Source organism: Pimephales promelas, chromosome 4 (genome assembly GCF_988280905.1).
Source record: "Pimephales promelas chromosome 4, fPimPro1.hap1.1, whole genome shotgun sequence".
Taxonomy (NCBI): domain Eukaryota; kingdom Metazoa; phylum Chordata; class Actinopteri; order Cypriniformes; family Leuciscidae; genus Pimephales; species Pimephales promelas.
This window is the reverse complement of record NC_142772.1, coordinates 19,427,818-19,499,906: the sequence shown is the minus strand read 5'-3', so window position 1 is coordinate 19,499,906 and position 72,089 is coordinate 19,427,818. Positions and strand designations below refer to the sequence as shown.

The following is a 72,089-nucleotide window of genomic DNA, read 5'->3' as shown; positions in this document are numbered from 1 at the left end:
CAAATGACAAAGCGCAACTAATACGTGACAGTTCACCCCAAGTAAACTTGGAGTTAGGACTAGGGTGTGTCCTGTAGGGTAGTGGTGGGTGGGACACAGGCCACACCCTAGATTGCCAAAAAAACAACAAACAATTTTTTTTTAAAAAAATGGTCAAATAAAATCTAAAATATAGTTTTGTTTGTAATTAAACAAAGTCAAACACATTTTCAAATGACAAAGCGCAACTAATACGTGACAGTTCACCCCAAGTAAACTTGGAGTTAGGACTAGGGTGTGTCCTGTAGGGTAGTGGTGGGTGGGACACAGGCCACACCCTAGATTGCCAAAAATTAACAAACAATTAAAAAAAATGGTCAAATAAAATCTGAAATATAGTTTTGTTTGTAATTAAACAAAGTCAAACACATTTTCAAATGACAAAGCGCAACTAATACGTGACAGTTCACCCCAAGTAAACTTGGAGTTAGGACTAGGGTGTGTCCTGTAGGGTAGTGGTGGGTGGGACACAGGCCACACCCTAGATTGCCAAAAAAACAACAAACAATTTTTAAAAAAAATCGTAAAATAAAATCCAAAATATAGTTTTGTTTGTAATTAAACAAAGTCAAACACATTTTCAAATGACAAAGCGCAACTAATACGTGACAGTTCACCCCAAGTAAACTTGGAGTTAGGACTAGGGTGTGTCCTGTAGGGTAGTGGTGGGTGGGACACAGGCCACACCCTAGATTGCCAAAAAAACAACAAACAATTAAAAAAAAATCTTAAAATAAAATCCAAAATATAGTTTTGTTTGGAATTAAACAAAGTCAAACACATTTTCAAATGACAAAGCGCAACTAATACGTGACAGTTCACCCCAAGTAAACTTGGAGTTAGGACTAGGGTGTGTCCTGTAGGGTAGTGGTGGGTGGGACACAGGCCACACCCTAGATTGCCAAAAATTGAAAAACAATTAAATAAAAAATGGTCAAATAAAATCTAAAATATAGTTTTGTTTGTAATTAAACAAAGTCAAACACATTTTCAAATGACAAAGCGCAACTAATACGTGACAGTTCACCCCAAGTAAACTTGGAGTTAGGACTAGGGTGTGTCCTGTAGGGTAGTGGTGGGTGGGACACAGGCCACACCCTAGATTGCCAAAAAAACGACAAACAATTAAAAAAAAAATCGTAAAATAAAATCGAAAATATAGTTTTGTTTGTAATGAAACAAAGTCAAATACATTTTCAAATGACAAAGCGCAACTAATACGTGACAGTTCACCCCAAGTAAACTTGGAGTTAGGACTAGGGTGTGTCCTGTAGGGTAGTGGTGGGTGGGACACAGGCCACACCCTAGATTGCCAAAAAAACAACAAACAATTTTTAAAAAAAAATGGTCAAATAAAATCTAAAATATAGTTTTGTTTGTAATTAAACAAAGTCAAACACATTTTCAAATGACAAAGCGCAACTAATACGTGACAGTTCACCCCAAGTAAACTTGGAGTTAGGACTAGGGTGTGTCCTGTAGGGTAGTGGTGGGTGGGACACAGGCCACACCCTAGATTGCCAAAAAAACGACAAACAATTAAAAAAAAAATCGTAAAATAAAATCGAAAATATAGTTTTGTTTGTAATGAAACAAAGTCAAATACATTTTCAAATGACAAAGCGCAACTAATACGTGACAGTTCACCCCAAGTAAACTTGGAGTTAGGACTAGGGTGTGTCCTGTAGGGTAGTGGTGGGTGGGACACAGGCCACACCCTAGATTGCCAAAAAAACAACAAACAATTTTTTTTAAAAATCGTAAAATAAAATCCAAAATATAGTTTTGTTTGTAATTAAACAAAGTCAAATACATTTTCAAATGACAAAGCGCAACTAATACGTGACAGTTCACCCCAAGTAAACTTGGAGTTAGGACTAGGGTGTGTCCTGTAGGGTAGTGGTGGGTGGGACACAGGTCACACCCTAGATTGCCAAAAAAACGACAAACAATTTAAAAAAAAAATCATAAAATAAAATCCAAAATATAGTTTTGTTTATAATAAAACAAAGTCAAATACATTTTCAAATGACAAAGCGCAACTAATACGTGACAGTTCACCCCAAGTAAACTTGGAGTTAGGACAAGGGTGTGTCCTGTAGGGTAGTGGTGGGTGGGACACAGGCCACACCCTAGATTGCCAAAAAAACAACAAACAATTTAAAAAAAAAACGTAAAATAAAATCCAAAATATAGTTTTGTTTGTAATTAAACAAAGTCAAACACATTTTCAAATGACAAAGCGCAACTAATACGTGACAGTTCACCCCAAGTAAACTTGGAGTTAGGACTAGGGTGTGTCCTGTAGGGTAGTGGTGGGTGGGACACAGGCCACACCCTAGATTGCCAAAAAAACAACAAACAATTTTTAAAAAAAATCTTAAAATAAAATCCAAAATATAGTTTTGTTTGTAATTAAACAAAGTCAAACACATTTTCAAATGACAAAGCGCAACTAATACGTGACAGTTCACCCCAAGTAAACTTGGAGTTAGGACTAGGGTGTGTCCTGTAGGGTAGTGGTGGGTGGGACACAGGCCACACCCTAGATTGCCAAAAAAACAACAAACAATTTTTTTTTTAAAAAATGGTCAAATAAAATCTAAAATATAGTTTTGTTTGTAATTAAACAAAGTCAAACACATTTTCAAATGACAAAGCGCAACTAATACGTGACAGTTCACCCCAAGTAAACTTGGAGTTAGGACTAGGGTGTGTCCTGTAGGGTAGTGGTGGGTGGGACACAGGCCACACCCTAGATTGCCAAAAATTAACAAACAATTAAAAAAAATGGTCAAATAAAATCTGAAATATAGTTTTGTTTGTAATTAAACAAAGTCAAACACATTTTCAAATGACAAAGCGCAACTAATACGTGACAGTTCACCCCAAGTAAACTTGGAGTTAGGACTAGGGTGTGTCCTGTAGGGTAGTGGTGGGTGGGACACAGGCCACACCCTAGATTGCCAAAAAAACAACAAACAATTTTTTAAAAAAATCGTAAAATAAAATCCAAAATATAGTTTTGTTTGTAATTAAACAAAGTCAAACACATTTTCAAATGACAAAGCGCAACTAATACGTGACAGTTCACCCCAAGTAAACTTGGAGTTAGGACTAGGGTGTGTCCTGTAGGGTAGTGGTGGGTGGGACACAGGCCACACCCTAGATTGCCAAAAAAACAACAAACAATTAAAAAAAAATCTTAAAATAAAATCCAAAATATAGTTTTGTTTGGAATTAAACAAAGTCAAACACATTTTCAAATGACAAAGCGCAACTAATACGTGACAGTTCACCCCAAGTAAACTTGGAGTTAGGACTAGGGTGTGTCCTGTAGGGTAGTGGTGGGTGGGACACAGGCCACACCCTAGATTGCCAAAAATTGAAAAACAATTAAATAAAAAATGGTCAAATAAAATCTAAAATATAGTTTTGTTTGTAATTAAACAAAGTCAAACACATTTTCAAATGACAAAGCGCAACTAATACGTGACAGTTCACCCCAAGTAAACTTGGAGTTAGGACTAGGGTGTGTCCTGTAGGGTAGTGGTGGGTGGGACACAGGCCACACCCTAGATTGCCAAAAAAACGACAAACAATTAAAAAAAAAATCGTAAAATAAAATCGAAAATATAGTTTTGTTTGTAATGAAACAAAGTCAAATACATTTTCAAATGACAAAGCGCAACTAATACGTGACAGTTCACCCCAAGTAAACTTGGAGTTAGGACTAGGGTGTGTCCTGTAGGGTAGTGGTGGGTGGGACACAGGCCACACCCTAGATTGCCAAAAAAACAACAAACAATTTTTTAAAAAAAATGGTCAAATAAAATCTAAAATATAGTTTTGTTTGTAATTAAACAAAGTCAAACACATTTTCAAATGACAAAGCGCAACTAATACGTGACAGTTCACCCCAAGTAAACTTGGAGTTAGGACTAGGGTGTGTCCTGTAGGGTAGTGGTGGGTGGGACACAGGCCACACCCTAGATTGCCAAAAAAACGACAAACAATTAAAAAAAAAATCGTAAAATAAAATCGAAAATATAGTTTTGTTTGTAATGAAACAAAGTCAAATACATTTTCAAATGACAAAGCGCAACTAATACGTGACAGTTCACCCCAAGTAAACTTGGAGTTAGGACTAGGGTGTGTCCTGTAGGGTAGTGGTGGGTGGGACACAGGTCACACCCTAGATTGCCAAAAAAACGACAAACAATTAAAAAAAAAAATCATAAAATAAAATCCAAAATATAGTTTTGTTTATAATAAAACAAAGTCAAATACATTTTCAAATGACAAAGCGCAACTAATACGTGACAGTTCACCCCAAGTAAACTTGGAGTTAGGACTAGGGTGTGTCCTGTAGGGTAGTGGTGGGTGGGACACAGGCCACACCCTAGATTGCCAAAAAAAACAACAAACAATATAAAAAAAAAAAACGTAAAATAAAATCCAAAATATAGTTTTGTTTATAATAAAACAAAGTCAATTACATTTTCAAATGACAAAGCGCAACTAATACGTGACAGTTCACCCCAAGTAAACTTGGAGTTAGGACTAGGGTGTGTCCTGTAGGGTAGTGGTGGGTGGGACACAGGCCACACTCTAGATTGCCAAAAAAACAACAAACAATTTTTTAAAAAAAATCTTAAAATAAAATCCAAAATATAGTTTTGTTTGTAATTAAACAAAGTCAAACACATTTTCAAATGACAAAGCGCAACTAATACGTGACAGTTCACCCCAAGTAAACTTGGAGTTAGGACTAGGGTGTGTCCTGTAGGGTAGTGGTGGGTGGGACACAGGCCACACCCTAGATTGCCAAAAATTGACAAACAATTAAAAAAAATGGTCAAATAAAATCTAAAATATAGTTTTGTTTGTAATTAAACAAAGTCAAACACATTTTCAAATGACAAAGCGCAACTAATACGTGACAGTTCACCCCAAGTAAACTTGGAGTTAGGACTAGGGTGTGTCCTGTAGGGTAGTGGTGGGTGGGACACAGGCCACACCCTAGATTGCCAAAAATTAACAAACAATTAAAAAAAATGGTCAAATAAAATCTGAAATATAGTTTTGTTTGTAATTAAACAAAGTCAAACACATTTTCAAATGACAAAGCGCAACTAATACGTGACAGTTCACCCCAAGTAAACTTGGAGTTAGGACTAGGGTGTGTCCTGTAGGGTAGTGGTGGGTGGGACACAGGCCACACCCTAGATTGCCAAAAATTGAAAAACAATTAAATAAAAAATGGTCAAATAAAATCTAAAATATAGTTTTGTTTGTAATTAAACAAAGTCAAACACATTTTCAAATGACAAAGCGCAACTAATACGTGACAGTTCACCCCAAGTAAACTTGGAGTTAGGACTAGGGTGTGTCCTGTAGGGTAGTGGTGGGTGGGACACAGGCCACACCCTAGATTGCCAAAAAAACAACAAACAATTTTTTTTAAAAAAATGGTCAAATAAAATCTAAAATATAGTTTTGTTTGTAATTAAACAAAGTCAAACACATTTTCAAATGACAAAGCGCAACTAATACGTGACAGTTCACCCCAAGTAAACTTGGAGTTAGGACTAGGGTGTGTCCTGTAGGGTAGTGGTGGGTGGGACACAGGCCACACCCTAGATTGCCAAAAATTAACAAACAATTAAAAAAAATGGTCAAATAAAATCTGAAATATAGTTTTGTTTGTAATTAAACAAAGTCAAACACATTTTCAAATGACAAAGCGCAACTAATACGTGACAGTTCACCCCAAGTAAACTTGGAGTTAGGACTAGGGTGTGTCCTGTAGGGTAGTGGTGGGTGGGACACAGGCCACACCCTAGATTGCCAAAAAAACAACAAACAATTTTTAAAAAAAATCGTAAAATAAAATCCAAAATATAGTTTTGTTTGTAATTAAACAAAGTCAAACACATTTTCAAATGACAAAGCGCAACTAATACGTGACAGTTCACCCCAAGTAAACTTGGAGTTAGGACTAGGGTGTGTCCTGTAGGGTAGTGGTGGGTGGGACACAGGCCACACCCTAGATTGCCAAAAAAACAACAAAAAATTAAAAAAAAATCTTAAAATAAAATCCAAAATATAGTTTTGTTTGGAATTAAACAAAGTCAAACACATTTTCGAATGACAAAGCGCAACTAATACGTGACAGTTCACCCCAAGTAAACTTGGAGTTAGGACTAGGGTGTGTCCTGTAGGGTAGTGGTGGGTGGGACACAGGCCACACCCTAGATTGCCAAAAAAACGACAAACAATTAAAAAAAAAATCGTAAAATAAAATCGAAAATATAGTTTTGTTTGTAATGAAACAAAGTCAAATACATTTTCAAATGACCAAGCGCAACTAATACGTGACAGTTCACCCCAAGTAAACTTGGAGTTAGGACTAGGGTGTGTCCTGTAGGGTAGTGGTGGGTGGGACACAGGCCACACCCTAGATTGCCAAAAAAACAACAAACAATTTTTTTTAAAAATCGTAAAATAAAATCCAAAATATAGTTTTGTTTGTAATTAAACAAAGTCAAATACATTTTCAAATGACAAAGCGCAACTAATACGTGACAGTTCACCCCAAGTAAACTTGGAGTTAGGACTAGGGTGTGTCCTGTAGGGTAGTGGTGGGTGGGACACAGGTCACACCCTAGATTGCCAAAAAAACGACAAACAATTTAAAAAAAAAATCATAAAATAAATTCCAAAATATAGTTTTGTTTATAATATAACAAAGTCAAATACATTTTCAAATGACAAAGCGCAACTAATACGTGACAGTTCACCCCAAGTAAACTTGGAGTTAGGACTAGGGTGTGTCCTGTAGGGTAGTGGTGGGTGGGACACAGGCCACACCCTAGATTGCCAAAAAAACAACAAACAATTTAAAAAAAAAACGTAAAATAAAATCCAAAATATAGTTTTGTTTGTAATTAAACAAAGTCAAACACATTTTCAAATGACAAAGCGCAACTAATACGTGACAGTTCACCCCAAGTAAACTTGGAGTTAGGACTAGGGTGTGTCCTGTAGGGTAGTGGTGGGTGGGACACAGGCCACACCCTAGATTGCCAAAAATTGAAAAACAATTTAAAAAAAATGGTCAAATAAAATCTAAAATATAGTTTTGTTTGTAATTAAACAAAGTCAAACACATTTTCAAATGACAAAGCGCAACTAATACGTGACAGTTCACCCCAAGTAAACTTGGAGTTAGGACTAGGGTGTGTCCTGTAGGGTAGTGGTGGGTGGGACACAGGCCACACCCTAGATTGCCAAAAAAACAACAAACAATTTTTTTAAAAAATCGTAAAATAAAATCCAAAATATAGTTTTGTTTGTAATTAAACAAAGTCAAACACATTTTCGAATGACAAAGCGCAACTAATACGTGACAGTTTACCCCAAGTAAACTTGGAGTTAGAACTAGGGTGTGTCCTGTAGGGTAGTGGTGGGTGGGACACAGGCCACACCCTAGATTGCCAAAAAAACAACAAACAATTTTTAAAAAAAAATGGTCAAATAAAATCTAAAATATAGTTTTGTTTGTAATTAAACAAAGTCAAACACATTTTCAAATGACAAAGCGCAACTAATACGTGACAGTTCACCCCAAGTAAACTTGGAGTTAGGACTAGGGTGTGTCCTGTAGGGTAGTGGTGGGTGGGACACAGGTCACACCCTAGATTGCCAAAAAAACGACAAACAATTTAAAAAAAACAATCGTAAAATAAAATCCAAAATATAGTTTTGTTTATAATAAAACAAAGTCAAATACATTTTCAAATGACAAAGCGCAACTAATACGTGACAGTTCACCCCAAGTAAACTTGGAGTTAGGACTAGGGTGTGTCCTGTAGGGTAGTGGTGGGTGGGACACAGGTCACACCCTAGATTGCCAAAAAAACAACAAACAATTTAAAAAAAAAACGTAAAATAAAATCCAAAATATAGTTTTGTTTGTAATTAAACAAAGTCAAACACATTTTCAAATGACAAAGCGCAACTAATACGTGACAGTTCACCCCAAGTAAACTTGGAGTTAGGACTAGGGTGTGTCCTGTAGGGTAGTGGTGGGTGGGACACAGGCCACACTCTAGATTGCCAAAAAAACAACAAACAATTTTTAAAAAAAAATCTTAAAATAAAATCCAAAATATAGTTTTGTTTGTAATTAAACAAAGTCAAACACATTTTCAAATTACAAAGCGCAACTAATACGTGACAGTTCACCCCAAGTAAACTTGGAGTTAGGACTAGGGTGTGTCCTGTAGGGTAGTGGTGGGTGGGACACAGGCCACACCCTAGATTGCCAAAAATTGACAAACAATTAAAAAAAATGGTCAAATAAAATCTAAAATATAGTTTTGTTTGTAATTAAACAAAGTCAAACACATTTTCAAATGACAAAGCGCAACTAATACGTGACAGTTCACCCCAAGTAAACTTGGAGTTAGGACTAGGGTGTGTCCTGTAGGGTAGTGGTGGGTGGGACACAGGCCACACCCTAGATTGCCAAAAATTGACAAACAATTAAAAAAAAAAATCGTAAATTAAAATCCAAAATATAGTTTTGTTTGTAATGAAACAAAGTCAAACACATTTTCAAATGACAAAGCGCAACTAATACGTGACAGTTCACCCCAAGTAAACTTGGAGTTAGGACTAGGGTGTGTCCTGTAGGGTAGTGGTGGGTGGGACACAGGCCACACCCTAGATTTCCAAAAATTAACAAACAATTAAAAAAAATGGTCAAATAAAATCTGAAATATAGTTTTGTTTGTAATTAAACAAAGTCAAACACATTTTCAAATGACAAAGCGCAACTAATACGTGACAGTTCACCCCAAGTAAACTTGGAGTTAGGACTAGGGTGTGTCCTGTAGGGTAGTGGTGGGTGGGACACAGGCCACACCCTAGATTGCCAAAAATTGAAAAACAATTAAATAAAAAATGGTCAAATAAAATATAAAATATAGTTTTGTTTGTAATTAAACAAAGTCAAACACATTTTCAAATGACAAAGCGCAACTAATACGTGACAGTTCACCCCAAGTAAACTTGGAGTTAGGACTAGGGTGTGTCCTGTAGGGTAGTGGTGGGTGGGACACAGGCCACACCCTAGATTGCCAAAAAAACAACAAACAATTTTTTTTTAAAAAAATGGTCAAATAAAATCTAAAATATAGTTTTGTTTGTAATTAAACAAAGTCAAACACATTTTCAAATGACAAAGCGCAACTAATACGTGACAGTTCACCCCAAGTAAACTTGGAGTTAGGACTAGGGTGTGTCCTGTAGGGTAGTGGTGGGTGGGACACAGGCCACACCCTAGATTGCCAAAAATTAACAAACAATTAAAAAAAATGGTCAAATAAAATCTGAAATATAGTTTTGTTTGTAATTAAACAAAGTCAAACACATTTTCAAATGACAAAGCGCAACTAATACGTGACAGTTCACCCCAAGTAAACTTGGAGTTAGGACTAGGGTGTGTCCTGTAGGGTAGTGGTGGGTGGGACACAGGCCACACCCTAGATTGCCAAAAAAACAACAAACAATTTTTAAAAAAAATCGTAAAATAAAATCTAAAATATAGTTTTGTTTGTAATTAAACAAAGTCAAACACATTTTCAAATGACAAAGCGCAACTAATACGTGACAGTTCACCCCAAGTAAACTTGGAGTTAGGACTAGGGTGTGTCCTGTAGGGTAGTGGTGGGTGGGACACAGGCCACACCCTAGATTGCCAAAAAAACAACAAACAATTAAAAAAAAATCTTAAAATAAAATCCAAAATATAGTTTTGTTTGGAATTAAACAAAGTCAAACACATTTTCAAATGACAAAGCGCAACTAATACGTGACAGTTCACCCCAAGTAAACTTGGAGTTAGGACTAGGGTGTGTCCTGTAGGGTAGTGGTGGGTGGGACACAGGCCACACCCTAGATTGCCAAAAATTGAAAAACAATTAAATAAAAAATGGTCAAATAAAATCTAAAATATAGTTTTGTTTGTAATTAAACAAAGTCAAACACATTTTCAAATGACAAAGCGCAACTAATACGTGACAGTTCACCCCAAGTAAACTTGGAGTTAGGACTAGGGTGTGTCCTGTAGGGTAGTGGTGGGTGGGACACAGGCCACACCCTAGATTGCCAAAAAAACGACAAACAATTAAAAAAAAAATCGTAAAATAAAATCGAAAATATAGTTTTGTTTGTAATGAAACAAAGTCAAATACATTTTCAAATGACAAAGCGCAACTAATACGTGACAGTTCACCCCAAGTAAACTTGGAGTTAGGACTAGGGTGTGTCCTGTAGGGTAGTGGTGGGTGGGACACAGGCCACACCCTAGATTGCCAAAAAAACAACAAACAATTTTTTAAAAAAAATGGTCAAATAAAATCTAAAATATAGTTTTGTTTGTAATTAAACAAAGTCAAACACATTTTCAAATGACAACGCGCAACTAATATGTGACAGTTCACCCCAAGTAAACTTGGAGTTAGGACTAGGGTGTGTCCTGTAGGGTAGTGGTGGGTGGGACACAGGCCACACCCTAGATTGCCAAAAAAACGACAAACAATTAAAAAAAAAATCGTAAAATAAAATCGAAAATATAGTTTTGTTTGTAATGAAACAAAGTCAAATACATTTTCAAATGACAAAGCGCAACTAATACGTGACAGTTCACCCCAAGTAAACTTGGAGTTAGGACTAGGGTGTGTCCTGTAGGGTAGTGGTGGGTGGGACACAGGCCACACCCTAGATTGCCAAAAAAACAACAAACAATTTTTTTAAAAAATCGTAAAATAAAATCCAAAATATAGTTTTGTTTGTAATTAAACAAAGTCAAACACATTTTCGAATGACAAAGCGCAACTAATACGTGACAGTTCACCCCAAGTAAACTTGGAGTTAGGACTAGGGTGTGTCCTGTAGGGTAGTGGTGGGTGGGACACAGGCCACACCCTAGATTGCCAAAAAAACAACAAACAATTTTTTTTAAAAAAATGGTCAAATAAAATCTAAAATATAGTTTTGTTTGTAATTAAACAAAGTCAAACACATTTTCAAATGACAAAGCGCAACTAATACGTGACAGTTCACCCCAAGTAAACTTGGAGTTAGGACTAGGGTGTGTCCTGTAGGGTAGTGGTGGGTGGGACACAGGCCACACCCTAGATTGCCAAAAAAACGACAAACAATTAAAAAAAAAATCGTAAAATAAAATCGAAAATATAGTTTTGTTTGTAATGAAACAAAGTCAAATACATTTTCAAATGACAAAGCGCAACTAATACGTGACAGTTCACCCCAAGTAAACTTGGAGTTAGGACTAGGGTGTGTCCTGTAGGGTAGTGGTGGGTGGGACACAGGCCACACCCTAGATTGCCAAAAAAACAACAAACAATTTTTTTTAAAAAATGGTCAAATAAAATCTAAAATATAGTTTTGTTTGTAATTAAACAAAGTCAAACACATTTTCAAATGACAAAGCGCAACTAATACGTGACAGTTCACCCCAAGTAAACTTGGAGTTAGGACTAGGGTGTGTCCTGTAGGGTAGTGGTGGGTGGGACACAGGCCACACCCTAGATTGCCAAAAATTAACAAACAATTAAAAAAAATGGTCAAATAAAATCTGAAATATAGTTTTGTTTGTAATTAAACAAAGTCAAACACATTTTCAAATGACAAAGCGCAACTAATACGTGACAGTTCACCCCAAGTAAACTTGGAGTTAGGACTAGGGTGTGTCCTGTAGGGTAGTGGTGGGTGGGACACAGGCCACACCCTAGATTGCCAAAAAAACAACAAACAATTTTTAAAAAAAATCGTAAAATAAAATCCAAAATATAGTTTTGTTTGTAATTAAACAAAGTCAAACACATTTTCAAATGACAAAGCGCAACTAATACGTGACAGTTCACCCCAAGTAAACTTGGAGTTAGGACTAGGGTGTGTCCTGTAGGGTAGTGGTGGGTGGGACACAGGCCACACCCTAGATTGCCAAAAAAACAACAAACAATTAAAAAAAAATCTTAAAATAAAATCCAAAATATAGTTTTGTTTGGAATTAAACAAAGTCAAACACATTTTCAAATGACAAAGCGCAACTAATACGTGAAAGTTCACCCCAAGTAAACTTGGAGTTAGGACTAGGGTGTGTCCTGTAGGGTAGTGGTGGGTGGGACACAGGCCACACCCTAGATTGCCAAAAATTGAAAAACAATTAAATAAAAAATGGTCAAATAAAATCTAAAATATAGTTTTGTTTGTAATTAAACAAAGTCAAACACATTTTCAAATGACAACGCGCAACTAATACGTGACAGTTCACCCCAAGTAAACTTGGAGTTAGGACTAGGGTGTGTCCTGTAGGGTAGTGGTGGGTGGGACACAGGCCACACCCTAGATTGCCAAAAAAACAACAAACAATTTTTTTAAAAAATCGTAAAATAAAATCCAAAATATAGTTTTGTTTGTAATTAAACAAAGTCAAACACATTTTCGAATGACAAAGCGCAACTAATACGTGACAGTTCACCCCAAGTAAACTTGGAGTTAGGACTAGGGTGTGTCCTGTAGGGTAGTGGTGGGTGGGACACAGGCCACACCCTAGATTGCCAAAAAAACAACAAACAATTTTTTTAAAAAAATGGTCAAATAAAATCTAAAATATAGTTTTGTTTGTAATTAAACAAAGTCAAACACATTTTCAAATGACAAAGCGCAACTAATACGTGACAGTTCACCCCAAGTAAACTTGGAGTTAGGACTAGGGTGTGTCCTGTAGGGTAGTGGTGGGTGGGACACAGGCCACACCCTAGATTGCCAAAAAAACGACAAACAATTAAAAAAAAAATCGTAAAATAAAATCGAAAATATAGTTTTGTTTGTAATGAAACAAAGTCAAATACATTTTCAAATGACAAAGCGCAACTAATACGTGACAGTTCACCCCAAGTAAACTTGGAGTTAGGACTAGGGTGTGTCCTGTAGGGTAGTGGTGGGTGGGACACAGGCCACACCCTAGATTGCCAAAAAAACAACAAACAATTTTTTTTAAAAAATGGTCAAATAAAATCTAAAATATAGTTTTGTTTGTAATTAAACAAAGTCAAACACATTTTCAAATGACAAAGCGCAACTAATACGTGACAGTTCACCCCAAGTAAACTTGGAGTTAGGACTAGGGTGTGTCCTGTAGGGTAGTGGTGGGTGGGACACAGGCCACACCCTAGATTGCCAAAAAAACAACAAACAATTTTTTTTAAAAATCGTAAAATAAAATCCAAAATATAGTTTTGTTTGTAATTAAACAAAGTCAAATACATTTTCAAATGACAAAGCGCAACTAATACGTGACAGTTCACCCCAAGTAAACTTGGAGTTAGGACTAGGGTGTGTCCTGTAGGGTAGTGGTGGGTGGGACACAGGTCACACCCTAGATTGCCAAAAAAACGACAAACAATTTAAAAAAAAAATCATAAAATAAAATCCAAAATATAGTTTTGTTTATAATAAAACAAAGTCAAATACATTTTCAAATGACAAAGCGCAACTAATACGTGACAGTTCACCCCAAGTAAACTTGGAGTTAGGACTAGGGTGTGTCCTGTAGGGTAGTGGTGGGTGGGACACAGGCCACACCCTAGATTGCCAAAAAAAACAACAAACAATTTAAAAAAAAAACGTAAAATAAAATCCAAAATATAGTTTTGTTTGTAATTAAACAAAGTCAAACACATTTTCAAATGACAAAGCGCAACTAATACGTGACAGTTCACCCCAAGTAAACTTGGAGTTAGGACTAGGGTGTGTCCTGTAGGGTAGTGGTGGGTGGGACACAGGCCACACCCTAGATTGCCAAAAAAACAACAAACAATTTTTAAAAAAAATCTTAAAATAAAATCCAAAATATAGTTTTGTTTGTAATTAAACAAAGTCAAACACATTTTCAAATGACAAAGCGCAACTAATACGTGACAGTTCACCCCAAGTAAACTTGGAGTTAGGACTAGGGTGTGTCCTGTAGGGTAGTGGTGGGTGGGACACAGGCCACACCCTAGATTGCCAAAAATTGACAAACAATTAAAAAAAAATGGTCAAATAAAATTTAAAATATAGTTTTGTTTGTAATTAAACAAAGTCAAACACATTTTCAAATGACAAAGCGCAACTAATACGTGACAGTTCACCCCAAGTAAACTTGGAGTTAGGACTAGGGTGTGTCCTGTAGGGTAGTGGTGGGTGGGACACAGGCCACACCCTAGATTGCCAAAAATTGACAAACAATTAAAAAAAAAATCGTAAATTAAAATCCAAAATATAGTTTTGTTTGTAATGAAACAAAGTCAAACACATTTTCAAATGACAAAGCGCAACTAATACGTGACAGTTCACCCCAAGTAAACTTGGAGTTAGGACTAGGGTGTGTCCTGTAGGGTAGTGGTGGGTGGGACACAGGCCACACCCTAGATTGCCAAAAATTAACAAACAATTAAAAAAAATGGTCAAATAAAATCTAAAATATAGTTTTGTTTGTAATTAAACAAAGCAAACACATTTTCAAATGACAAAGCGCAACTAATACGTGACAGTTCACCCCAAGTAAACTTGGAGTTAGGACTAGGGTGTGTCCTGTAGGGTAGTGGTGGGTGGGACACAGGCCACACCCTAGATTGCCAAAAAAACAACAAACAATTTTTAAAAAAAATCGTAAAATAAAATCCAAAATATAGTTTTGTTTGTAATTAAACAAAGTCAAACACATTTTCAAATGACAAAGCGCAACTAATACGTGACAGTTCACCCCAAGTAAACTTGGAGTTAGGACTAGGGTGTGTCCTGTAGGGTATTGGTGGGTGGGACACAGGCCACACCCTAGATTGCCAAAAAAAACGACAAACAATTAAAAAAAAAATCTTAAAATAAAATCCAAAATATAGTTTTGTTTGTAATGAAACAAAGTCAAATACATTTTCAAATGACAAAGCGCAACTAATACGTGACAGTTCACCCCAAGTAAACTTGGAGTTAGGACTAGGGTGTGTCCTGTAGGGTAGTGGTGGGTGGGACACAGGCCACACCCTAGATTGCCAAAAAAACGACAAACAATTAAAAAAAAAATCGTAAAATAAAATCGAAAATATAGTTTTGTTTGTAATGAAACAAAGTCAAATACATTTTCAAATGACAAAGCGCAACTAATACGTGACAGTTCACCCCAAGTAAACTTGGAGTTAGGACTAGGGTGTGTCCTGTAGGGTAGTGGTGGGTGGGACACAGGCCACACCCTAGATTGCCAAAAAAACAACAAACAATTTTTTTTTTAAATCGTAAAATAAAATCCAAAATATAGTTTTGTTTGTAATTAAACAAAGTCAAATACATTTTCAAATGACAAAGCGCAACTAATACGTGACAGTTCACCCCAAGTAAACTTGGAGTTAGGACTAGGGTGTGTCCTGTAGGGTAGTGGTGGGTGGGACACAGGTCACACCCTAGATTGCCAAAAAAACGACAAACAATTTAAAAAAAAAATCATAAAATAAAATCCAAAATATAGTTTTGTTTATAATAAAACAAAGTCAAATACATTTTCAAATGACAAAGCGCAACTAATACGTGACAGTTCACCCCAAGTAAACTTGGAGTTAGGACTAGGGTGTGTCCTGTAGGGTAGTGGTGGGTGGGACACAGGCCACACCCTAGATTGCCAAAAAAACAACAAACAATTTTTAAAAAAAATCTTAAAATAAAATCCAAAATATAGTTTTGTTTGTAATTAAACAAAGTCAAACACATTTTCAAATGACAAAGCGCAACTAATACGTGACAGTTCACCCCAAGTAAACTTGGAGTTAGGACTAGGGTGTGTCCTGTAGGGTAGTGGTGGGTGGGACACAGGCCACACCCTAGATTGCCAAAAATTGACAAACAATTAAAAAAAAATGGTCAAATAAAATTTAAAATATAGTTTTGTTTGTAATTAAACAAAGTCAAACACATTTTCAAATGACAAAGCGCAACTAATACGTGACAGTTCACCCCAAGTAAACTTGGAGTTAGGACTAGGGTGTGTCCTGTAGGGTAGTGGTGGGTGGGACACAGGCCACACCCTAGATTGCCAAAAAAACAACAAACAATTAAAAAAAATCTTAAAATAAAATCCAAAATATAGTTTTGTTTGGAATTAAACAAAGTCAAACACATTTTCAAATGACAAAGCGCAACTAATACGTGACAGTTCACCCCAAGTAAACTTGGAGTTAGGACTAGGGTGTGTCCTGTAGGGTATTGGTGGGTGGGACACAGGCCACACCCTAGATTGCCAAAAAAACAACAAACAATTAAAAAAAAAATCTTAAAATAAAATCGAAAATATAGTTTTGTTTGTAATGAAACAAAGTCAAATACATTTTCAAATGACAAAGCGCAACTAATACGTGACAGTTCACCCCAAGTAAACTTGGAGTTAGGACTAGGGTGTGTCCTGTAGGGTAGTGGTGGGTGGGACACAGGCCACACCCTAGATTGCCCAAAATTGACAAACAATTAAAAAAAAAAAATCGTAAATTAAAATCCAAAATATAGTTTTGTTTGTAATGAAACAAAGTCAAACACATTTTCAAATGACAAAGCGCAACTAATACGTGACAGTTCACCCCAAGTAAACTTGGAGTTAGGACTAGGGTGTGTCCTGTAGGGTAGTGGTGGGTGGGACACAGGCCACACCCTAGATTGCCAAAAAAACAACAAACAATTTTTAAAAAAAATCGTAAAATAAAATCCAAAATATAGTTTTGTTTGTAATTAAACAAAGTCAAACACATTTTCAAATGACAAAGCGCAACTAATACGTGACAGTTCACCCCAAGTAAACTTGGAGTTAGGACTAGGGTGTGTCCTGTAGGGTATTGGTGGGTGGGACACAGGCCACACCCTAGATTGCCAAAAAAAACGACAAACAATTAAAAAAAAAATCTTAAAATAAAATCCAAAATATAGTTTTGTTTGTAATGAAACAAAGTCAAATACATTTTCAAATGACAAAGCGCAACTAATACGTGACAGTTCACCCCAAGTAAACTTGGAGTTAGGACTAGGGTGTGTCCTGTAGGGTAGTGGTGGGTGGGACACAGGCCACACCCTAGATTGCCAAAAAAACGACAAACAATTAAAAAAAAAATCGTAAAATAAAATCGAAAATATAGTTTTGTTTGTAATGAAACAAAGTCAAATACATTTTCAAATGACAAAGCGCAACTAATACGTGACAGTTCACCCCAAGTAAACTTGGAGTTAGGACTAGGGTGTGTCCTGTAGGGTAGTGGTGGGTGGGACACAGGCCACACCCTAGATTGCCAAAAAAACAACAAACAATTTTTTTTTAAAATCGTAAAATAAAATCCAAAATATAGTTTTGTTTGTAATTAAACAAAGTCAAATACATTTTCAAATGACAAAGCGCAACTAATACGTGACAGTTCACCCCAAGTAAACTTGGAGTTAGGACTAGGGTGTGTCCTGTAGGGTAGTGGTGGGTGGGACACAGGTCACACCCTAGATTGCCAAAAAAACGACAAACAATTTAAAAAAAAAATCATAAAATAAAATCCAAAATATAGTTTTGTTTATAATAAAACAAAGTCAAATACATTTTCAAATGACAAAGCGCAACTAATACGTGACAGTTCACCCCAAGTAAACTTGGAGTTAGGACTAGGGTGTGTCCTGTAGGGTAGTGGTGGGTGGGACACAGGCCACACCCTAGATTGCCAAAAAAACAACAAACAATTTTTAAAAAAAATCTTAAAATAAAATCCAAAATATAGTTTTGTTTGTAATTAAACAAAGTCAAACACATTTTCAAATGACAAAGCGCAACTAATACGTGACAGTTCACCCCAAGTAAACTTGGAGTTAGGACTAGGGTGTGTCCTGTAGGGTAGTGGTGGGTGGGACACAGGCCACACCCTAGATTGCCAAAAATTGACAAACAATTAAAAAAAAAATCGTAAATTAAAATCCAAAATATAGTTTTGTTTGTAATTAAACAAAGTCAAACACATTTTCAAATGACAAAGCGCAACTAATACGTGACAGTTCACCCCAAGTAAACTTGGAGTTAGGACTAGGGTGTGTCCTGTAGGGTAGTGGTGGGTGGGACACAGGCCACACCCTAGATTGCCAAAAAAACAACAAACCATTAAAAAAAAATCTTAAAATAAAATCCAAAATATAGTTTTGTTTGGAATTAAACAAAGTCAAACACATTTTCAAATGACAAAGCGCAACTAATACGTGACAGTTCACCCCAAGTAAACTTGGAGTTAGGACTAGGGTGTGTCCTGTAGGGTATTGGTGGGTGGGACACAGGCCACACCCTAGATTGCCAAAAAAACAACAAAAAATTGAAAAAAAAATCTTAAAATAAAATCGAAAATATAGTTTTGTTTGTAATGAAACAAAGTCAAATACATTTTCAAATGACAAAGCGCAACTAATACGTGACAGTTCACCCCAAGTAAACTTGGAGTTAGGACTAGGGTGTGTCCTGTAGGGTAGTGGTGGGTGGGACACAGGCCACACCCTAGATTGCCAAAAATTGACAAACAATTAAAAAAAAAAAATCGTAAATTAAAATCCAAAATATAGTTTTGTTTGTAATGAAACAAAGTCAAACACATTTTCAAATGACAAAGCGCAACTAATACGTGACAGTTCACCCCAAGTAAACTTGGAGTTAGGACTAGGGTGTGTCCTGTAGGGTAGTGGTGGGTGGGACACAGGCCACACCCTAGATTGCCAAAAATTAACAAACAATTAAAAAAAATGGTCAAATAAAATCTGAAATATAGTTTTGTTTGTAATTAAACAAAGTCAAACACATTTTCAAATGACAAAGCGCAACTAATACGTGACAGTTCACCCCAAGTAAACTTGGAGTTAGGACTAGGGTGTGTCCTGTAGGGTAGTGGTGGGTGGGACACAGGCCACACCCTAGATTGCCAAAAATTGAAAAACAATTAAATAAAAAATGGTCAAATAAAATCTAAAATATAGTTTTGTTTGTAATTAAACAAAGTCAAACACATTTTCAAATGACAAAGCGCAACTAATACGTGACAGTTCACCCCAAGTAAACTTGGAGTTAGGACTAGGGTGTGTCCTGTAGGGTAGTGGTGGGTGGGACACAGGCCACACCCTAGATTGCCAAAAAAACAACAAACAATTTTTTTTTTTAAAAATGGTCAAATAAAATCTAAAATATAGTTTTGTTTGTAATTAAACAAAGTCAAACACATTTTCAAATGACAAAGCGCAACTAATACGTGACAGTTCACCCCAAGTAAACTTGGAGTTAGGACTAGGGTGTGTCCTGTAGGGTAGTGGTGGGTGGGACACAGGCCACACCCTAGATTGCCAAAAATTAACAAACAATTTAAAAAAATGGTCAAATAAAATCTGAAATATAGTTTTGTTTGTAATTAAACAAAGTCAATCACATTTTCAAATGACAAAGCGCAACTAATACGTGACAGTTCACCCCAAGTAAACTTGGAATTAGGACTAGGGTGTGTCCTGTAGGGTAGTGGTGGGTGGGACACAGGCCACACCCTAGATTGCCAAAAAAACAACAAACAATTTTTAAAAAAAATCGTAAAATAAAATCCAAAATATAGTTTTGTTTGTAATTAAACAAAGTCAAACACATTTTCAAATGACAAAGCGCAACTAATACGTGACAGTTCACCCCAAGTAAACTTGGAGTTAGGCCTAGGGTGTGTCCTGTAGGGTAGTGGTGGGTGGGACACAGGCCACACCCTAGATTGCCAAAAAAACAACAAACAATTAAAAAAAAATCTTAAAATAAAATCCAAAATATAGTTTTGTTTGGAATTAAACAAAGTCAAACACATTTTCAAATGACAAAGCGCAACTAATACGTGACAGTTCACCCCAAGTAAACTTGGAGTTAGGACTAGGGTGTGTCCTGTAGGGTAGTGGTGGGTGGGACAAAGGCCACACCCTAGATTGCCAAAAATTGAAAAACAATTAAATAAAAAATGGTCAAATAAAATCTAAAATATAGTTTTGTTTGTAATTAAACAAAGTCAAACACATTTTCAAATGACAACGCGCAACTAATACGTGACAGTTCACCCCAAGTAAACTTGGAGTTAGGACTAGGGTGTGTCCTGTAGGGTAGTGGTGGGTGGGACACAGGCCACACCCTAGATTGCCAAAAAAACGACAAACAATTAAAAAAAAAATCGTAAATTAAAATCCAAAATATAGTTTTGTTTGTAATGAAACAAAGTCAAATACATTTTCAAATGACAAAGCGCAACTAATACGTGACAGTTCACCCCAAGTAAACTTGGAGTTAGGACTAGGGTGTGTCCTGTAGGGTAGTGGTGGGTGGGACACAGGCCACACCCTAGATTGCCAAAAAAACAACAAACAATTTTTTTAAAAAATCGTAAAATAAAATCCAAAATATAGTTTTGTTTGTAATTAAACAAAGTCAAACACATTTTCGAATGACAAAGCGCAACTAATACGTGACAGTTCACCCCAAGTAAACTTGGAGTTAGGACTAGGGTGTGTCCTGTAGGGTAGTGGTGGGTGGGACACAGGCCACACCCTAGATTGCCAAAAAAACAACAAACAATTTTTTTTAAAAAATGGTCAAATAAAATCTAAAATATAGTTTTGTTTGTAATTAAACAAAGTCAAACACATTTTCAAATGACAAAGCGCAACTAATACGTGACAGTTCACCCCAAGTAAACTTGGAGTTAGGACTAGGGTGTGTCCTGTAGGGTAGTGGTGGGTGGGACACAGGCCACACCCTAGATTGCCAAAAAAACGACAAACAATTAAAAAAAAAATCGTAAAATAAAATCGAAAATATAGTTTTGTTTGTAATGAAACAAAGTCAAATACATTTTCAAATGACAAAGCGCAACTAATACGTGACAGTTCACCCCAAGTAAACTTGGAGTTAGGACTAGGGTGTGTCCTGTAGGGTAGTGGTGGGTGGGACACAGGCCACACCCTAGATTGCCAAAAAAACAACAAACAATTTTTTTTAAAAATCGTAAAATAAAAATCCAAAATATAGTTTTGTTTGTAATTAAACAAAGTCAAATACATTTTCAAATGACAAAGCGCAACTAATACGTGACAGTTCACCCCAAGTAAACTTGGAGTTAGGACTAGGGTGTGTCCTGTAGGGTAGTGGTGGGTGGGACACAGGTCACACCCTAGATTGCCAAAAAAACGACAAACAATTTAAAAAAAAAATCATAAAATAAAATCCAAAATATAGTTTTGTTTATAATAAAACAAAGTCAAATACATTTTCAAATGACAAAGCGCAACTAATACGTGACAGTTCACCCCAAGTAAACTTGGAGTTAGGACTAGGGTGTGTCCTGTAGGGTAGTGGTGGGTGGGACACAGGCCACACCCTAGATTGCCAAAAAAACAACAAACAATTTAAAAAAAAAACGTAAAATAAAATCCAAAATATAGTTTTGTTTGTAATTAAACAAAGTCAAACACATTTTCAAATGACAAAGCGCAACTAATACGTGACAGTTCACCCCAAGTAAACTTGGAGTTAGGACTAGGGTGTGTCCTGTAGGGTAGTGGTGGGTGGGACACAGGCCACACCCTAGATTGCCAAAAAAACAACAAACAATTTTTAAAAAAAATCTTAAAATAAAATCCAAAATATAGTTTTGTTTGTAATTAAACAAAGTCAAACACATTTTCAAATGACAAAGCGCAACTAATACGTGACAGTTCACCCCAAGTAAACTTGGAGTTAGGACTAGGGTGTGTCCTGTAGGGTAGTGGTGGGTGGGACACAGGCCACACCCTAGATTGCCAAAAATTGACAAACAATTAAAAAAAAATGGTCAAATAAAATCTAAAATATAGTTTTGTTTGTAATTAAACAAAGTCAAACACATTTTCAAATGACAAAGCGCAACTAATACGTGACAGTTCACCCCAAGTAAACTTGGAGTTAGGACTAGGGTGTGTCCTGTAGGGTAGTGGTGGGTAGGACACAGGCCACACCCTAGATTGCCAAAAATTGACAAACAATTAAAAAAAAAAATCGTAAATTAAAATCCAAAATATAGTTTTGTTTGTAATGAAACAAAGTCAAACACATTTTCAAATGACAAAGCGCAACTAATACGTGACAGTTCACCCCAAGTAAACTTGGAGTTAGGACTAGGGTGTGTCCTGTAGGGTAGTGGTGGGTGGGACACAGGCCACACCCTAGATTGCCAAAAAAACAACAAACAATTTTTTTTCTAAAAAATGGTCAAATAAAATCTAAAATATAGTTTTGTTTGTAATTAAACAAAGTCAAACACATTTTCAAATGACAAAGCGCAACTAATACGTGACAGTTCACCCCAAGTAAACTTGGAGTTAGGACTAGGGTGTGTCCTGTAGGGTAGTGGTGGGTGGGACACAGGCCACACCCTAGATTGCCAAAAAAACAACAAACAATTTTTAAAAAAAATCGTAAAATAAAATCCAAAATATAGTTTTGTTTGTAATTAAACAAAGTCAAACACATTTTCAAATGACAAAGCGCAACTAATACGTGACAGTTCACCCCAAGTAAACTTGGAGTTAGGACTAGGGTGTGTCCTGTAGGGTATTGGTGGGTGGGACACAGGCCACACCCTAGATTGCCAAAAAAAACGACAAACAATTAAAAAAAAAATCTTAAAATAAAATCCAAAATATAGTTTTGTTTGTAATGAAACAAAGTCAAATACATTTTCAAATGACAAAGCGCAACTAATACGTGACAGTTCACCCCAAGTAAACTTGGAGTTAGGACTAGGGTGTGTCCTGTAGGGTAGTGGTGGGTGGGACACAGGCCACACCCTAGATTGCCAAAAAAACGACAAACAATTAAAAAAAAAATCGTAAAATAAAATCGAAAATTTTGTTTTGTTTGTAATGAAACAAAGTCAAATACATTTTCAAATGACAAAGCGCAACTAATACGTGACAGTTCACCCCAAGTAAACTTGGAGTTAGGACTAGGGTGTGTCCTGTAGGGTAGTGGTGGGTGGGACACAGGCCACACCCTAGATTGCCAAAAAAACAACAAACAATTTTTTTAAAAAATCGTAAAATAAAATCCAAAATATAATTTTGTTTGTAATTAAACAAAGTCAAACACATTTTCGAATGACAAAGCGCAACTAATACGTGACAGTTCACCCCAAGTAAACTTGGAGTTAGGACTAGGGTGTGTCCTGTAGGGTAGTGGTGGGTGGGACACAGGCCACACCCTAGATTGCCAAAAAAATTAACAAACAATTAAAAAAAATGGTCAAATAAAATCTAAAATATAGTTTTGTTTGTAATTAAACAAAGTCAAACACATTTTCAAATGACAAAGCGCAACTAATACGTGACAGTTCACCCCAAGTAAACTTGGAGTTAGGACTAGGGTGTGTCCTGTAGGGTAGTGGTGGGTGGGACACAGGCCACACCCTAGATTGCCAAAAATTGACAAACAATTAAAAAAAAAATGGTCAAATAAAATCTAAAATATAGTTTTGTTTGTAATTGAACAAAGTCAAACACATTTTCAAATGACAAAGCGCAACTAATACGTGACAGTTCACCCCAAGTAAACTTGGAGTTAGGACTAGGGTGTGTCCTGTAGGGTAGTGGTGGGTGGGACACAGGCCACACCCTAGATTGCCAAAAATTGAAAAACAATTAAATAAAAAATGGTCAAATAAAATCTAAAATATAGTTTTGTTTGTAATTAAACAAAGTCAAACACATTTTCAAATGACAAAGCGCAACTAATACGTGACAGTTCACCCCAAGTAAACTTGGAGTTAGGACTAGGGTGTGTCCTGTAGGGTAGTGGTGGGTGGGACACAGGCCACACCCTAGATTGCCAAAAAAACAACAAACAATTTTTTTTTAAAAAAATGGTCAAATAAAATCTAAAATATAGTTTTGTTTGTAATTAAACAAAGTCAAACACATTTTCAAATGACAAAGCGCAACTAATACGTGACAGTTCACCCCAAGTAAACTTGGAGTTAGGACTAGGGTGTGTCCTGTAGGGTAGTGGTGGGTGGGACACAGGCCACACCCTAGATTGCCAAAAATTAACAAACAATTAAAAAAAATGGTCAAATAAAATCTGAAATATAGTTTTGTTTGTAATTAAACAAAGTCAAACACATTTTCAAATGACAAAGCGCAACTAATACGTGACAGTTCACCCCAAGTAAACTTGGAATTAGGACTAGGGTGTGTCCTGTAGGGTAGTGGTGGGTGGGACACAGGCCACACCCTAGATTGCCAAAAAAACAACAAACAATTTTTAAAAAAAATCGTAAAATAAAATCCAAAATATAGTTTTGTTTGTAATTAAACAAAGTCAAACACATTTTCAAATGACAAAGCGCAACTAATACGTGACAGTTCACCCCAAGTAAACTTGGAGTTAGGACTAGGGTGTGTCCTGTAGGGTAGTGGTGGGTGGGACACAGGCCACACCCTAGATTGCCAAAAAAACAACAAACAATTAAAAAAAAATCTTAAAATAAAATCCAAAATATAGTTTTGTTTGGAATTAAACAAAGTCAAACACATTTTCAAATGACAAAGCGCAACTAATACGTGACAGTTCACCCCAAGTAAACTTGGAGTTAGGACTAGGGTGTGTCCTGTAGGGTAGTGGTGGGTGGGACACAGGCCACACCCTAGATTGCCAAAAATTGAAAAACAATTAAATAAAAAATGGTCAAATAAAATCTAAAATATAGTTTTGTTTGTAATTAAACAAAGTCAAACACATTTTCAAATGACAACGCGCAACTAATACGTGACAGTTCACCCCAAGTAAACTTGGAGTTAGGACTAGGGTGTGTCCTGTAGGGTAGTGGTGGGTGGGACACAGGCCACACCCTAGATTGCCAAAAAAACGACAAACAATTAAAAAAAAAATCGTAAAATAAAATCGAAAATATAGTTTTGTTTGTAATGAAACAAAGTCAAATACATTTTCAAATGACAAAGCGCAACTAATACGTGACAGTTCACCCCAAGTAAACTTGGAGTTAGGACTAGGGTGTGTCCTGTAGGGTAGTGGTGGGTGGGACACAGGCCACACCCTAGATTGCCAAAAAAACAACAAACAATTTTTTTAAAAAATCGTAAAATAAAATCCAAAATATAGTTTTGTTTGTAATTAAACAAAGTCAAACACATTTTCGAATGACAAAGCGCAACTAATACGTGACAGTTCACCCCAAGTAAACTTGGAGTTAGGACTAGGGTGTGTCCTGTAGGGTAGTGGTGGGTGGGACACAGGCCACACCCTAGATTGCCAAAAAAACAACAAACAATTTTTTTTAAAAAATGGTCAAATAAAATCTAAAATATAGTTTTGTTTGTAATTAAACAAAGTCAAACACATTTTCAAATGACAAAGCGCAACTAATACGTGACAGTTCACCCCAAGTAAACTTGGAGTTAGGACTAGGGTGTGTCCTGTAGGGTAGTGGTGGGTGGGACACAGGCCACACCCTAGATTGCCAAAAAAACGACAAACAATTAAAAAAAAAAATCGTAAAATAAAATCGAAAATATAGTTTTGTTTGTAATGAAACAAAGTCAAATACATTTTCAAATGACAAAGCGCAACTAATACGTGACAGTTCACCCCAAGTAAACTTGGAGTTAGGACTAGGGTGTGTCCTGTAGGGTAGTGGTGGGTGGGACACAGGCCACACCCTAGATTGCCAAAAAAACAACAAACAATTTTTTTTAAAAATCGTAAAATAAAATCCAAAATATAGTTTTGTTTGTAATTAAACAAAGTCAAATACATTTTCAAATGACAAAGCGCAACTAATACGTGACAGTTCACCCCAAGTAAACTTGGAGTTAGGACTAGGGTGTGTCCTGTAGGGTAGTGGTGGGTGGGACACAGGTCACACCCTAGATTGCCAAAAAAACGACAAACAATTTAAAAAAAAAATCATAAAATAAAATCCAAAATATAGTTTTGTTTATAATAAAACAAAGTCAAATACATTTTCAAATGACAAAGCGCAACTAATACGTGACAGTTCACCCCAAGTAAACTTGGAGTTAGGACTAGGGTGTGTCCTGTAGGGTAGTGGTGGGTGGGACACAGGCCACACCCTAGATTGCCAAAAAAACAACAAACAATTTAAAAAAAAACGTAAAATAAAATCCAAAATATAGTTTTGTTTGTAATTAAACAAAGTCAAACACATTTTCAAATGACAAAGCGCAACTAATACGTGACAGTTCACCCCAAGTAAACTTGGAGTTAGGACTAGGGTGTGTCCTGTAGGGTAGTGGTGGGTGGGACACAGGCCACACCCAAGATTGCCAAAAAAACAACAAACAATTTTTAAAAAAATCGTAAAATAAAATCCAAAATATAGTTTTGTTTGTAATTAAACAAAGTCAAACACATTTTCAAATGACAAAGCGCAACTAATACGTGACAGTTCACCCCAAGTAAACTTGGAGTTAGGACTAGGGTGTGTCCTGTAGGGTAGTGGTGGGTGGGACACAGGCCACACCCTAGATTGCCAAAAAAACGACAAACAATTAAAAAAAAAATCTTAAAATAAAATCCAAAATATAGTTTTGTTTGTAATGAAACAAAGTCAAACACATTTTCAAATGACAAAGCGCAACTAATACGTGACAGTTCACCCCAAGTAAACTTGGAGTTAGGACTAGGGTGTGTCCTGTAGGGTAGTGGTGGGTGGGACACAGGGCACACCCAAGATTGCCAAAAAAACGACAAACAATTTAAACAAAATCGTAAAATAAAATCCAAAATATAGTTTTGTTTGGAATGAAACAAAGTCAAACACATTTTCAAATGACAAAGCGCAACTAATACGTGACAGTTCACCCCAAGTAAACTTGGAGTTAGGACTAGGGTGTGTCCTGTAGGGTAGTGGTGGGTGGGACACAGGCCACAACCTAGATTGCTAAAAAAACAAACAATTTTTTAAAAAAATCGTAAAATAAAATCCAAAATATAGTTTTGTTTGTAATTAAACAAAGTCAAACACCTTTTCAAATGACAAAGCGCAACTAATACGTGACAGTTCACCCCAAGTAAACTTGGAGTTAGGACTAGGGTGTGTCCTGTAGGGTAGTGGTGGGTGGGACACAGGCCACACCCTAGATTGCCAAAAAAAACGACAAACAATTAAAAAAAAAATCGTAAAATAAAATCCAAAATATAGTTTTGTTTGTAATGAAACAAAGTCAAATACATTTTCAAATGACAAAGCGCAACTAATACGTGACAGTTCACCCCAAGTAAACTTGGAGTTAGGACTAGGGTGTGTCCTGTAGGGTAGTGGTGGGTGGGACACAGGCCACACCCTAGATTGCCAAAAATTGACAAACAATTTAAAAAAAAAGGTCAAATAAAATCTAAAATATAGTTTTGTTTGTAATTAAACAAAATCAAACACATTTTCAAATGACAAAGCTCAACTAATACGTGACAGTTCACCCCAAGTAAACTTGGAGTTAGGACTAGGGTGTGTCCTGTAGGGTAGTGGTGGGTGGGACACAGGCCACACCCTAGATTGCCAAAAAAACATTAAACAATTTTTTTTGAAAATCGTAAAATAAAATCCAAAATATAGTTTTGTTTGTAATGAAACAAAGTCAAATACATTTTCAAATGACAAAGCGCAACTAATAAGTGACAGTTCACCCCAAGTAAACTTGGAGTTAGGACTAGGGTGTGTCCTGTAGGGTAGTGGTGGGTGGGACACAGGCCACACCCTAGATTGCCAAAAAAACGACAAACAATTTAAAAAAAAATCGTAAAATAAAATCCAAAATATAGTTTTGTTTGTAATTAAACAAAGTCAAACACATTTTCAAATGACAAAGCGCAACTAATATGTGACAGTTCACCCCAAGTAAACTTGGAGTTAGGACTAGGGTGTGTCCTGTAGGGTAGTGGTGGGTGGGACACAGGCCACACCCTAGATTGCCAAAAAAACATTAAACAATTTTTTTAAAAAATCGTAAAATAAAATCCAAAATATAGTTTTGTTTGTAATGAAACAAAGTCAAATACATTTTCAAATGACAAAGCGCAACTAATAAGTGACAGTTCACCCCAAGTAAACTTGGAGTTAGGACTAGGGTCTGTCCTGTAGGGTAGTGGTGGGTGGGACACAGGGCACACCCTAGATTGCCAAAAAAACGACAAACAATTTAAAAAAAATCGTAAAATAAAATCCAAAATATAGTTTTGTTTGTAATGAAACAAAGTCAAATACATTTTCAAATGACAAAGCGCAACTAATAAGTGACAGTTCACCCCAAGTAAACTTGGAGTTAGGACTAGGGTCTGTCCTGTAGGGTAGTGGTGGGTGGGACACAGGCCACACCCTAGATTGCCAAAAAAACAACAAACAATTTTTAAAAAAAATCGTAAAATAAAATCCAAAATATAGTTTTGTTTGTAATTAAACAAAGTCAAACACATTTTCAAATGACAAAGCGCAACTAATACGTGACAGTTCACCCCAAGTAAACTTGGAGTTAGGACTAGGGTGTGTCCTGTAGGGTAGTGGTGGGTGGGACACAGGCCACACCCTAGATTGCCAAAAAAACGACAAACAATTTTAAAAAAAAATCGTAAAATAAAATCCAAAATATAGTTTTGTTTGTAATGAAACAAAGTCAAATACATTTTCAAATGACAAAGCGCAACTAATACGTGACAGTTCACCCCAAGTAAACTTGGAGTTAGGACTAGGGTGTGTCCTGTAGGGTAGTGGTGGGTGGGACACAGGCCACACCCTAGATTGCCAAAAATTGACAAACAATTAAAAAAAAAAGGTCAAATAAAATCTAAAATATAGTTTTGTTTGTAATTAAACAACGTCAAACACATTTTCAAATGACAAAGCGCAACTAATACGTGACAGTTCACCCCAAGTAAACTTGGAGTTAGGACTAGGGTGTGTCCTGTAGGGTAGTGGTGGGTGGGACACAGGCCACACCCTAGATTGCCAAAAAAACGACAAACAATTTAAAAAAAATCGTAAAATAAAATCCAAAATATAGTTTTGTTTGTAATGAAACAAAGTCAAATACATTTTCAAATGACAAAGCGCAACTAATACCTGACAGTTCACCCCAAGTAAACTTGTAGTTAGGACTAGGGTGTGTCCTGTAGGGGTGGGTGGGACACAGGCCACACCCTAGATTGCCAAAAAAACGACAAACAATTTAAAAAAAAAATCGTAAAATAAAATCCAAAATATAGTTTTGTTTGTAATGAAACAAAGTCAAACACATTTTCAAATGACAAAGCGCAACTAATACCCAGATATAATTGTTTTAAAATAGAAAATCTATGGTTAATTTGCCTTTTCGTCGCAATGGCTCCTAGCTCTGCTGTAGTCCTCTGGGTTGAACTGACCAATTATTTGCCCATGGCACAGTCTGTCTTAGTCTGCATCCAGAAAACCTGTATCCGTCTTCACAGTTAGGTAAAAGCTGCCATTTCAGTTCAGCTAAGTAGGGACGTTGTAGTGCTGTACTATGTGCGGGGAAATTAGCAATGGACAAAAAGCGCACTGCGCATTGTATACCTTGGAAAGTTAGAAAATTAGACAAAGCTGGCAGTTCACCCCACGTAAACTTTTGGAGTTAGGACTAGGGTGTGTCCTGTAAGGTAGTGGTGGGTGGGACACAGGCCACACCCTAGATTGCCAAAAAACGACAAAAAATTTAAAAAAAAATCTTAAAATAAAATCCAAAATATAGTTTTGTTTGTAATGAAACAAAGTCAAATACATATTCAAATTACAAAGCGAAACTAATACCTGACAGTTCACCCCAAGTAAACTTGGAGTTAGGACTAGGGTGTGTCCTGTAGGGTTGTGGTGGGTGGGACACAGGCCACACCCTAGATTGCCAAAAAAACGACAAATATTTTTTTTTTAAATGGTCAAATAAAATCTTAAATATAGTTTTGTTTGTAATGAAACAAAGTCAAACACATTTTCAAATGACAACGCCCTACTAATACCTAGATATAATTGTTTTAAAATAGAAAATCTGTGGTTAATTTGCCTTTTCGTCGCAATGGCTCCTAGCTCTGGTGCAGTCCTCTGGGTTGAACTGACCAATTATTAGGCGACGCTGGATGGCCTTCGGTGGACGCCTCGACGCTCCCCCGCCCCCGGTGGACGGCGACGGCTCCTCGGGTGCCTTGGGCAGACGGCAGGAGTCCCCCGCTCCCTGCTCTCCTCCCAGGCCACACCCTAGATTGCCAAAAAATGACAAACAATTTTAAAAAAAATCGTAAAATAAAATCCAAAATATAGTTTTGTTTGTAATGAAACAAAGTCAAATAAATTTTCAAATGACAAAGCGCAACTAATACCTGACAGTTCGCCCCAAGTAAACTTGGAGTTAGGACTAGGGTGTGTCCTGTAAGGTAGTGGTGGGTGGGACACAGGCCACGCCCTAGATTGCCAAAAAATGACAAACAATTAAAAAAAATGATCAAATATAATCTAAAATATAGTTCCCTTTCGTAGTCACTTCGAGTTACGTCAGAAGTGACGGAGATTGGGGGTTTCGCATAGAAAGCCAATCCTCTTCGAGTATTTAATCACGAGCCAATGGCATGCAATGCCTTGGGGCTGCGGAAATTTGCATAGCGTACTCCGCCCTACTCCGTGAGTATAAAAGGAGGAAGTGAACGCAACCGCAGTATGTTTTCGCTTTGGAGCCAAGAGATTTCTTCACTCCTCAAGCCATTGTCACTGATTCAAGACTCTTCAAGACGAGCGTCCTCTTCAGTGTTGGTGTGACGGCGGTACCCAGCGAGACTCTGCATTGCCTGCGATCTGAGCAGTGGTCTGCCAGACTTTGCGCTTCTCCCTGGTCCCCTCAGCGCTGAAAGAGTGAATTTCCTCCTCTCTAGTGAAAGAGCTGCACGCGGCACGTCTTTTTAAAGACGATTCGCCCGTGTTCTTCTGGGTGCGATTGATTCATGTCATTTTCTGATGGCCACGATCGCTGCTCTGTGTGCCTGGGCTTTCAGCATGCAGTAGCAGCGTTCGTGGATGACTCATGTTCCTTCTGTGGGAACATGAGCATCTCTACACTGTGATCTAGACTGATAAAGTAAGAGTCCCCGTGTCCGTTACTCGTTCTGCTTCTTCTTCTAGAAGCTCTTCGACTCGCGGACAGGGTGATATGATGGTGATTGTGTGGCACAACCCCCGACGCTAGTTCCTCGGGCCACACCCACCGCTCCAGTGTTAGAGCCAGTGAGCGCTGTATCGCTTCAGGCGTCTGCCTCTTTGCAGGTACCGTCTGTTTCGTTCAGCGCTCCAGAGGATGATGCGATGTCGATCGCAGCATCACAAGGCGGGCTTGACTCCTCGGGAAGTGAGGATGCGACTGCGTTGCCTCCCTCGAGAGCGTCAACGTCGCCGTGTCTGATCCCGTGATGACGGCCGTGCTATCTCGGGCCTCCGTGAGCATCGGGTGGGAGTGGAACTCCGCCCTGTCCCGATCTCTCGCGGCTGGATAATTGGTTTTTGGGTAACGCTGCCGCCTCTCGGCCACAGCCAACCCCAATTTCCCCAATTTTGCATGCGGAACTGACACACACTTGGGTGTCCCCCTGAGAGCGTGCTTCAGTTTCCCCGCCTTTCCTCCCCTCGGCGACGCGGTTGCCTGTGGGTACGCTGGGACTCCCCCGGTGGAGCGCTCTGTTGCGATGCAGCTGCGTCCGCAGAGCGCATCCTCCCGCGGTGCTCCCAGATGCCCATCCAAAGCCTATAGGTTCTCGTCGTCTATGGCGGCGCGATACTGTAGAGCGGCGGGACAGGTAGCTTCCGCCCTGCATATGATGAGCACCTGCTAGCTGCTCAGGAATGTGCACGAGGAGGGGACGGACCAAGCGAGCTGCGAGCCTGCCGCCGACCTTGCTCTCAAACGGGCGACGGAAGCGGCCGCTCGCTCCCTTGGTCAGGTGATGCCCACCACTGTGGTCCAGGAGCATCATCTAAATGTTTCGGCGGTGCGGTCCAGGACTTTGCCCAGCACTTCTCGGCCGCCTAGGAGCAGACGGAGGCGAGTTTACACTTCTGCCCCGACGGCCAGCTGCTGCCTCCACCCAGCCGTCGGCTCAGACGCCTCCGCCCGCTCGCCGCCGAGGACGCCCCCTGCGGCTCCCTTCCCTCCCACGCTTCCCCAGCAGCAGCCTTCAGCCGGTTCGCGTCGTGGAGGAGGCCACAGGTAAGCGTCACAGCCCCCTCAGGCTGCGTGCCCCGCTAACACCAGGCGAAGCGATGTTCCTGAGACGGGCTGCTCAGTGATAGTGTCACGGTTTTTCACAGGAGGCGGTAGCAGGGCCCCTCCTTCCCCCGGTGGAGGGCCGGTGGAGAATCTTTTGTTCTAGCTAGCTCCTAGGGGGGGGGGGGGGGGGACCAGGGACGGAGCTACATGGTGGCCAGGGGGGCCACGGCCACCATTGGTCAAGGCTCAGCCCCCCTGCCGGCCCCCCTCCCAACCTCACGGGAAAATAAATTTAATAATAATACAAAATAAAAATAAAAACTCCAGTAACGGTCTAAAAAGGAAGCTGAAAGGTAATTTTTAATCAAGTCATTGATTTGTCACTTACGCTACAAGGCAAGCCCCAGATTAGCAACATGTTGGGTCACGCCCCTATCAACAGTGCGAGACATAACGTGCCTGCATTCTGACAGCGCTTAATGAAGACTAGCAGGTAATCACTGGATATACCACTGTAACTAACAGGTGAGAAAGTTGGTGATACTTGAAAGCATAACATTAATTGAAATGATATCATATTAGTTATCTTCTGACTCAGTTTAATGTGTAAGAATGTGTCGTCGACATAGAGTGAGTTTAGTTAAGCAGTGACACATTGGAATTGACTTAACTATCTAGCGCTAGCCAGCCAGATAATCATACAAGTTTGCAAAAATAACAGCAGCGGTGGCGTTATTTTTGCAAACTTGTATGATTATCTGGCTGGCTAGCGCTAGATAGTTAGCTTAAGTCAATTCCAATGTGTCACTTAGGGTACAGGCACTAACTGAAGCGCTCCGTTCACGACGACACGTAAAATCTCTTTTAGACTAATCTGGTCTATTTTTTTCCCTTCAAACGCACGCGCTGGCGCCGCAATCACGTCTAGTGTAGCCTAGCTACTTCCATTGATTATAGTGGAAGCTACACTCTTAGGAAAAAGGGTTCTATAATGTAGCATAGGGTTCTTTATTCAACTCCAAAGGACATTTTATGCTAAAAAAAAAGTTCAATAATGACAAGAAAGAACCCTTTTGGCTCAAAGGTTCTTTAAAGACTATTATTCATTTATATAGCAGAAGGCGTCAGGTTTTTATTTTTTTATCTCTTTGTATTTGATAGAATCCATAATACCATGTATCTGAACAAGGACCTCCAGCAAATAAATAGGCCCACAACATATAAGATCCAGCAGTATATTTAACCGTAGGCATGCACTGTAAAAAATTGCTGTAGATTCTACAGCAAAATTCTACAGAAATTTATTGTTTTATCATTTTACAAGTTATTACTGTAATTCGCAATGCATTATGGGTCAAAAGGAGTATAACAGTTGTTACTGTATATTTCCCTGTCAACTGTAAATTGATTTACAGGTAAGAGGTGTTTTCACTGTAGTTCATACGTTTTACAACAATTTACTGTGACGTGGCATTATGGGATTGCGCGGGCTGAATACATTTGAAATCTGGTGGACTGGAGCAGGGCAGGATCGAGTTGAAGATAAAAGGCACTATTTACTCAATTTTTGTTAAGTTAACTTAAATTTACGTCCATAAATATTTACAATCTAATGTATTACTTAATGAGCGATTCATATTTTGAACAGAATTCATAACATCGGCATGTCATTATATCATGCAATTATTGATCGACTTGTTAACAACTGCGTGTTATCAGGACATTTAGTGTGATGTAAAAGTGTTTGATTCCTATATTTTCCATCGAAACGTTACGTTTATTTAGTAAAGCAATGTGTCTTTAATTTTAAATTTCTTGTTTCAGGCGAGGCAATCGCGACGGCGCACGCTCAGTGGTGAGACGATCTGAACTTTTACAAGCACAAGGTAAAACTATCTTAAATGTTATGGACGAATGCTGCAGTTTGTTACAGTTTTATTTGAATTTGCTCTCAAGATAGTATTTTAGAGCATTGCAGTTTGCAAGACGACAGATCGGATCCACTTAAGTCTTGGTGAGAGTTAGCTTTCTTGACGAAAACATTGGAATAGGCTATATTAACATCGTTGGATGCTGCTATTTTCTCATTTATTTTACCAGTTTTGATTTCGTTTGATTTCGATTTTCGTATGAGAGCATGTAAAACCAGTGTTTAATAAAGGCCTGCATCATAACTATTTAACGCAAATCAATTTGCAGCGCACAATGATAGTAACAGGCCTATGCCTGTTCGTCATGCTCTCCAGAGAGTATTTTTTCGAGCATTTGCAGTTTGGAAAACAAGGCATACTGAAGTGCTGTTGAGACAGAACGTATACGCACGTGCAGTTAGTTTTGCTGATGAAAAACAATATGATTTTAACATTGTTGCATGATGCTGCTATTTTATCATTTATTTCACTAGTTTGGATTTATTATTGAGAGCAAGTAAACCCAGTGTTTAACAAATCCCTGCGTCATAACTAAATTCAAAATGACAGGCAAAAGATTTGAAAGTTAATTTTATTTTCTGTTCAAAGTTCCCATATTTATCGTTTTCTTAATATAACTTGAACCTAAATCTAAATGAGAAATGTATCACTGTAAATTGTCAATATGATAGCAATATCATTGTAGGTCACATTAATGTTCTAAACTGCTGTTTTACCTGTGGTGTAACGTTACCTGACTTTTCACGTGCATTTAAAAATGTGCAGCTTTTAAGTTTCATTTATAGAGACCATACAGGTTATCAGAAGTCTTGTAAAGGTGCTAGATTTGACCAGACACAACACTGATTTGCAAGATTGGATACCGTCATTTCACATGTACAACTCTGAATTACTTAATTAGGCATTTTAAAATGCCATATTGATGAGGGCTGGGAAATCTGTGTGTACTGCATATACTGCACTTAATTACATTACATTTTTTTTCCTTTTATTATTTTTTTTTATTGTATATGTCAGCAACAGCAGCTGAAGTGGAAAAAAGTTCTACACTTCCAGACTCTCTGAGACTGATTGTCTTAGGTAATGTACGTTTCAGAATCTTTAAATTACTTAATACATTTTGCATGTTGTATTTTAGCATACATTTTTATAAACTGTTTTCTTTTTTCTCTTCATTTGTTTTATTTTTAGGTGAAATTCTCACTGCAACCCAGTGGATGCTGAGTATTGAGGGTCAAGTGGTTCTGAATCAACACCTCAATTTCATGGCTGAATTTGCTGCTTTGTTTGCAACTTACTACAACTTTAATCTGGTGTACCAGCACGAGGCATCCTGCACACTTGAATTTGTTCAAAGGTAACAGATTACTGAAATATAAATTTGTATATGTTAAAGGATTAGTTCATCTAAAAATTAATGTTAGTTCACCTGTCATTAATTAACTGCTGGCCTTCGTTCATTTTCGGAACACAAATTAAAATATTTTTGATGAAATCTTACAGGGTTTCTGAACCACACATAGGCCACAAAATCATTGCAACTTCCAAGGTCCAGAAAAGCAGTTAAGACAATGTTAAAATATACCATGTGACTACACTGGATCAACCTTAATGTTATGAAGCCACAAAATCTCTTCTCTTCTGTGTCAATCTCTGACGCTGTAGTAAACAGTGCATCGCTTCCAGGTTCTATGTTAGAACAAAAAGTATTCTCATCACTTCATAACATTGAGGTTGATCCACTGAAGTTACATGGACTACTTTAATGAGGTTTTCACTACCTTTCTGGGCCCCGGACGTTGTAATGACGTTGTGGTCTATGTGTGGTTCAGATACCTCTCTGATTTCATCAAACACATCTTAATGTGTGTTCCTGAAAATGAATGAAGGTCAGTAGTGACAGATTAACGAGTAATTAATTACAGAAATGTCATTTTGTGGTGAACAAATCCTTTTTAGTAGTGCAAATAATGCTTATTGTAAAGTGGTATATTTTCATAAGTCTGCACATGATCCTAAAGCTTCTGCTTGTATTTTTCTGACTGATTTTTGAGCAGATGTTTACCAAGAACATCAATGAAAGTGGAAAGACCTCAGAGAAGAGGAACAACACAGTCAATCCTCATGTGTCTACTCTTCTCATTAGGCTACCCTGTGGACCTTGAGTGGTTAATGTGAGTTGTCAAATGTATATATAAAACAAAAAACTGAAATGTCTATAATTACACAAAATGTAAAAAAGTACTTTGAAACAAAAATAATAATAATAATAATAATAATAGAAAAGCAGAAATTTGAGTTTTAACAAGAGATGTGAGTTAACAATTTTGCCATTCTGTTGTTTGAGCTTAAAGGGATAGTTCACTTTGAAATTAATTTGTGATACGTTTTAGTTTACCTCAAGGGCATCCAAGATGTAGGTGTCTTTGTTTCCACAGTATTTTCAATTTTGACATTTTTCAGTCAAACCGTTGTTGTCTGTCAGTCATACACTGGAGGCTAAGGGGGTCCACCAAAAAGCATGCACAGAGAAGTCAAAATTAAACATGATTTAATGACTCGTAAATGTAAGTAAACATTGATGGCCTAAGACCCGAAACGAGCGTTTTTTGTGAGAAAACGAACAGTATTTATATCGTTTTTACCTCGTGTAGTTACAGTGACGTCCAAGTGATCTGAATCAGTTGTTCAATGTCCAACTGAACCAAACTGAATCAGTTCAATGTTACGCTGGAAGTGATCGCTTGCGTGTGACGTCACTCAATATTTACACGGAGATTTCGGAAGTTTTACCTTTTACTAAACATATTTAGATATACCGAAATCGTCTTTAATTGCAGGTTCCCGTATATCTAAATATGTTTAGTGAAAGGTAAAACTTCCAAAATCTCTGTATAAACTAAGGGGGTAATCCATCGACCGAAAGTTGAAGCCTCGCGGGAGCTGACATCTTGTAGCAGAACTTCACTTGCGTTAGCATTCCCATTGACTCCCATTCATTTTGGGGTCACTTTGACAGCGAATAACTCTACATCTGAGGCGTTTGAAGACCCCATTTGTCCTTTATTTATTTCTAAAGAAACACGACAATGTATAAATAGCTCCATTACCTTGTAGCTTATGTTATGGCAACGTAGATGCAGTTTTAGTGAAAGTAGGCTAACGATTGCGTCATACCCACGCAACTCTCTGTCGCACAGTAGAGAGATTACCGTATGGACAGGAGGAGAAGCTCGTGCGCAATCGGGGAAACGTGGAGGCAAAAAGACAAAATAATTAATTAGAATACCTAGCAGAATTGTCTCCTTCTCCTCGCTCATGGACAGCTCCATATTCATACTCTCCGCCTCTGCATGTTTCGGAAGGGAATGATTCAGATTTCTCATGCCACAGCACTAGAAGACAGACGGTTTGCTCTCGTCACATCTATGTCGTCAAGCTCTGTTTGAGTCTGCGCGTCAGGGACGGAAGTGCTAACAAATCACCAAAAACGGGCTTCAATCGTCTCAATGGAGTTCCAATGAGATCGCTCTGTCCATTTCTTTTACTGTCTATGGTATAAACAAAGAGTGACGTAGGCGCGCAAGCGATCACTTCCAGCGCATGCGCAGACCGAAGCGCCCGTGCCGGCAGATCATTTTGTCATGGCTATGATTACAAGAGGTAAAAACGATATAAATCCTGTTCGTTTTCTCACACAAACCGCTCGTTTCGTGTCTTAGGCCATTAATGTGTACTTACATTTACGAGTCATTAAATCATGTTTAATTTGGACTTCTCTGTGCTGCTCTTTGAGGTGAACCAATTGAGGACCCCCTTCACCTCCAGTGTATGACTGACAGACAACAACGGTTTGACCAAAAAATGTCAAAAATTGAAAATGCTGTGGAAACAAAGACACCTACATCTTGGATCCCCTTGAGGTAAGATAAAACATATCAAAAATTAATTTCAAAGTGAACTATCACCCAAAAATGGAAAATCATTCACCATTTCCTCACCCCCATGTTGTTAAAAACCTGTATGAGTTTCTTTCTTCTGCTGAACTTAGATATTTTGAAGAATGTTGGTAATCAAACAGTTGGTGGTAGCCATTTACTTTCAATTGTCTGGTTACCAAAATTCTTTAAGATATCATCTTTTGTGTTCAACAAAGAAAGAAACTCATACAGATTTGGAACAACTTGAGGGTGAGTAAATGATGACAGAATTTTCATTTTTGGATGAACTATCCCTTTAACTTTTATTGAACCCAGTATCTTGGTGTTAAGCCTTATTTGTAGTTATTTTGTGACTGATTTTGAAAAGATTTTCTGTACTTGAAAAAGTAAAATTGTTGTTATCAGTCTTGTAGTAATTTGCTGATTATTTTAATAAATATTTTTCTACAACAGCTTTGACTTTGTGTTTGTTTTTTTAAATGTTTATTTTAATGCATCTACATCAATATAATGGTAAATAATAGAGTACAGTTTACTTTTAAAATGATTCTTTTCAGCTTTTTAAATGTTAAACTATTACAGCATCTACTTGAATTTTGGGGGTATTTACAGGATTTTATTGGAAACTTTATTGCCAGGTAAATACTGTACTTTAGTGAAATTACAAAATATTGCTGTAAAATAAAATACAGGTTTAATTCAATGTTACTGTAAAAAACCCTATAAATTACTGTATACCTATAAATTTCATATACAACAATCAACTGTAAATTGCTTTACAGTGTTACACTGTAATCAATTTTACAGCAATTTCCAACATTTTTACAGGATTTTATTGGCAACTTTTTTGCCAGTAAATTCCTATAAATTCTACAGAAATGTTTTACAGTGTGGGATACTCTTCATCCCTGTTTGCATCAAACACATCTGCTGGGTTTGCTGCCAAAAAGCCCCTTTTTTAGTTTCATCTGACCATAGAATCCGGTCGCTTTTGAAGATCCAGTCGTGCCTGACACCTGAATATGCTGGAGTTTGTTTTTGGAGGAGCGAGGAGCATTTTTCTTGAAACCCTCTCAAACAACATGTGGGGATGTAGGGGTTGTTTGATATATATATATATATATATATATATATATATATATTTAGGTTTTCTGACCCCAAGACTCAAGTAATCTCTGCAATTCTCCATCTGTGATCCTTGAAGAGTCTTTGGACACTCAAACTTTCATCCTCACCGTCCATTAAGGCAAAATAGACACACGTCCTCTTCCTGGCAGAATCATAACACTTTAGTTGATTATAACTTCTTAATTATTGCCCTGATGGTCAAAATGGGAATTTTCAATTCTTTAGCTATTTTCTTACATCCACTTTCTATTTTGTGAAGCTCAACAATCTTTTGATGCACATCAGAACCATGTTCTTTGGTTTTATTCATTGTGATGGATGATTCAGGGAATTTGACCTTTGTGCTTCCTCATATTTAAACTCCTTGAAACAAGAAGTCATAGCTGGACAATTTCATGTTCCTAGTCACCCTGATGTGCTTAAAAAATTAAATATTAATGGGAATGTACTTCAGAGATATTTTTCTCATAAAAAATTCTAGGGGTGCCAACAATTATGGCCAGAGTGTTTTGGAGAAAAAAACATTTATTTCATAGTGTGATTTTTCAATTCTTTTGCTTCAATGAAAGATTAGAATTTTGCAAATTTTTTGAATGGAAGATCAAAAGGATAAACAATGCAGAATTATTTTTTACAGCCAGTTTTCATCATATTTACCAGGGGTGCCATTAATTTTGACCATGACTGTATGAGATAACACATGAATTGTCATTTTTACAAAACTTACACATAATAATGTTCATAAATTATTTATGTTTATATTATGTAATGTTTTTTTTTCAATGAAATTAATTAGGCTCCACTTTAAAGAAATACACATGTGGTTTTCAGTGTGTAAACTGTTACACACAAACTCAGTGTGGTTTCTTCCCAGATTTGCCAAGTATACACATTTAAACCATTTTTTCCATGTTTATGAATATCAAAACAGCACAACTTAGTTTAAGGTTTAATTTAGTTCTGAAAAGTACCTTGAACCATTTTACTGATCATAGTCTCTCAACATCAATATTCATAAATAATGTAAGGGTTAAAGTAGGCGACCTTCACTGATTTCACTGAACATTATTTATTTGAACAACAAATTTACAAAAGCATGTAATTGAACAATATATTTATAAAGAAAAATCTTATTAATGTTTTGAAGTACATTGAATCACTAAACTTCATTAAATTAACACTAAATGTTATTTTAGACAATGTCTATAGTAAATGTAATGTAACTGTAATTGAAAATTATTATGAATTAAATCATTTGCTGATATTCAACTGAACAATATTAATGATATGTTACTATCACAATTTGAATGGAAATTATACAAATTAAAGCTGAAAACTGTATAAGAAAACAATATAAATCAAGAAACAATATAAAATCAATATTGCTTTATGTAGAGCAAGATTATATGCTAGTTTATTAGGTTTGTGCTTGAATTTTTAAATGACTCCTTTCAGACAGAGACCAGTTGCAATTAAATATGTCTTTTTAGTCAAAATGTCATTGCAGTACACAACAGAATAATAACCCCCTTTCAATATTGCAACTCCAAAAAACATTCCCAATTTAGCTAACCATGCTCATAATTCTCCACACTTTAAATCAAGTTTTCCTGAACTTCTAAAAAAGTTGAATAAAGTTGGGGCCGTTTAGCCCCATAGACTCCCATTCATTCTGCTCTCGACCGCGATTACCTCCAGTGGAATTCTAATGGAACTGCAACCACGATGATACACAACAGGGCTAATAGGAAGTGCCAAGGCTCTCCGTTAGACGGGCTCTGCATGGTAATGTTATTCTGTTACAGACAAGAGCAACGCATTGCCAGTCCTGACCAGAGGGTGGCGATATTGACTGAGAAACGTTGGTGCTGACAGAGTGCAGCTTCTGGGGGAGTTATTTATTACAGCAAGTTCTCAATCTCATCATACACATCCTTCCTGCTGCTTTTCCTTCTGTCAGTTTTTGATTAGAATGTTTTTTTTTTTCTGTGCTAGAAAAGTCAAAATAAGCTGCAAGTCAAGCCTGTTTACTCCAGAGCAAGAAAACTGAGCTGGAGTCAGAGAAACAACGGATTTATGAAACTAAGGTAATGAGACGGGTGTTCCAAGCCCTTTTTGTGTTTACACCAAAACTGCAGAACACTGGAATGTGGGATGTTTTCACATTAGCACTGTCTGATGGATACATCTGGTATAGTTGATAGCCTTCATATGCTGGATTTGGATTTGGCTGTAGTCTACAGTGAGTCAGAAGAAGGGTTTGTTGGAACAAAGTAGAGTTGGCTTCTGGTCAGTTCAGTGGAGGAGCTGTTGGCTCAATTCCAGTCCCAGGCCGTGAGAGGAAGAGACCTCTCAGCCCAATTACATACACAACTTGGCCAAGTTTTAGTAATAAACAGTAGTGTAGACAGCTCAAGATGTTTGTTTTTTAAGCTTTTTAAAAACACCTGTCAGATACATACTGACCTGAAGTTTGTAAATACTGTGTGTATTTGTGGCACCATCAAATCATTGACCTGTTTGTGCATCCAGACTATAGCCCAAATGCCACAGCATTTTTTAACCAATAGCGTGAGATTTAGAGGGTGCTATCTGTTTGCCTGACCAATGGCAGCTTGTTTGGAAACATTAGCTGCTTACTAAATCTCATACTGTCTTAAATAGGTACTTATTTTGAATAAGTTACAGCTAAAAATGTATGTTCTATGTAGTATGAATGTGTGTAGTATTATTATAATCTGGATGTACTACATTCTGCTACATTCCCTATGTTGCCCTTATCACGTGACCTACCAGTTGTGTCATGTCACTGCCGTTAACCAATCCTCTCTCGTGGCCTCATGGGATAGTAAAGTGTCCATCGTAAGCACACTTTAGAAGTAGTAGATCATCCAGGTACTTTTTGCCCACTCTCTTATGAGACATGCTACTTTAATCACAAATACAGTCAGTGTTTATTTTTGCAAAACTATAGGGCCAAAAATGACACACTTTCAGCTTTAAGAAATGTCTCATCAACAGCTAAAAGTGTAATTCAGTGGTCTTGATCAGAGGTGTTAAGTCACACCAAAGCAAAAGTTTTCAATGAAAAATGCCTTTGTAGAAATCGCCTGTTGAAAAGTTAACATTACTGTTTAAATGTTTCGGGTAAAGTAAGGATTTTTTTAAACTATCAGCAAGTATGTATTTAATTGATCAAAAGTGTCAGTAAAGACCATTATAATATTGTAAAAGGTTTCAATTTCAAATAAATTCTGTTCTTGGAACTTTCTATTTATGAAAAAAAAAAAAATCCTTTAAAAAAGTACCACAGTTTCCATAAAAATATGAATTGTTTACAACATTGGTAATAATAAGAAATTTTTCTTGAGCAGCAAATCGGCATATTAGAACAATTTCTGAAGGATCATGTGACACTGAAGATTGCAGTAATGATGCTGAAAATTCTCACAGGAATAAATGACAATTGTAAATATTAAAATAAAAAGTTTTTATACATTTCTGAATATTACTGTACACTGTAATCTCGTATTTTTTTACGGAATAATGCTGGCTACTTCGGTTGCCAGAACAATTCTGTAAAAATTACATTAAAACTGCAATCACCTTTACAGTAGTAAACCATATTTCATTTTCTGAAATCCGTATACCAACTTTTTGAAAAATTGATTTCTGTTTTGTACTATTGTAATACACTGAGAACCATCAATAATCTCTGTAGTGATGAGAGTTACATGAGCAATCAAAGCTCATCAGAAGTTGAGCTTCTTGTATAAAGAAGCTGCACAGTGTCATTCACACAAACATTAAACACCATCATGGTAACACACGTGAAATAAAAAAATGCAATGAACATTCATTGAAAAATAGTAAATGTAACATAAAACCCTAATGTACATAACTAATTAGAAAAAAAAACAAGAAAATTATGTTTTAAAATGATTAAAATTATAAACATAGTTATTTCAACAAAAATACATCAAATGTGAAGTGTGACGCAGGGAATTTTGCAGGGAAAGCTGTTCTATTTCACTTTCAAAAACTGTTAATTTTAACGGTATTTTACAGTAAAATTATATCACAGTTATTTACCGTATATAGTACGGAAACTTTCTGTTAACCAATCAACAGTTTTGCACTGTAGCATTTTTACAGGCTTTTACCGTTAAAATTTCGATTATTTTTTACAGTGATCAAATGAATGCAGCCTTTAGGGAACAAGAGAAATCTTTCAAAAACATTCAAAAAATCCTATTTCTGAATACAAAAGCATTCTTTTCTCCCTCTTTCCTCGGACCTTTAAGATCACTTAAACTAACTAATTTCAAAGAATTGCAATTTAAAATTGTTTATTACACATCTGAGTTGTTGGCAGAGACAGAACAGCATGAGTCTGGTCGAGCTGCCAAGTCTGCACAGTGAGACAGAATTGATTAGAAAGCAGGTCTAGCAACAAGCCAAGAAAAAGGCAGATCGACTGCAGGTCGGCACAGCCTGTACCAGCCTCAGACTTCAACAGGAATAACTGCAATTGCCTCTTATATTTCAGGATGTACCACATGCATTGAGTTCAAAATGCTCACACTTCCATTTACTCTACATCGTCTTTGTCTACATTTTTAACCAACAACCTTGACAAAAGCCTGCTGACACAAGGCCACATCATCTAAACTCATTTTGTTTACAGCACTGTGCCAACCAAACACAGTACCAAAGTTGACAAAAAGCTCATATTTGTTAATGTTACCGCGAATTTAACATAAACATGAATTTGCACAGAAATACCATAGAGTCTGATAGGACACAAAGCCTTTGACAAAAGATGTGGGAAGTGTTTCCCCTCCCTTTTTAAAACTTAAATAGTCTTTTTCCTGATGTCTGAAAGCCTTTCAAAACAGGCCTGCAGCGACCCACCGGTTGAGAACCATATGTTTTTCAGAGAATGCAGACAGTTTTGAGGCTTTTCCATGTCTCAGTGTTGTTATATGTGATTTAGTTGGAAAGAAGGCATCTGCCGGTGTTGTTGAAGCAGTGGTATCCGCAGCAGGTCCATGTCCCGCTGGAAGAGGTTCAGGGTCTGCTGAAGGTCATGAGGACAGAGGCAGATGACCGGATGATGAGTGCAGAACTGGAAAACGCCATGCAGTTTATCTCTGTGGACATGCAACGATATTTATCTAACCAGATCCAGCAGCTCAGAGGAGAGAACCAACAACTGAAGGTGGGGAAATTTGGGGAAGAATGTTTTTAGTAGTTGAATTCAACTAATACACAATTTAGGATGCCTTCACTATTACAGTAGGTTGTGTTTAGAGAATAAACAGGTTATTGATTAAATTATCCCATTCGTGGGCATTATTGATCATGAATGCCTAGAACAGGAAGAAATGTTTGACAGATTATTTTATATTGCACTTCTTGGTTTTAACAGGCTGCATTGAGACAGGCAGAGCTGAGACTCAGCACAATGGCAGGAGAGAAGGCCTGTCAGCAGGCTGCGCTCTCAGAAAAGACCTGCAGTGTTGATCAGCTTACTTTGGAGAAACAGCAGAGGACCGCTGAGCTGGAAGTGCGGCGTATGCAGCTTAACCAGCTGAGAGGTACAGACACCGATTCATCTGAATGCTATCACAAACTGCAGACTGATGATAAACACTGTTCAATGTACATTGTCCCTTGCTTTTATTGTAATGTATTTTTTATTGCATGTTTTGTTTTGGCAGATCTAAGCAAAAAAATAAAAAAAAGTCACATCTGGGTCAATGACATATAGTAGGATTCGTGTTACAAACGAAAAAGAAAAGTAAAATGATTTTAAGAAAAGTCTAAATTTAATAACTCTATATTTGTTATGTTTTGTAACAATCAAATCTAAATGATGTACATAGTTACACCTTGAATACATGAATACACTTTTTATATTAAAATGTTTCATAAAATATTAAAATATTCATAAGGGTTTTTTGGGAGTACATTTTAAAACATGAACCTTGTCTTTTTTTAAAACAGCTTGTTTCTCTCTGTTTGGAGTACATAATTTGCCAGTCAGCAGTTTTTCAAATATTATTGTTCAGTAAAACAGATTTTTTTTTTTATATATATACTACTGTTTAAAAGTTTGGGTAAGTATGATTTAAAAATAATAAGGGTAATACTTTTATTCAGCAAGGATAATGCTGTTCTTTGGAACTTTCTTTTCATCAAAAAATATATAACTCTTTTTCCACAAAATATTTGGCATCACAACTGTTTTAAACATTGATAATAACAATAAGCAATATTTCTTAAGCATCAATTCAGCATATTAGAATGATTTCTGTAGCATTGAAGGCTGGAGTAAAGATGCTGAAAAGTAAAGATTCAGCTTTGGCATCAAAGGGATAAATTACATTTTAAAATTGTAATTTTTGACAGAATTACTGTTTTATTTTATTTAATAGTGAACTAAATATAGCCGCGTGACCTTTTCATTAAGGATGTTCTCTATTGATGGATAATCGTTTAAAATAGTTTTTTTTTACAGACAGACAGATTAGTCTAAGAAAAAAGAAAGAAACTTGTGAATGGTAGTGAATATTTTCTTTGAAATATGAATAAAAAATTATGTCCATGTTTTTTTTTTGAAGCATTTCTTTCTTTTAAGGATATTTAATTTGTCTTCATTCTGATATCACAGTTGTATCACCTTGATATTTTTGACATTGTTCCCTATTAATCAGAGGGACAGGAAGCTTTGAAAGAGCTATTTGGCAGAAAGACCCGTGAGCTGGAACAACAGAGCCTTAACCTGAGGACTCAGGCCAACAGTTGGTTGAGAACCCTGGAGGGAGTTGATGGTCATGGTACACACACACACACACACGCACAAAATACTTTTTTGTTTGTTTGTTTTAATAAACTATTTTTAAGGCTACAGGTAGTAAAACATTTAAAATGAACAATGATCCGCAATTTGCCCTCAGTAACCTCACAGGACTGGGCCCTGAGTTATTCAGAGATCAAAGCTTTGAGGAAAAAATCTGAATACACTCAAATACAAATATAGGCATCCGTACCAATTCATAGCACCGTTGATTTTTAAAGTGAGGATGTTTTCACAGTGTTACCTCAGGAAAAACCAGGCCAAGGTCAAGTGTATATTAAATAAAAGGCGGAAGACCACACCCTGCATTACTGGATTCATTTACATTCTTTCCAGAGAGCCAGTGTGTGGCCATGGTTTTGTTGTTTTGCGTTTTGGATAATGGCAGGAAGACGGCATACTGAGATTATAGATCTGCTCCATGCACTCCTGCTGTTATTCCACTATGTACTTAATCTGCACAAAGTTTTAACATTTTAACATTTCTACAGTGTTTTCAGCTGTTTTGCGTCTATGTATCGAGACATTGTTAAAGAACATTTTTGTTCTCGCTTTGTGCAGTGCACTGGTTGTGGGGACTGTTACATAATGAAGCTATGATATCTTAGCTCCGACCTCAGTAACCCTCCATTGTTTTATTTTGTCCCATTCAATTGTGAGAGAGACAGAATGAGAAAATGGTCTCATATGACGTAAGTTTCTGTTCATTGGTTCACTGGACAAAGTGTCTTTTGAAATGCAGACAATACATTAACAATATAGTCCAAGTTATTCTCTTGTGAACGTGATGCAGCTGACATAACCTGAGAAACTATTCACAAATAGGACGATACCTCAATAATGCATTGTACGTATTACTCTTTCAGACAGGACAGTAAATTATTTGGTATTTAGTGTGGTTGAACTGATTGGAATGTGTTTTATATGTATTTCAGGTCTCAGGGTTGCTCTTGGGATGCAGACGCAGATCACTGCTAAAAGAGAGCAGATTGAATGATTTTCTGCGAAGCCGAGTTCAGATGCTGGAAGAGACCATTGAGAAGCTCAAGATGGTGAAATGCATCACTAACGAGAACTTTGTTTCTCACAGCAACTCTCTGTTACTTATTAGTGTGTATATGTAATGTTAAAATAGAAGGTGTCCAGGCCCAAACTGTTGGTACTAAGTACAGTGCTGTGAGTAATTGTTTGCCCCCCTTCCTGATTTTTTCATTTTTTTTTTTGCATATTTTTCACATTTAAATAATTCAGATCATCAAACTAATAATATTACACAAATATAACCCAAGTAAATACAAAATGCAGTTTTGAAATGATGATTCATTTATTAAGGGAAAAAAGCTGTTCAAACTTTCTTGGCTCTATGTGAAAAATTAATTATTCTTACACTAATATTCTGTGGACTGATGAGACAAAACTTTTTGGAAGGTGTGTGTCCCGTTACATCTGGCGTAAAACTAACACAGTATTTCATAAAAAGAACATCATACCAACAGTCCAACATGGTGGTGGTAGTGTGATGGTATGGGGCTGCTTTGCTGCTTCAGGACTTGGGCGACTTGCCATTATTGATGAAACCATGAATTCTGCACTGTACCGGAAAATCCTGAAGGAGAATGTCCGGCCATCAGTTTGTGATCTCAAGCGCACTTGGGTTATGCAGCAGGACAATGATCCGAAACACACAAGCAGGTCCACCTCTGAATGGCTACAAAATGAAGGTTTTGGGTGTCCTAGTCAAAGTCCGGACTTAATTCCAATTGAGATGTTGTGGAAAAACCCTACAATGTGGCTGAATTAAAACAATTCTGCAAAGAATAGTGGGCCAAAATTCCTCCACAGCGACTCATTGCCAGTTATCGCAACCGCTTGATTGGCACAACCAGCTATTAGGTTTAGGGGGGAATTACTTTTTCACATAAGGCTAGGCAGGGTTTGGAAGCTTTTTTTCCTTTAATAAATGTAACTGCATTTTGTATTCACTTGGGTTATGTTTGTGTAATATTAAAATTTGTTTAATGAATCATATGATTTAAGTGTGATAAATATGCATAAACAAAAAATCCAGAAGGGGACAAAACATTTTTCACAGCATTGTACATCTTAGTCAGATGTTTTCAGCTCTGTTCCTGAAGTTTATTACCAACCTGCTTCAGCTTGTGATGTTCAAGCAATCCTGAAGAGCTTTAGCTGATTCAGGTTTGTTTTATTAGGGTTGGTGAGAAACTTTGCAGGACAGTTGGCTTTCAGGAGCAGGGTTTAAGACCTATGATCTAAATAAGTATATAGAGAATACTGTTGTCATTATTCATGATATGATCATTTTCAGACCAAAACAAAGTATATATTTATGTATTTTCCAACAATTGGAGGGAAGGTATGACTTCAGATGTGTCAAAACACTGTAAATTAAGTGGGGCTTTCAACCTCATGGTGTCTGCATTCTAAAAATGATACTTTATTATTGATCTTGTTTCAAAAGTGAAAGTGAAACACTTTCATTTAGCTTTAGACCAGGGGAAATCATTTTTTATTTACTGTCGAGCACTTTTCTGTTTTCACAAAGCCCCTTTCCCACCACTAAAATGCAAATGAAATATTTATAGGAGAGGATTATCAGAAAGACAGTGTGAAATATGGCCTGAATGTTGGTGTTACTTGCTCGTCTTGTTTGAAATTAAATGAAGTCTTCTCAGAGAGTAGTCATAAGCTTACATATACTTTGCAGAATTAGCAAAATGTTAATAATAGGGCTGTCAAAATATTAATCGTGATTAATCGCATCCAAAATAAAAGTTTGTGTTTACATAATATATGTGGGTGCACTGTATATATAAATAGACACACATGCATGTATATTTAAGAAAAAAAAATCATGTATTTTATAAAATATTTATATATAATATAAATTATATATAAATCTATATACAGTATATACATGAAAATATTTCTTAAATTTATACAAGCATGTGTATGTATTTATATAAAATAATTATACACAGTGCACCCACATATATTATGTAAACACAAACTTTTATTTTGGATGCGATTAATCACGATTAATCGTTTGAGCCCTAGTTGATAATTAAGTAAACATAACAATAAGAGGGATCAATTTATTTAAATATCAGATGTTTACATACTGTATAATCCCTAAGACACTGAATTGACACAAATGAACCAGTTCATAAGTTTAATTCTTAATACCTGGATGATTCACGACTGTTTGTGATAGTTGTTCCTTATTTATTCCGAGTTAAACTGTTTTTAAACAAAACAAATTCTCAAGGTCCTGCACATTCTTTGGTTTTCCAACATCTTCTGTATCTTTGAACCATCTCCAGCTGTGACTATGATTTTGAAATCCATCTTACATTTTACATTTACATCTATTCATTTAGAAGACGCTTTTATCCAAAGCGACTTACAAATGAGAACAACAGAAGCAGTTAAACAACAATATGCAAGTGCTATGACCCCTCTCAGTTTAATCTAACGCAGTCCATGGAATTTGTTTTATATATATATATATATATATATATATATATATAACAATGTGAGGACAATTGAGGGACTCAAATTGAGGGACACAAATATTAGCAAAAGCTGCAAACATTCAATGGTGCAGACAGACAAACATGATGCATTAAGAGCTGGGGATATACGCTTTTCGAATGGCATTTAACGTTTTTATTTTCTTTTTTACTATTAACACTTGCAGATTCTCCAAGGTGTTTGTAAAATGATGACTTCAATTGTTTGTTGAATTTTTGGATTATACTGTATGGCTGAAACTAAATTGGAAATAGTAGAATGTTCTTTGTTGCATTTAATTTCACTCCTCATTGCGAGTTAGTTACTACTAATTACGCTACTTAGAATCGCAGATTGCACAGTATTGTGAAATAAGTTAAAATTGTATAACTACAGACTGATAAGTTTTCCAGCCATAAACCTTGCAAAAAAACCCTTTTGAGGTTTATTAGATGACTATTGCAGCACTTTTCTTTAATGCAGGAACAAATATTAACTTAATCTCATTTCAAGAGTATTTTTGCATAGTCCAAAGAGCAACTTTTTTCTGTTTATGTGTGTTTTTCTTTTGTGAACATGTACATATAAGTGTTTGTTTGTGTGTCATAGGAGAAGCATCGTCAGGCATTGCTGGTTAAGAGACAGACACAAGAGCTAGTGTCAGAGAGGGAGAGCAGGAGAAGACTGGAGTCAGAAGTGGAGACGCTGTGCTCACAAGAGCGAGACCTCAAAGGCAAAGCAGAGAGACAGGAAGCAGCTTTATTCAAGGTGTCCGACAGTCCTTATCATAAATACAACACTATTCCGTCAGATAACAGAGCAGATGACTGACATTGCAAACAACTGAAACACAATGTATATTCTACAGATGTCTGACAGTTTGGCTGAATGTCAAGACTTTATTCAGAAGCAGGAACAGGAGCTTATGAGGCTAAAACTGCATCATACTTTAGATTTAAAGGTAAAACATAGACAAATTTACTGTAGTAGTAATTATTTGATTTCATTTTCTGGTCAAACGTTACTATTCTTTTTTCCATGCGTATGTTTTTGGTCAGGAATTGCAAAGCCAGAACTGGCGTAACGTCTCCAGATCTCCAGTCAGCAGTCGTACCCATCTTCCCCTCGCTCAGCAGAACGTTAATGGCCTAATGGAAGTATGAAAAAGCCTTGCTAACTACACACACACTCGAATATCTGAACTGACAGATGTGCTGGAACGGATTTCCATTTGGAATCTTTCCAGGTGAGAGTGTGTGACCCCATTGTGGAGCTGAACAGAGCTTTAAGAGAGCTGCGTGGCGGGATTGTTGAAGAGCAAGGACCACACACTAGTACGAGCTTCAGGAGGAAACCCGAAGAAGACCACACATCTAGACCGTTAGTCTCATTCATAAAAGACCATTATATTGGAAAATGCCTAAGGGAAGACCACAGCATCAGGGAATGGAGGAGTTTAGGAAATTGCATACAAGTAGAGTTTTGTGAATCACTCAAATCTTATTTATCATTTTTATTGCAGACTAACAGAAACTAAAGATGCTGGATGTACCACAGGGCCATTTGGGAGAATAACCAGTTACAGGTATGAGAAAAGTACACACACACATGTTAGCAACAAGTAGTTGCATGCCTTCTAACACACATCCACAGATGCTTGATGCCCAATAAAGTGCATTTTCCTCAGTTAAGATGTTTCGCAACGTTTAAAGGGGTCATATAATGGTACATGCACTTTTACAAGTATATTGTACTGCAATGTGTGTTGTCAGTGCCTGTACACAACCATGATTTAATGATAAAAATCCATCCAGTGGTTTTGTTTTAATGTCCTTATTTGTTTTCCCCTGTCTCAAATCGAACCCATAGACTGTAAAAAATATGGACAAAGCGTCTGTGATGTCACCCATAGACTCTCTGAAGAATGGGTTTGAAGCTGTTTATGGGGGGTATGGGCGGCGCCATACTGGAAAATCTTGGAAAATACAAAATACAAAAGTTTCAGAAAGGATACACAGGTGGTGTGATGTGTTGTGTCAGATCATGGCCGAGACGTCAAATTCCACTCAGCACAGCGCGTTATCAGCTGTCAATCAAAGTTAGCCCTTATTTGTCATACATTTTATGTCTAAATACGATCTAAACTAACGAGTTAGAAAAAAAATCACCCCCCTCACAGTTGTTAGGCACGCGAAACATATTGAAGATTACAATAAAAGTCCATGGGACCGACCTGTAAACATATGAATTTATGCTGTGAAAACGGACATTATAACATGACGTCTATGGATATTTCCTCCTTTTTGGGACCGGCCTCTAGCGGATTTGAGATCTATTGCAGTTTATCGCACTTCCGGGTAGGCTTCATCTTTCAGATTAGAATGTTGCCACTTGATCGACCCATTCGAGCGTGTGACGTCACACGGTCGCACGCCCCTCCCGCGGTTGTTGATTGACAGCAGTATTTCAACACAGACCCACCCTGAGCGAGCTGTCATCATAAACTATAGTCAGAATGGCGTCTAAGCGATTTTTGTTGTTCTGTTCTTGGGTGCAATAAACACAGAAATCATTCTGATGTTCCTAAATTTGAACCGCTGAAGACGCAGTGGCTGAGTTTTGTTTACTGAGCTTTTCAAATCGCGGGGAAAAGTTTTTCATGACCTTTAGTTGTAACGTCAATCTGTCAATGAACTAACATCAGTTAACACAGCGTTCGTATCTCACTACTCTACCCTGCCAGTGCATACAAAGATAAATCAAAGTAACATTACGTTAACCAACCATTCAAAAACGTCCTCAAGCCTTAACTATCGAACTTCTTTGCGGCCGTCATCTTGTTCCGGTGAACAGTTACTCCAGTTCAAACTGATACGGTTGCACAGATGTGTACTCCTCAGTGACTCCCGCAGCCATTCTCTCTCCAAAACCTTCAACTGTTGTCAAGACAACACTCCACGCGCGTTCACGCCAGCAGAGCAGAGAGGCGGGGTTAATTATTTAAAGACATATGCACTCAAACGGCTTGCTGAAAACAGAGCTGATTTTGACCAGGTAAAATGGTGTTTTCTTAAAATGCTAATGAGAATTTTTAATAAAAGTATATTACAAAGTTTTCATTTCATACAAGTTTTCGCTCCACTCGTGCGGCAGGATGCAGGTCTCCTGTGCACCTTCTCCTCACTTCTGATCTTCCCGCTGAGAGAAACTATTGGCCCCCTTCCAATGCTAATCAGATATGTAAGCTACACGTCAAACATGATTAGAGCTGTTTTATGAAAGTTAAACAGATAAGTGTTACTCGATGCAGGACTTATTTAACAATACCAATGATTGAATTATTTTACTGTATGTTGTAAATCACAGTGAGTGATTATTTGGTTATAAAGCTTAAACCAAAGTTTATTGGTCTTTCATCAGCTGCCAACAATCAGGATGAGCTCAAAGAACCGGGATCACGGAAAAAGATCTGAAGAGACCATAGACCTTACTGAAGGATCTTCAACTGAAGGGTGATGGTCAGAATGACACTATTTTTGTTTTATAACCTCAAGAGGTGTGCTTGACTTTGCCTGTGGCTACTAGCCTTACTGATCAGTGAGGGAGAAGTTGAAAACTCAACTAGTCAGATACTTTCAGCTTCCCAAAGTGATGCCTACACTGTGTTTGCTTTATCACAAATAAAGTGGATTAGATGTAATATTTGTCAGATAAACAGATGGGTTACACTTTATTTGAAGGGGTGTGCATAAGACTGACATGACACTGTCTGTCATAAACATGACATAACACCTGTTATGAACATGAAGGAGTCTTTATGAATGTTTATGACTGTTGTCATTAAGTGTCATTTGGTAAATTGTGACACTTTTAATGCAAAGTTGACATTGTTTAAAATGTCTTTATTATGACAACTTGACATTAACAAAGACAAAAAATGTCTTGATTATGACAACTTGACATTAACAAAGACAGAAATGTCTTTGTGACAACTTGACATTAACCAAGAAATCATAACCTGTCAACCTGACATCTTTATAACTAGTTCAACGTTTACTTGAGGACAAGTAAAATATTCATGTCAGTAATGGTGTCATGCCGGCCAAAGTCAAAACCAACCACATATGACAGGGTAATGTAATGTTAACGCAAAGCTAAATAACTTCTTTAAGTTTGATAATAAGACCTGTTATGGCATATTTGTGACAGGTTATGATTTCTTGGTTAATGTCAAGTTGTCATAACAAGGACATTTTAAACAATGTCAACCTTGCATTAAAAGTGTCATAATCTACCGAATGACACTTAATGACAACAGTCATAAACATTCATAAAGACTCCTTCATGTTCATGACAGGTTTTATTTCATATTTATGACAGTGTCTTGTCAGTCTTATGCACACCCCTTCAAATAAAGTGTTACCAACAGATGTTTGAATTTTAAATGTAGCAACGGAAACACTTTTCATATGGAAGGGTTATGTGCTGCTTAAAGGGATAGTTCTCCCAAAAATGACAATTCTGTCAATTACTCGCCCTAATGTCATTCCAAACCTTTATTAAATCTGTTCATCATATAAAGCGATCATGTCTTTTCAGAAAACTTGGACTAAACCACTTAATTCATATGGATTAGTTTTACGATCACTTTATGAACTTTTTGAAGCGTCAAAGTGTCAGTTGCGTAGCTGTTGAGAAGCTCTCAGATTTCATCAAAAAGACCTTCATTTGTGTTCAAAGATGAATGAAAGTATTGTGGTTTGGAACGTATTGTGGTTTGTAATTCTGTATTATTTAAATCACTTTCATTTTAATTAACATGACACAAAATAACGTTAAGATTACATTTTGTTATAAAAACAAGATTTGTCAGCATTAATGGAACTGAAGGTGTCAAAATAAACACGAAGCGCACGTCATTGTTGTTATCAGTGAATCTAGCTGCCTATTGTGAAATAGCTGTGTTGTAGGCACCCTTGAGAATCTAAGCCGACTGAGCCAGATGACTGCTCTCGGTCATAGCCGTTTCTAACCGTCATGCACTGCTTTGGTCTGTGCAGCGCCGCATGAGGTTGAACACACCTAATAACAATTGACAAGCCGTTAAAATATTACTTACCAATTTTACCTTAGCAACTGTTTAGCATGGCGGAATGCATAAGAGCAGACTGTTTACCCAAAAAAATCTTAGAAAGCCCTTGTTAGTCCCACCGGGATGCTGAGAACACAGTATTTGTTTTTCAGTGGAAGTTTTATGAATGAATAAAGAAAACAAGAGGAAGAGAGAGCCATGCCAATACGCCCCAGTTACATTTTTTTTTTTTATCATGAATTTACTCTATACAGAAATCTGGCTTGGGGGTAAAATGTTCCTTTATTCTTATAAAAAAAATGGAGTTGGGAGGACTGCATTTAGCAGCTGATGCATGAATGTGTGAAGTAATGTTCAATAAAACAACATAAGGGAATATTACTTAAACGAGTTTAATGCACAGCTCTCCCTGTAGATGATGATGTGGATCCTCTGATCCTGTTCTTCTGTTCATCCTCAGAGAATACAGCACTGAGAAACTACACAAGGACATGAATAAAATACTTGATTATTAAATAATTCATTTGCCAAAGTATACGAAACATTATTTGAATTTAAACTCATAAAATATGTATTCAGTTGTATTACCCTTGGCATTCTCACTCCCTTTTTGATAATGAACTCTCTGAATGCCTGAATGCCGTGAATCTGCTTCAGCTCCGTATCCTAGATGACAGGAAAATATAAATGGAACTCCAGCAACTAAATAGAGATCAGGCTGGTTTGCCTCATCACCAGCTGTCACATTATTTGCTCTTTTTATACCGAGTAGATGCTATAAAAGTCACCTGCTCACTCAGCTGTTCCTCAAAGTCCAAACTCCCTGTGATCTGTGCAAGGGCTTGAGGATCAGTTGCACCCTGGGGTCTGTTGGGTTTATAGGCCTGTTGTACAAACATAGAAGAGACTTGTTAATCCAATCACAAAAATGATGTATTAAGAACAAAAACAATGTCTCCAACCTTAACACGCTGGCCGTTATGATGTTCCTCTACAGAGCTCTGGAGTTTTGCTGTAGTTTGATTAGGATTGTTCTTGTTAATATGTGAGGTCATGGAGGGTTTCTTCTCATAGTCACTCTTAAACAGGTCCAAGATGGTTGACTCGGTCAGATCACTGGTCTCTCCACCCTGAGAAAACAGTCAAAGGAAAAATAACATTTAGGCTTAATATCTATTACATAATGTGTACATGATGAAATATTACTTACCAGTGAAGTAATCCATTCACAGAAGAGCTTGGTAATCATCTGCTGGTCATCTTGTGCAACGGAGTGCAAGTGTTTAACACTCACCAACTGATCATCTCTGACACCCAGAGTTCCTTTGAGTCTCTGCCATTTATAGGGATTTCTTGGTCTGGCGTCTATACATTTCTCCTTTTGAGGCCTTGGGAAATTTAAGAAGCGTATGGTATTATGATATGTGTAGCATACTTCTTTAATGTCTCCCACCGGGAAAGAAATTTGACATTAAAATAGGAATACTGTTTTTAACCTAACATTGTGACCGGTTCCATTCTAATGGAATGGGATCAGAACCAAAACCAGAAACGTGCACAAAAGAGGAAATTAAAATCACTTGATGTTGATGGATGATTTTATTGTCTCCGGAGTTGAGAATTCACATTGTGCTCTGTTTTCTTCTAGATGTTCCGTTTTCTTTGTTGGAGATGTTATGGACAATTCCTCCTTCACGCACATATCAGGATCCAGGACTGACAACACCTGATCAAATAACTGTTGGAGGCATTGTATATTATTCATTGCAATTAATATTCCTCAATGTATTCTTTTTTTTGCTTCGTCATATTTAAAGCTGCTGTTAAATATTTCAGTGCCGCAAGCAGCACCAAGTGGAATCACAAAACTGTTTTCAAACAGGTTTGCCAAACACTCCCATAGCTTCTAGTGGACCCCATTTCCATGATTTTCTAAATCGTAAGTGGTTATCAGCGTTAACATGGTGAATGGGAGTCTATAACAAATGTAATTATTTGTGTTCCCATTTGCTAACAAAACCTCATTGATGCGGTGTTAAAGGGATACTCCACTTTTTTTGGAAATAGGCTAATTTTACAAATCCCCCAGAGTTAAACAGTCGAGTTTTACCGTTTTCGAATCCATTCAGTCGATTTTCTGATATTTAGAAGAATATCAGTAACCAGACCGTTTCTGGTCTCATTGACTTCCATAGTAGGAAAAAAAATATACTATGGATGGAAGTCAATGAGACCAGAAACGGTCACTGATATTCTTCTAAAAATCAGAAAATCGGCTGAATGGATTCAAAAACGGTAAAATCTAACTGTTTAACTCTGGGGGAGTTGTAAAATGAGCCTATTTCCAAAAAAAGTGGAGTATCCCTTTAACTCTTTGTTGTGGTTTTATATGAGAGTAAATGTTCGTTGCATTAAAAAATAGCTAACAGCAACTTTAAGATGATTCGAAGTGTAGCCGATTTACATGCTACATTTTAAAAGTGGTATTACCTCTGGTGTCAGACCGCTCTCCAGATGTGGATACAAGGCCAGTGGGTGTTGTTTGAGTTTGTGCTCGACAGCATCAATGAACTCCCGCTGAGCTTGACTCTGGGGATTCTGCTTTGAGTAACACACTTGAGTTTTACTCAGTCTCTTCTGCGGGAACTTCGTTGAACAACCGTGGTGGTTCGGCATCCCAAAGACCGCAGGGGTGGGTCCACTCTTACACTGGGTAAAGAGCTCTTTATTGACTGTCGGATAACCATCTCTAAAATCATCCAGGCCCGGGGACAAAAATCGCCATTTGCGACTATCTAATGCCCCAGATAACTGTTGCTTTTGCCTAAGATCCCTGAGATATTTAGTCTTTAGCCGTTCCTTAAACCTGAAGACAAAGACAAGAGTTGTGGTCATTACTGTTATGCAGTACCAGATGTGCTCTCTTACGTTGAAATTTGAGGATGTATAAAAAGGTACAGAACTTGATGGAAAAATGGCAAGAAAGGGCTGAACCTAGCAGGTTGTAAATAAAGAGCTGTCCCTCAATGAGCACATAAAGCTTTACTTTAAGTTATAAAGTGAGTATTCTTGGGGTGTAAAGATACCCTCATGTCACGATATGATATTGACCTCACAATACGATATAATTGCGATACTCCATATAGTAAAATCCAGGTTAACAAAACAAAATGTACTGTTGATTAAAATGCTAAATTTGGTATTATATTGGGGTGAAAATGAATAGGCTTGGACTTGCTGGTTACCCAATGCGCAGGACATTGGTAACACCAGAATTAAAAAAATGATTCATGATTTTGAAGCTGAAAATGCAAAAATAGTTTAGATGAATGCTTGCACTCTGTCAGTGACTACTACATATTAAAATAATGTAGGCCACTTTTTACTGGTAACATAAAAGATTTGGTATTATCAGGACCCACAGATGTTCCCTCATTGCATTGTTATGCATTTTATTCAATATTATAAATGGTATGTCATTTTTTTTTCCTCACAGTAATTTTCATTTTAGGTGAACTATACACAATACAGATTCACACTCCAAGATATTGTTAAAAAATTGTTTTACTATAATCTTACTGTGACACCCCTAGAATATCCAGAAGAAAGGTTTTGAATAGTCTAAAAAATGGATAAAAAAAAACACCTGCTGGAATAGCCTATGTCTTAATGCTAAATACTAAATACTAAAGTTAGTATTTCGTTTAAAAAGTATTGTTATTTATTTTAGTAACAGTAGTAATAACTAATTTTGCAATTAAAGGAAACATATAATGATTGCATTCTGTCGCAAAGTGTGCAACTTACCAGGGAAACTTAATGTTTTCCACTTGTCCAGTTTTGAAAGACATTTCGCTCGGCTCGGTGCTTCTATATTATATTTTAAACGATTCGTTTTCTACCAAATGTGTCTTATAGTTTACAAACAAATCGTTATTAAATTATCACCATGTAAAATTTGGACACTCGAGTGAGGCGCGTTGGTTTGGTTGCTATATCAGCACAGCACTGGCGCTCTGGTACTTGTAGTTCTTCTCTCCTGATGATGAGGGGCGTGTTTATACCACAAGAGGGAGCTTTGTGATAATATTGCATGCAATATTTATAGCTGATGGTAGCTCTATTTGACCAAAAGCTTGTTAATAAACATTAGAATACCCCCGTCCATCGCTATATTTCATTCTATTAATTTATTGTTTTTACTGTGTTATTTTATGTCCTTTTTAATGATTATCCTAACATTTGGGGAGTTATAGCCTGTAAATGTACTGTTTTATTCGTTATCATTAATAGTATCAGTCTTTAACATAACCTTAAAAAAGCAAAGCCCCGTGCAAAGAACAGGAAGAGAAGTAAGTGAAAATTGTTTTGCCTTTAAGATTTGCTTGACTTTACATCCTGCATGAATGATTTACAGGATGTGGAACAGAACTTTCCGTTTTGTTGTTCCAACCTCCCAGACTTCATTAAACCAACGATCCATCAGTTCTCTCGAGCCTGACAAAATGATTGTTTAATAATAGGCTAGTTCAAACTGGCCACATGACAGGAGTCTGAGTTCAAATTAATGACTGAAGATGTCCTGATCAGGACGTTCAGTGTTGTTTAGCTATGGAACAGTTGGACTGTTGAAGGGGAGAAAATATTGTTTGGCTATTCCAAACAACACAATATGTTCTCTGATTGGGTGATTTAACCTTCCTCAGAATTACCCTTTTGAAGTAACCAATTCAAACGTTCCCATCTAATCAGCTTTGGAAGGGTTTATATATATATATATATATATATATATATATATTAGTATTTTTTACAAATCCAAGAGAAATGAGTACAGTACTGCACTGCTGTTCAATAGAAATCCTCATTAAATTCTGGCAGTATGGGACAGCTGATACTTTGAAATATGGAAATGATTTATGATCAGGGAGTGGAGAATCATTTCTAAGAATGAATAACCTGATTCAAAGCTGGCTCAAACCCAGAGCCCTTAAGCAGAATTTGCATTTGTCTTTATTCCTACTGTTCTTTGTGTCTGTAACACAGGATCTTATCACGTGCGAAGAACATCCAGGGAACCATTCTATTGCATAAAAGGAAAAGTGTTCTATAGATTATTAAAATGTTTTCCACACTAAGAAAAAAATAGTTCTTGTACTTTTCACAGAGAGGTTTCTTCTTTGGGGGAACCCAAAATTGTTCACTGCTGCAAATAAATACCTTTTTGAATCTTTCTTAAGAGTATAGCTTCTCATATCCCGCTAAATGTAAAAATATTTCACAAATGATGTTGTCTTTCATGGAATATACAAAAGAAGACATTGTGTGTCTTTTTGATTTTGTTGTTTTTGGATCTTCTCTTGTATTCACCAGAACAAAGTCATTCAGGTTTGGAACATCAGTGAGTAAATAATTATTTCATTTTAATTTTTGGCTGAACTTTCCTTTAACCTTGATAATAAGCAACGTGATTAACAAGCTTCCAGTAACTGCTAAGGATGTAATAGGTTCATTAACTCCCTTTCCCTCCCCAACAAAAATGAATGAGCATTTCCATGTAAGCTCATCTTGCTTCCTGCAGAGAGCTCTTTCGAACATTTGTAAGAGTAAACAAAGTGAATTTAAACGCAGCGTATTTGTTTTGCACACATGTACAGTAGAACAAACTTCACAGGCTGTTCAGAATTAACGTGGTGGCGTGACTGCTTCAGTTATCCGTGTGTTTTGAGGGTGTAGCCCGGTGACTCCACAGCCAGCAAGGAGTTGGACATTAGATCCCTTTGACTTCATGGTTTATTCATCTAATTTATCACCCACACCTTCAACTGTTAATTCATCCCTTAAATTATCTCATGTGAAATAAACGGCAAAAGAATTATGTACAGCACCTGCACAAGTGGGAAAAAAAAAAAAAAAATGTTGATTCTTAAAAATGGTTCTTCTTTGGAATTTTTGCCCAAACAAATCAAATCATCATATTAGAATGATTTATGAAAGATCATGTGACACTGAAGACTGGAGTAATGATGCTGAAAATTCAGGAACATATTAAAATAGGAACAAATAACTGCAGCCTTGAACCCAAAGTTTTTCGTCGCAAAGTAAGATTGTGTAAAATGCCTTTTTTTAAAAAGAGATGCTGGAGCAGCGAGAGCTGGAATTTGACTGTAGGCTATGTGAGAATTTCCTCCTGAGTGTGAAGTTTCCTTCATTAGCACAGACTCAGGAGAAATGATCCAAACAGAAATCACAGAAGAAAGCTGGTAAGTGTTTACAGAGAAGAGTGTTTTCCCCAGGGTTCAGTGCTGCTGCTGCTGCTGCTGAGACAGGTGGAAGTGGGCCGCCCTACAGGGGCAATGGAATTTCCTCAGAGCCAAACCCTATGAGAGGTATTTATCAGAGCATGTGATGTGCCAGAATCTGGGGAGGTCCAGTTTCCCACAAAGGACAAATGCCTTATGTAAGTTTTGAGACAAAAGTAGGAATGCTCCCTTTGATGGTCTGTCTGTGAAATGGACAGCAAATATAGAATAAATGCCAAACGGCAGTAGAGAATTTCACTTCATTTTCACTTACAAAAAACCTTATCCTCGCTGAGGTGGCATTTATTTGACCAAAAGTAAAAACTGTAATATTATTACTATAATTACTGCTATACTATAATATTCAGCATCATTACAGTATCACATGATCCTTCAGAAATCATTCTAATATGCTGATTTGGTGCTCAAGAAACATTTATTATTGTCATTATTAGATTTGATTACGCTTTGGCTGAAATTAGAAACTCTCAATCAATGAACAGCCTTGAAGGACAGAGTAACAGGATAACACAAATCAACAGTGGAGCTTGGGCTGACATCACAATGACAAAGAAAGGAAACATTAAAGTTTGGAACAGACAAATCCTTTTCTTGTTTATTGGAAAATAACAAAAGGTCCTCCCAGAACTGTACTTGTACATTTTCCAGACATTCAAGCAGAATTACTGTTATGACATCCAGCTTCCCAAAACATGCACCTCTCCTCTTGGGAGGATCCAAAAACTTTCTTCATTAAATCACACTGTTAAAAAAAATAAAATAAAATAAATAACCGGTCTTAAATTTGTATGTAAAATCAACTTGTCTGTGTAAGTCATTTCAACTTAAATTAAATTACACTGACTTAAAAAAAAATTGGTTGAATCTCGTATAGCTCGTATAAAGTTTAAAATGGCTTAACTTTATTTTGATGAGTTGAAGTAATGTAAAAACATATAAAATCAGCATATTAGAATGATTTCTGAAGGATCATTTATGTATTTTTTTAAATTAGCAATATAAAAACACTCAATGCAAAAAAAGTTGTAAATAAAACAATTATTTTATTGCATTTTAAAGAAAATACTATTCGTTGTACTTTCTTAGTTGTTTGTGAAATTAATTTAGCGATTCTGACTAAAAAATTGTTTCTATGCCACTTTTTTCTACTTGCACTTTTTTCAGTGCTGATCTTTGGAAAGTGTTCACTCCCTCTTCCAATTCCTTTCACTCCTTATATTTAAACAATGGTTTGTTGTAGCAATGTAACCTCTCTCATCCATGAGAGATTGACTACACCTTAAACAAAGAACAATCCAACACTATATAGAGGAGGAAAAAAAAACATCAAATAGGCCTATATTTTAAAGCCCATTTTATTGATATATTATGCATGTATGGGATAATTAATCACAACACTTAGTGAAAGTGTTTCTCTCTGAAATGAATTATATTTTCTGTTTTTAGCCATCTCTTGTTCTCTTTCCTTCATATTTAAGCTTAAATGACCCACAATTAAACAGTGTTCTTAAAGGGGGCGTTTGTGTCCTCTGTGAGCTGTAGAATCTCACAAATATAAATTCACCATTCTTTTCTTCCCATTGTACTTAATGGCCTGAGGCAACATCAATCACATCTCCTGAAAAGGTCTGACTCTTCTCACTATACTCCCACAGTCATTCTTTAACCGTGATCTGCAACTGCCCATCCTGGACGGTGCCAAGAGTTGGAACAAACAAACACATACCATCCTGAGCTGCATTTTCACAATGACTCCCAGTGCAAACTCTGCCAAGTGATTGATGAGACTTCAGATTGTGTTTTATGTGCTGTATTTTTTTGTAGTAAAACAATTGAACTGAACTGAACACAATGAGGAAGATAATATATGAACGACACAGGGTAATAGTTTTTTATGGTAGGTTGCAGCCCATTCTCACCCCCAAGGCGTCACCTATCTGACGCCTTGGGAAGCATTTGACCATGCTTCAATATCTGACTCTTTAGGCACCCTTTAGCGTCAGTCAGATGACGCCCTAGGATCGCGTGTAACCCTACCCCTACCCCAGACCTAAACCTACCCGCGTCATCTAACTGACGCTTTTCCTTTATCGTCAGTAAGATGATGCCGTAGGATCGCGTCATGTAACTGACGCTAAAGGGCGCCTAAAACGTCAGATATTGAAGCATGGTCAAAGGTGACGCCTTGTTTATACTCGACGCGTCCGCAAGAGCGCGAGTCTCCGCTGCCTGCGCGCGCACCTCTCCAAACGGACGAGGCATTTAGAGGACAGACATAAAAACAGATTTGATTTATAACTAAGAAAAACACCAACATATAAAAGCTAATTCAAATGAACAATTAAACAGCAACATATATGTACCTGCAAACTGGGTCCAGCAGTTGAGGTGTGCGGCATACATGGTGCTGCTGCCACATCATTGTTGTCTTTCTGTATGCATTAAAGGGATAGTTCAGATATTTTGAAGTGGGATTTTATCAAAAATATGATAGAGTTAATTCAGAAAAACAGAGCAAAAAAAAAAATTCCATGAAAAATTAACTCGTTAATTCAGAAAAACAGAGCAAAAAAAAAAAAAAAAATCCATGAAAAATTAACTCGTTAATTCAGAAAAACAGAGCAAAATATTTTTTTCTCATGAAAAATTAACTCGTTAATTCAGAAAAACAGAGTAGATTTTTTTTTCTTCAAGTGAATGCAATACGCCTCCGTAATAAAGACATACAGTAGCAGATGAATATATATATATATATATATATATATATATATATATATATATATATATATATATGCGTGTGTGTGTATGTATATATATTGTTGTATATTGTATATATTGTATATATACACAGCATACCATGGTCCTTGGGAAAGATTGCTTGTTTGGCTGAGCTGAGATAAGCTGCTGCATTGATGAAATCATCTTAGGAAGACCTAGATTTATAGTGTCTGTTAGCAATTTCTACTACAAAACAAGAGAAATAGTCTACAGCCCAGCATATATACCATCTTTAGAAAGACCGTTTGGTGTTTGTATATGGCTGATAGTAATGTATTTAGCTTTACAGGTTTAAATCAAAGTATTTGTAAAGTTAAAAATACACATTACGGTTACAGGCATGTGATTGGCTAAGGACAAAAAAACAGTTGAAATTTTATTTTGACCTGAAATTTTATTTTGGGGTCAACTATCCATTTAAGAACAAGCAGCTGCATTTTTATTATTAGGGCTACTGTCACTTTAAGGGTATATTCACACCTGATTCACACCAGGAAAGTCCGATAGTTCACTTGCTTTGGTCCGGACCAAATAAATTATTATTATTATTTTTTTTTTGGTACGGTTCGCTTTCACACTGCTCTTTTTGCAAGTGAACCAAAATTTGTAAAACAAACCACACGTGTGCTAAGGTCGTCCATTCATTGGACAAGGATTCTCAAGGGAAATCAGGAAGTGCAAAAAAGGCTCAGCATGGAGATATTTCCATATATTTCATACTGCAATTTTGTTCTTTTACTAATTTTGTGTTAATTCTGTACAAACGCAATATGAAGAAACTAATGAGTATCATATGATACAATGTCATCTATACGAAGTTGTAATTCGGATTTTGAGAAGACGACGAGTGTTTGAGCCAAGTACTCCTCGCTGCAGACTGTAGCGCGGTGACGTCACGTATCTACCATACGTCACGTACGTACGTCAGGTATGTGTTACCGCGCATGCGCCAAATCGCGTTGACAACGCATGCGCGTTACGTGGTTACGTCACGTGTTTTGACGTCCCTGCTATGAACTTGACATATCAAATATATATATGTTAATGTATTAAAAACTCTAAAGTAATAATGAAAGCAGAAAAAAGAAGTACAGCACGCATCCATAGTTTTAACTATGCCTGATTTATGGTAAACTTATTTGACATTTCAGAGTGAATATTGAGTAATATCTGTGTAGTATTTTATTTAAAGTTTATTTTCACATTCTGTTGCACTTCACTTTGAAAATGACAAAATTATTGTAAACACTGGCACCTTATTTCTTATTTTAATCATTATTTACTTTTGATAGTTATAATGGTTTATTTGTGTGCATTAGGCTATCATAAAACATTAAACCAACTACTACATACAGTACATTGTCAATCTCTGTATCCAATTTTATGCATGCCAATTCAAAAAAATAAACTCATACCAGTGATAACTTTTATTTCAAAACAAATATAATTGTGTAAAAGAACAATGTACAAATACAGATAATCTCATACATCTGTACAGACAGACACACAGAGACAGACAGACAAACACACACACACACACACACACTATTCAGCTTGAATTTCTCCTCCATCAATGAAAAAAAACAAAACAATCAACTAAGCAATTATAGCCCTCAATCTCCTTCTCGGAATAAAATGCACGCAGGACTCCTCTTCTGCCATCACACAGACCGAGCTGGGCAGTCCTCGTATATCACAGTGCAAGCACAGAACCAACGAGTAGCGCACCCTTCGGAACTCTTGCTTGTATTGTCTGGAAAATGCATTAAAACACCTAATTTTGATAAAATACAGAACAAACAATATTGAACCATTTCGAAGAAAGACATTAACATACAGAGTCGTACAATGATTATATATATGTGTGTGTGTGTGTGTGTGTGCGTGTGTGTGTGTGTGTGTGTGTGTGTGTGTGTGTGTGTGTGTGTGTGTGTGTGTGTGTGTGTGTGCAGTCATGGTCACAATTGATATAATATGTTCAAAACTGGCTGTAAAAAATGAAATGTTTTTCTCCAAAACCTTTTGGCCACAATTATTGGCACCCCCAGAATATTTTACAGGTAAAATATCTCTGAAGTATATTCCCATTAATATTCACCTTTATTTAGCACACCAGGGTGACTAGGAACATGAAAGTGTCCAGCCATGACTTCTTGATTCACAGGAGTTTAAATATGAAGAAGCACAAAGGCCAAATCCCCTTCATCATCCACAACAATGAGTAAAACCAAAGAATATAGTTCTGATTTGCAGCAAAAGATTGTTGAGCTTCACAAAATAGAAAGTGGATGTAAGAAAATAGCTAAAGAGCTGAAAATCCCCATTTTGACCATCAAGGCAATAGTTAAGAAGTTATTATTATAAGAAGTTATAATCAACTAAAGATGTTAGGAATCTGCCAGGAAGAGGATGTGTGTGTATATTTTCTTAATGGATGGTGAGGGTGAAAGTTTGAGTGGCCAAAGACTCTTCAAGGATCACAGATGGAGAATTGCAGAGATTAGTTGAGTCTTGGGGTCAGAAAGCAACAAGTAAAAAATTCTCTGATCTCAGGTCAGGTGTTCTCAAAACTCATCAGGCATTACAGTAGAAGACTCTGGTATATTGGCAAAAGGAGATTGCAAAAAGCATTTAATAAACAGGTGCCAATAATTGTGGCCAAAGTGTTTGAGAAAAACATTTATTTCATAATGTGATTTACCCCCACTTTCAATTCTTTTACTTCAAAGAAAGGTATGTATATCTATATAAGTTTGAAATATGTCTTCAAATAGAGCAGAAAGACGTAAATTAATGAAGTAATGAAGTTGATTGTTACATCCATTGCAAAAGAAATGTTGTTATATCAACATTAATATCAGATCATACTGTAAAAGTTACATTCATGAATGTAGTGCATACTACGGGTATATGTTATTTTAGTGAACTATAACCTTAGTTGTTTTTATCATTTAAACAGCATAACTTTTTTTTTAATTAGTTTATGTTGTTCATAAATAAAGAAAAGTCTCTTTACAGACAAAGCCAATAACTTTGTTTAAACAAAGTTATCGGCTTTGTCTGTAAAGAATCTTTATTTATTCAACAAAGTTATTGGCTTTGTATGTAAAGAGACTTTTCTTTATTTATGAACAACATAAATAATTTAAAAAAGTTATGCTGTCTAAATGATAAAAACAACTAAGGTTATAGTTGACTAAAATAACGTATAGTATTCACTACATTCATGAATGTAACTTTTACAGTACGATCTGATATTAAGGAACATTTCTTTTGCAATGGATGTAGCAATCAACTACATTACTACATTAATTTACGCCTTTCTGCTTTATTTGAAGACATATTTCAAGCCTTAATTTGTTTAATGGCGAACTAAGACTTCTACATATCACTTTAAGACAATTCAAAGCCATTAACTCAAAAGAACAATTGTCAAAGCATAAATAATGCATATCGACTTACTGGCATCGAATCCATCGCCTGAAGTGATTGTAATGAACTGCGTGCGCGACTGCGCGTGCGCAAATGCCTGTAATTTGCGCGTGCGCACATGCTTGGTAACACAAACGTGACGTACATACGTGACGTACATACGTGACGTGAATACGCGACGTCACCGCGCTACAGTCTGCAGCGAGGGGTATCTCGTTTGAGTGGCTCTATAAACGCGGGGAAATACGACAACTCTCGTCTCTCGTGCATCTTTTCATTCGACCACACCTTCTGTTTTTTTTAATCTCTGGGCAACATCTCAACTTTGCGTTACAAGTGGCACTGCACTGAAGACGGAGAAGGTATAAAGTTTTCATTCATAGAGAGGGGCTATGTTCACTCATTCAAATAATGAGATTCTTATTGTGTACTAACAAGTGCTGTCAATGTTAACGCTTGCGATTAAGTTTGTCCAGTTTAACGTAAATTAACGCATCATCATCCTTGTATTGTAACTAATAATAATTCATTACATTTAGAATTTTTCTCGGCACTCGCTTTAAGGGGGAAACTCGTCAACCACCACCAAAAGGTGGTGAACTGCAAATGCTTTATGAACGGCAAATGATATTTTTTTTTTTTTTTGCATCTTTGCGCGATTAGACATTCACACATGACGCGCAGAAGGACGTGCAGAAAGACGCGCAATATTAGGCTTGTTTGAGATGCGCCTCGCCTCGCCTGCAATGTAGTCGAGAGTAGGCGGCTGCAGTGAGGGGAGGAGTGAAAAAAGCGCAATCAAGCCGGACAGATCTAGGTTCTCGCAGTGAATCAGACACCTGTGAGATCAAAGGCGGATATCGCGGGATTAACGGGATTCACGCTCGTGCACGTGTTGCTAATAAACTGGATGTGATTTAAGTTCTGTTGCTTTTATATAAAAATAAATATAATGTAAATAAAACCCAAAGTACTTGTTATTTAATTACATTCCAAATAGCCTATGGTTTATCAATCTTTTTTTTCTTTAATACAGACGTGTTTTTATATAGCCTATTGTTTTAACAAAAATGATATATAACCCATATGGCACTGTCAGAGAGTTTATTCACCCATATGTATACACATAAAACATGATATCAGTTTTAAAATCAAACATTTTAAAAGAGAACAATTCATCTGTTGTTCTTTTATTTTAATTTTTATTTATTTTACTTTTTTATTAGAATGCAAGTTACAAACCTAGCCTACCTACAAGCACCACAATTCGTGAAACAAATAGGCCTATTATACAGCGACAAATGCATAAACATCAGAATAAAATTAATAATAAAATAAATCAATCAATCAAAATAAGCTTAGCTTAAATAGACAGACTTACAAACTTCATCATCTATAAAATGAGAGCTATTTTTCACTTGAACATTTTAGAGTAGGCCTAGTATATTTGAGTTACTGACTATAGCTTTCTTATTTTTAACCCGTTTAAGAGATTCACAATATAGATCAGTTTCAATTTGAAAAAAATAAATAAATAAAACATGGCCTTGATTTGGAGAATTTAGCTTAATGAATATGGAATTTACCTTCATCACTGTTGTTTAAACCAATGAGCATTAAGCTGTGTCGTCAGCAAGTTGTTTCCCATCATGCTTTTGATCAGCGCAGTCGGTGGAGAGCAACTGCGCGCGACTGCAGAATCCGACCCTTCCGCCTTGCGCTCGCGAGAGTTTTTTGACATACGTCGGCATGACATCAGAGCCAGGCGGACCGTTCTCGGACACATTTCTAACCGGCATGCATCTCGCGCTGATCACCGGTGATCGATTCTGCGCAGAATTTGCTCATCTCAAACAAGCCTATTCTCTTTCGACGCAGTGCTTTCTTGCAATTGGGTCGGTTCATGTTCACACCGTAAACGAACCGTACCAGAGTTCGTTTGGAACCGTACCGAGACCACCTCTTCAGCTGGGTCTCGGTTCGGTTGTTTGGTCCGCACCCGAGTTCGATTGCTGTATTCCAGAGATGGGACCAAGTCACACATGTGCAAGTCTCAAGTAAGTCTCAAGTCTTAACCGTCAAGTCTCAAGTAAGTCCCAAGTATTTTTTTTGGGGGGGGGGGGGGGGGGGCAAGTCAAGTCAAGTCAAGTCACAGGCTATGTCAAGTCAAGTCAAGTCTTGTAGTAGGTCAAGTCAAGTGCAAGTCAAGTCACCTTATTATTGTAATTTTACATGCAGAATCTGATCTTAATAAAGTGAAAAGACAAGATAAGTATTTGCCAGTAAATTACAATAATTTGGATTTGCATTGTAAATACTCATGTTCAGTAAAATACATCATGGAATCAAACAAAATTGTAACTTAATAAAATTATTTATTTTTCACTTCTGCCAACAGTGTTTGAAATATTTTACATTTTCAGCAATTTGAAATGTTTTAAATGTTTTAAATGTATCAGCAATGGCGGGGTAACATCACTTCTGTTGATGTTCAAACAAAACAGAGAGCTAGCTGGCTACTCCCTCCCATGCAATTGAAACTCTTCTAAATGTGCATCTATGGGCATCAGTTTGGTTTGAAATGGACAGAAGCGCATTCGGAAGTGCATTTGGGTACAATGACGCATTCATTTACTAGCTTACTAATTTAAAGAAATAAAAATGTATACAAAAATGAGATGATGTCCTGACTTGTTTTATGAAAAAAGCCTTAAGTTTTCAAAAAGCATTAGACATTACTCACTTACTCCCAGTAATTACTCCCAGTCAAGTTTGAAAAAAAAAAAATTTTAGTTTATTTTTATTATTTAAAATGCATTTAAGAAAATATATTAATATAAACCTGATTTATTGTTGACTGGTGTGTGTTTAAAATTTGTGTTCAGAATAAAATGGAACTGTTCAAGCAAGTTATAGAAATCCTCCCTCCGGAACGTTATAGGTTGCTACAAAGGCAAAGTGCAGTAACTACACAAACAAAGAAACAGAGAGAAAAGGGTCTTTAAAGTTTTTATACCAGCCAGTAAAACATGTTATGGGTAGATTATGTGGTAATGCATCTCCGAAATGGGACATAATTTAACCCAGATATTTTTTCACAAGACAGAACACATGTCATAAAGCCCATTACAAGTCTTAACTCATTTTTGACCAAATGTGTAGTTACTGCGCATTGCCTTTGTAGGGCAGTATTGCTAGGGGTTCCTACAGGAAAACTGAACTCCCTGAGCTTCTTCCTGTATTCGCGAAGTTGACCGTGTGTATAAAAATATCTTCTTATTAAACTGTATGGACACTGACAAAGTTCTCAATGCTTCGTTTTGAATGTAGGGACCCTTATTATGTTAGTGTGGGGCTATTTTGAGCCTTGTGGTAATAACAAGCGATTTATATTTGTCATTACTCTATGCCCTATATACTAGCGTTATACTAGCGTTATAGGCTAAACTGTTTTATAGATACAACTATTTACATTCGGAAATCATGAAAACAAATCTCAGATAACGGTTGACTAGGTAATGTGTAATTTTGCGCCGGAGTTCTCCTTTAACTTACATTAGCTAGCTAACTACGAACGAGCTAACCAGATAACATTAACAAATTGACAAGCACTTACTGGGCAGAATGGCTCTTCAAATGACGGACGAAATTGGAGGTTGTCGTCTGGCTGTCCGCGATCTTAACGTTGCATGTCTTGCAAAGCGCTATTCTTTTGCCATCTTGTTTTGAGAAATTATTGAAGCCGAAAGCAACGACCCTCGGTATCCCTTCGGCTGACATGTTGATGTGATATCTGATGTAGTGGGCGTGGTGTGCGTAAGGTATAAGAGGGCATGACTGATGATCTCTGATCCAGTCATGACAACGCTATTCTCAGCCTGCGCTCCAGCTGGATCAACTTTATTTTTTTTTACATAATTTATATATTTTATATTCAAACTGAAAACATGATGTGATTAACACTCAAGTCATTCAAGTCATCGTGTCTCAAGTCAAGTCAAGTCCCGAGTCTTTAACTCCCAAGTCCGAGTCAAGTCTCAAGTATTCTATTTTTTGTCAAGTCACAAGTCATAAAAATAGCGACTCGAGTCCAAGTCACCAAGTCACAAGTCCCCATGTCTGCTGTATTCACACCTGCCCAAAAGGTCCGCACCAAGGGGGCAAACGAACTAGAGTTCGATTCAATCGAACCAAACAAGGCAGGTGTGAATACACCCTGACCTGTAGGCGACACGTCTAATATACACGGAGCATTTGACAAGCAGACTTCTCTCAATTTTCTCGGTTTGCTTTGAGTTTAGACATAACCAAATGTTCTTATGTAAACCTTGTGTGTATTTGAGAGTATTAGCGAAATAATAATCACATCCCTGGGTTAATAACCAACTTACCTTCAATGATGCTCAAAGCTAGCCTGGTTCAACCAGACTCTAGTTCATTTCATTTCCACATAGAGTCTGGAACCGCTCCATTGAGAAACGTTTCCTTCCTTGTAGGCGGGTTCACTATTAAAGTTCAAATCTATTGGATCTGCCCAAAGTCACTCACGATCTGCCATAGCCAATCGCTAACGGGGTGTCGTGAGTGACGTATGTCACGCGCCGAAATGGCTGGAAACAACAAGTCCGAATG

At 36.9% G+C, this 72,089-nt stretch overlaps 2 protein-coding genes and 1 long non-coding RNA gene across 4 annotated transcripts; 2 read left to right on the top strand and 1 right to left on the bottom strand.

The window, feature by feature from the left end:
* Nucleotides 1-34,268: 34,268 nt before the first annotated feature.
* Nucleotides 34,269-38,900, top strand: LOC148981682 (uncharacterized). Of its 2 annotated transcripts, XR_016168274.1 has the most exons (4): nt 34,269-34,325; nt 35,388-35,450; nt 35,562-35,727; nt 36,428-38,900. It is a non-coding gene; the product is annotated as an uncharacterized LOC148981682 (long non-coding RNA). The 2 variants fall into 2 exon arrangements; XR_016168273.1 differs by lacking the exon at nt 34,269-34,325 and having other exon boundaries at nt 34,851-35,450; nt 36,428-38,899.
* A 5,530-nt stretch (nt 38,901-44,430) lies between these two features.
* LOC120472335 (coiled-coil domain-containing protein 158-like) lies at nt 44,431-56,992 on the top strand. Its single transcript, XM_089130090.1, is given in 13 exon segments — nt 44,431-44,660; nt 44,871-45,039; nt 46,159-46,281; nt 47,237-47,295; nt 47,297-47,353; nt 50,445-50,603; nt 50,704-50,796; nt 50,894-50,992; nt 51,082-51,215; nt 51,358-51,420; nt 52,989-53,075; nt 53,256-53,353; nt 56,576-56,992. Coding segments are annotated over 11 exon segments (1,125 nt in total). The 5' UTR covers nt 44,431-44,528; the 3' UTR covers nt 53,026-53,075; nt 53,256-53,353; nt 56,576-56,992.
* On the bottom strand, nt 54,201-58,954 carry fam47e (family with sequence similarity 47 member E). The gene is made up of 8 exons (XM_039662488.2): nt 58,735-58,954; nt 57,418-57,793; nt 56,508-56,665; nt 56,138-56,315; nt 55,890-56,057; nt 55,716-55,811; nt 55,516-55,593; nt 54,201-55,406 (listed from the first exon to the last, which is right to left on the bottom strand). Exons 1-8 carry the CDS (start codon nt 58,776-58,778, stop codon nt 55,320-55,322), a joined length of 1,185 nt encoding a protein of 394 aa, XP_039518422.2. The 5' UTR covers nt 58,779-58,954; the 3' UTR covers nt 54,201-55,319.
* Between the last annotated feature and the right edge of the window lie 13,135 nt (nt 58,955-72,089).

Bases quoted from the DNA above. Each gene is read 5' to 3' on its own strand.
- fam47e (XM_039662488.2), bottom strand. From the start codon at position 58,778: ATGTCTTTCAAAACTGGACAAGTGGAAAACATTAAGTTTCCCTG. The intron at 56,058-56,137 runs GTAAGTAATATT...CTGTTTTCTCAG, and splicing joins GTGAATGGATTACTTCACTG to GGTGGAGAGACCAGTGATCT. The intron at 55,594-55,715 runs GTGACTTTTATA...CCTGTCATCTAG, and splicing joins AGGAACAGCTGAGTGAGCAG to GATACGGAGCTGAAGCAGAT.